The sequence below is a fragment of the Lutra lutra genome, chromosome 8 (assembly GCF_902655055.1).
Source record: "Lutra lutra chromosome 8, mLutLut1.2, whole genome shotgun sequence".
NCBI lineage: Eukaryota > Metazoa > Chordata > Mammalia > Carnivora > Mustelidae > Lutra > Lutra lutra.
In genome coordinates, this window is record NC_062285.1 from 121,057,810 (window position 1) to 121,129,898 (window position 72,089).

The 72,089-nt window shown below is 38.7% G+C and overlaps 1 long non-coding RNA gene across 1 annotated transcript; it reads left to right on the plus strand.

The window, feature by feature from the left end:
* Positions 1 to 12,921: 12,921 nt before the first annotated feature.
* LOC125108001 (uncharacterized) lies at positions 12,922 to 57,022 on the plus strand. The gene is made up of 4 exons (XR_007129726.1): positions 12,922 to 13,103; positions 17,149 to 17,232; positions 37,829 to 38,033; positions 56,827 to 57,022. It is a non-coding gene; the product is annotated as an uncharacterized LOC125108001 (long non-coding RNA).
* The last annotated feature ends 15,067 nt before the right edge of the window (positions 57,023 to 72,089 follow it).

Here is a 72,089-nt window from a genome sequence, read left to right on the forward strand (position 1 = left end):
CCTCTGTTTAATTCATTCAGAAACTACACAATTCTTGTTGCTATATTTTGTTAGAAAGGAAGGAGAGGCTGTTTCTACAGGTGTCATAGAAAAATCAATACTGAGCCACGGATTATTGGATCCCATAGAACCATGGAGACTTGGCAGTGAAATTCTTCCAAAGGTGAGTAGGGGCATTGATTTTCCTTCTCATGCCTGAAGAAATATGACACAAGGACCGGAGGCTAAATTTAGATTGGAAACAAGTCCACTCTGAAAGTATGCCTTTCAAAAAGTTAGCGACAATTTTTTTCTTTAAAAAAAAAATTAAACAAGGAAATGAAATGAGAATTTGAGCCTGTAACATTTTTCTCGTATATTTTTCTTAGGTTCACCTTTTTCTTTATTCCTCTGAGTGTGCTTGAAAACAATCTGACTATTTAACCAACATTTTGTCTGTAAATCAAAATCCAGTGATTTCCTCGTACAATATAAAACAGCCTCACTCTTAAGCTCATAACCAGGCATGGAGTAGTCCTTCAGCTTCTAAGAAAAAGCATATTATTTACACAGTCTTACTTAAAATATGTGCTCATTGCTAATCTTCCTTATTTGAACTGTGTATTTTTCCAGCTTATTTGTGCCATAATTTTTAGACACGCGCTTACTTACTTGTTTACTGATTTCACAGTTTCTCCTAGATTTCAAAAAGTTGAAAAGCTATACATAACACCTTGGTTGTTTTTACTGCTTTGCTTAGAATTCCATTCATGCAGACAAACGGCGCTCCTAGGTTTGGAAGTATAAATCCCAGGGGAAGTAAGCTGAAGAACATTTCACACATCACTCATCCTATTATGAGCCCTGTACTGTTCCATCTCTCTACAAGGTAAGAGATTTATTGTGAGCGGGCTTCCGCCAGTAGGAAATGACATATGCTAATCGCTCATGCTTCCAAGTGTATGTTTTTGGAACTCATAATGGCGAGTCTAGCAATTGTTTTATAAGCTAAAGAATAATTGGAAAATTTAAGTTACTCATACACACTCTATCATGCTCATCTGTCCCCAGGTAGCATTTGGTTGCTCTATCCTGGGACCCACATTCTGTAGTATTGTCTTTTCCTCATGTGAAGTGGGGTGGTAAATTGGTCATTTTTATAATGTATTTGAGCAGAGTGGATGATCAAGGAAGATAATATGGATCTTAAAGGAGAAAACTGCCCAATTATCACTTGACTATGTCTGGGAGTAGATATAATTTAACTTTTAATACTTTGCGAGATCAAAAACTGATTATGAGTAAGTTAAAATGTAAAATACTAGCAAGTTCATGGTAATATATATAGAATCATCTTAATAGTAAGCTTTTCTTTCTGCTGTCCAGTCGAAGATTCTTCATTCTGTTTTTCCTTTTCCTGAACTTTCAGACTGGCTGAAATAACAGCAAAAATTATTTGTAATTTGTATTCTAACTTCGGATCACCTAGTTAATACCCTGACTCTGACTACCCAGAAAGAGAAGGTTATGTAGGAGGAACTATCTATTAGAAGTCTGCTGCTGCTTTATTAATAAAATCGCAGGGAAAATGTGACATTCTGGATGTCCCATCTGAGGAGGTAAGATTTTATCATGTCCCATAAAATGAGATTACATTTGATTTTATGTAGCATGATTTCAGCCCCCAAGAAGGTTTGCATTTGTCAATTTGACACAGAAATCTGTAATATAAAGCTTTATATACACTTTCTAAACTGTGACCAGTTTGAGGCATTGAAAGCTAAGCTATTTAGTAAGGTATTTTATTTATGTATAAATTATATTATTGTGACTGTTTTTCTATCTTTCTCAGCTTGGAAAATTGTAACGAAGTATATCAGATGACATACTTCAATAAAAATAAATTACGAATATTATCATTGTTCTTGGGGGAAAAGGCATACTATTTTCTAACCGTAGGGGAGGTTTAACTTTTGATGTGTGAATTCTTAAATGTACACAAACTAAAGACAATGGCATACTTGGAAGTATTCTAGAGCTAAAATGGGAAATAAAGATTTCATGGTAAGTGCCAGCCTTGTGTTTACTGTGGTAAAACTTTCATATCTTCCTGGGAAGGACAAAAGTACAAAACACAATGGAGAATGATGGAGGAGAGGAGCTGGACATATGGAAAGTTCAAGGTGCCTGTAGATACACAAATATCTATTCCTCTTTATTTGGTACCTATTCTGTAATCCACTAAAGTGGCCAGGTGCTCACTTTGTAGTTCAAAAATATTGGTGTTTTCAACGTCACTGCCCATTCTGTTTATACCAAAATCCCCTTCGATGCATAAAATATATCTTATCCACGTCTGAGCAACATGACTGTAGACATTCTCTCTTTGGGTTATGCACATGGTATGACTTTTCCTAAAATGTAGCAAAGATGAATCTGCACTAGATAATTTGTAGCTTGTAAAGTATCATGAATTTTTCAGGGGAAAAGTGGCAATTAATGGAAGCATAATTATCTTCAATGTGAAAATAGTCTGGGATGCTAACTTTGGCAAGCTCCGTGTCTTTGACTCATTATCATTTTCCTTGCTTGCTTTGTTGTCATTCTTTGGGTTCTTTCTGGATCCATCTCTCTTTTGTTCCCCTTCTACTGGTCTATTGTATTCCACTTGGCAGTTAAAGAACAGAAACAGAGCAATAGACTGCATGGCTACATTTTTCCAGGGCCACCAACTGGGAGTTAAGCTGACTAACATTTTGAAAGCCCAGCCCATTTCGTTCACAGCAGGCAAGGCAGGTAAAAGCATTTCCGTACTAAAGTACACACTTTATTTCTTCAGGTTTTTCTGGTCTAAATTCTCTTGTTTGCTAGTTGGGGGGAGAGACGAAAAGGAGGTTGGGGACCAAATGCCTGGGGTATTTAATCAAATGCCCAGCAACTCCTGATTATAGGATATAGAAATTTCACTTTTGAGGATTAACTATGGTGGATTTTGTCAACCCAAATGGGGTCCCCCCTCTACCCAGCATGTTATTGGGCTACTTCCTACCACTGCCTAATACGATGCAGTGGGAGAATTCCAAATCGTTTTAATAGTAACTCCAGGGTTAGCAAAAACTAAATGTACAGGGTGAAAATTCCTATAAAACATAGGTATATGTGAAGTTCCTCTAAGAGTACATGTTGCGTGTTATTGTTTGCTTCTAGAAGAACAAGAAAGTGAGAATTGATTTTACTTTATGTTAGTTTGATTACTATTTCCTACGTGGCAAGTATACACCTCCTTAAATATTTTATGAAGTTCATTTAATCAAGCAAATATCCTAAAGCACATCACTGTATTGATTCTTGCTTTTCGACCTGTCGCTCTGCCATAGTGGATGCCTTTTTCTCATGTGCTGGCAGATGAAGGCTCAGAGAACTGAGAGAGTGAGGAGAGGCACCTGCCTTCTGTCTGAGCAGCAGCAGTTGTCTCATTGGAAGGGCTTTCCTTGCACATGGTGAAATTGGGAAGGTAATATCAGTTTGCATTCATACGGAAAATACACTTAAGGAAGCGTGAGAGCACTATTCAAGAGTTGTCTGAGGGGATGAACATAATACACATGTCAGGCAAGAAGACTAAAGTTCTGAGATGTATTAGATTATTGTAAGAATATCATAGCTCATTTTAAGACTAAATCGGCATGCTCCCTAGCTGGTGCCCATGGGCCACATATTGAAGGAAATCTTACAGAGCCTCTTTCACTGGAGTTAGAGCCTGTACCTGCACCGTCTTACAGTGGATCAGAACCCCTGTTTGTTTTATGTTCTAGGACTGATCTCTGGATATTTCTTAGCAGACAGGATCAGAAGTTCATAGAAGGTGCAGTGGGAAAATTAAATAACTTTATCTTTGAAGTTTTAGCAAAAAAGAAAAAAAGAAAGAAAAGAAAAGAAAAAAGAATAATGAAAGGTCGTGGATGCCTGCACCATGACCGTACCTGGAATCTTTTCAAGAGTATGAGGTCCCTTCTAGTTTAGCAGTTAGACATATTCTTTAGCCAATTTGTCTTCAATCTGATAAAGATTTCCTATTTATAAATGTCTCTTGGGGTCCATGAGGAATCTCAGACACTCATTTATTTTGTAAAGAAGTGTTCAGGACCAGTAAGTTCAAAATATTTCGAAGTTACTGTGTACTCGCCTCCACTAAAGTGATAGTGCCATGTTGGTGGCCATGTTCTTCCAGACACTCAACGCAGCTAACCTCCACTGCCCTTTGGTGCACTAAATGGCCTTCTGGATGTCCAGTAGCTGAGATCTCATGTTTCTTTACTTAGTGCTTTCTGGTTTCAAAACTCTTTCTAGGGATGGTCATGGTTGGGTGAAAATGGTGGAGGATGATTTGTGTGTGTGTGTGTGTGTGTGTTTCTTTTCTAATTTGTTAAATGAAAAATGCTGGAGAATAAAATGCCCTTCTTTTTTTTACCATTTAAATAATTGCATGAGATGTGAATCACAGCATAATGGTCATGGTGAGGAGCAAGGGAAGGAGGCGGTTACCCTTCAGCTACTATGGTTCTCAGGGGCCCACTATACTGTCTTAATAAGCTAAAAAGAATGATATACCATTCCTCTCTAATGTGACATAAAGATAGCAGTTCCTTTAAACAGATTCATTTTTAAATATGAAAGGCAGTGGTCCATGGTTCGGGTTAAATACGTGCACATGCGTATTTGTACGCGTATACTTCTTGTACACATTTCTTGGCCAAGTGTTACACATGGTGGAAGAGAAACCACAAGGACTCTAAGGGTTGGGGGATGTGGGTGTTACCCTAAACAGGTACCAAAGCAAGTCATGTTTGTTTGAAGGAATTCACTCATACTTTACATTCTGTTTCGTTATATATGATGATTGTTTTATTTAAAAAAAAAGGAATTTCTTGTTGTTGAGTACATCTGATAGTTGAGATGAGTGAGCCATGTTTGCTCTTTTGTGATTCTTTCAAAAGAACATTTATGGAGTGTCCACTATGTGCCAGGTGCAGTCTCACCCCTCCCCCCAACACTGTCACATATCCCAGACACTCCTGGTCAAGTCTAAAAAGCCCAGAGTATTGATATGCAGGGGTGTGAAACAGATGAATTGGCAATAGATATGTGAATTGTAAATCACCGTAACTCCTTGATACTGGGCACGCTTTGCACCCAAGGATTTTAGCTGACTGTTATCAGAATTTAGCCCCATCAAATCTGTAAATTTTTATTGAGCTTAAAGCAATTCCTTTAGGCTTGAGATTACCTTTCTGCTTTGTTTTTCAGAGACACAGAAAGTTCTTCATTTCCCACTTCCCCACCTAAAGATTGACTCCCCCCAACCATGTTCACTCTTACCCTCCTTGTTTCCCATCTTTTCTGAAGATAAACTGCTGCATTTTTTTCCTTGTCTAATTTTTGTGGACCTAGTATGTGTTAAACCAGAGATTAGAAACTCAGCGGATGGGGGCTCTGAGTTCTCCTCTGCAGGTCTGCAGTATGGACTGATACATGTGTGTGTCTGTGTCACACCGTGAAAACACTGCCGCTTAAATTTGGTGCATAAACGTAGCAGTTAAACTGGAATTGGATTGACTGGTTTGAGTTCCTGCTGTACTGCTTACTAGCTATATAAACAGATTCCAGCCCTGCTTCTTCAGCTATAAAATGAGGAAAGTAATCAGACCTTCCCCCATTGGGTTGCTGTAAGGATTACATGGAATAATGAGTATAAAGCACAGTGCTTAGCATATGGTGGGAGGTCAATAAACATTAGCAGTGATCTTTAGTACTCCTCTTAGTTATCGCCTATCTGTGCAGATACACATATACGGCATATACACAATTTTTCTATAAGCTGCATTAGGCAAAGAATTGATGGCTAATCTTAGACGACATTGTAAAAAGGCAATATCTGCCTTCAGCAATGCCAGCTTTTTTTTTTTTATAATTTTTATTTATTTATTTTTTTAAAGATTTTTATTTATTTGTTCCACAGAGAGAGATCACAAGTAGACAGAGAGGCAGGCAGAGAGAGAGAGAGTGAGAGAGGGAAGCAGGCTCCCTGCTGAGCAGAGAGCCTGATGCGGGACTCGATCCCAGGACCCTGAGATCATGACCTGAGCCGAAGGCAGCGGCTTAACCCACTGAGCCACCCAGGCACCCCAGCAATGCCAGCTTTTATGGAAAAGGTGCATTCTGTCCTTATTCCCCTGGAATGCCCAGCTCCCTGCCCCGCTGCTTGCCTTTCCTGGGTAAAACCTCCTTGGAGCAAGGACCTGAAATTTATCCACACCAAGGTCTATGTGATGGAGAACATTTGAGGTGTTGCCCTTGTAAAGGTCACTAACCTCTTATCAAAGATCAAATACTGAGCTGATGAGATTGCTGGCAGCCAGCAGCAGCTGGAGAAATTTATTTGACAGTGTGATCTCTCCCTTGCCTCTGGCGATCTCCCCAGAGTGGGAATGGCTAACTGGGCCAAGGGGTGAGGTTAGTTCTGTGGCCAAAGGTGCCTGTTAGGACTCTCCTGGGGTTGTCTGACATCCTCAAAGGCTGCCTCTCTAAGCCTGGGGCCACTTAAAAATGTCTGTCAGCTTTTCCTTTTTTTTTTTTTTTTTTCCAATAGTGACCCTGGGTTTTGAATCTAGTTATGCCTTAGACCACAACCTGAGGTCCTTTGATCATTTTTTCCTAATACACTTCTTTATTTTCGGATATACATCCACTTTTCACTGTGAACACCCCATCCATATATTCATTCTCGGTTGCCCATTGTTTCTTTCACAAAGGCCTGTATGCATGATGTCAAGTTGTTTGTGCATCAAGCTACCATGCTGAGACGTTCTCCCGAAATATTCTCTCTCTCTCTCTCTTTTTTTCTCTCTCTCTCTATATATCCCTCTACTTCACCTATACTCTCCATGCACATATTTAAGAGTTTAAAGCACTGGGTTCAGGATGAAAGTATGTCTTCACCAGCAAGATATGCTTAGACAACAATTTAATTTCTCAGCCTCAGTTTGTCAGTTTAGTGGGAATAATAGGATCTGCCATAGGGTTCTAAGAATCAAATTAAAGTGTTCTCTAAAGTCAAACATAGTGTAGAAGCTTTTTGGTCTTCTTTTTTGCCCATCCTAACTACCTCCTCAAGCAATTTGTTTTTTTAATAGAGAGTGTGCGGAGACCCATTAGGCTTAGTAATTTGTGAGAGAAGAGATCAAATAACTTCTCTTTGACATTTCCCTCATTACCTGAAATGGCTCCTTCTGTGCGTTCTTTTCTCTCTGTCTCTTGCCTCCTGTCAGCGAGTCAGGGATGGCCCAGAGGAGAGTGTTCTCAATGAAAATATAAGAAGAGAAATGTCCACTGGTAAACAAGGGGCCCACACTGATGGGCTAGATCCACAAGTCACTTCTCAAAGGATCCAGATCATTCCGTAGCATATCCGTATGTGGCCTGGTCAGGCTGCCGTGCCCCCAAGTCACTCAGAAATTTGGACCATGGCCATGGGAAGCATTAACATTTTCAGAATCTTCTAAATAAAGTGGGAAATAAATAGAAGCTAGTATTTATTGAGTATCTACTATGTGCAAGACATTTTGAATAATGATAACAGCTAACTCTGGATTTTTGCTAGACATCAGTTAGGCACTGAGTTACAAACCTTATCCAATTATCTAATCTGTACAACAACTCTGCAGTAGTGGTATATGTTCATGTTATAGTTGAGGAAAGAGAGCTCTCTGGCATCAAACCATTGTTTTTGGATTTCCCCAAGGATCTTGAGATTTTGCACACGGTCCAGGCCAGCCCAACCCTGTATGTTACATCATACTGCTGTCCTGAGTACTCTCATTCTCAAAAAGGACCTTTTTTCTCCCCTTTTAAATTTACCATATTTTGTGGGCTGATATTTTCATAAAATATGATAAAAATGAATTACTGAAAAAATAAAATTAAAAAAGATGTATGAAACACAAACTCATTTATTATTGGATTCCACAAACATGAAATTACTCAGGTTGAAACTGGAAAAAGCCACATCCCCTGTTTTTTGTGTGTTTTTTATCTCACCAAAGTTCAATAGTATGTCTTAAAAATATGCCCTCACAAACTGAATTAATTTTGTATGGGATATGTCCGTTATTGGAAGGCCTGTCATCTTACAACCTACAGACCCAAGAAATGCAGGCCACTCTAAATTAGTTTATTTGGTAATGGAGATACCACTGTGTTGCAGGTATATCACTCTCTCTCCAGGGGACAGGCTCATTGTTGGGCTGATTAATAATATTCTCTCCTGCTGTATCCGAGTGAGTTAAATGAAAAGAAGCATGATAACACAAAGCCAGCAAAGCAAACGGGTTAGTTCCCCTAGCAGCTAGTGCTCTTCTGGGCAGAGCAAGTTAGCTGAGTGGCTTCCCCTTTTCAGCATTCCTGAAAGCAAATTTTAAAATAGAATGGCCATGAAAAACAGCAAATGCATGTTTCCCAAGGGAGAACAGGATCTATAGCAGGTGCCTATCTCCATATCCATCTGTGGAAGTGTCTGCAGGAAATAGATGAGAGAAAAAGGCTTAATAAACATAAAATGTCAGTTGCTATTTTTAATTTGTATTTAGCAACATCATGTCTCCGATTTCAAGACAAAACTGTTTTTGCCGGCTTCCTGGCCCAGCGTTTGAAGCACATCACTACTGTTTGGGATGCTGCATCTACATGACTAAGCGTTGGTTATAGTTCATCTTAATTGGGCTTCAACTTCAAGGAAGAGATGCTACATTTGAGGACCTGTTTTGATCACCGTGTCACCAGTGTTAATACTTTGCCAATATAGAACTTTCTCCGCTTTCAGAGAAAGTAAAAACGATGGCAGAAAATACAGAGGATTCTCGTTTGCCCTTATAATGGAGCCTTTATAATGCTGACCATTACATGGGCAACCTTAGTCTCCTGAAATTCAAATGGAGCTCCATTCTTGTTCTTAAGCAATGTCCTGCCTTGGCATTTAACCCATTATTCAAATTTAATATAATCATTTATACGTTGATCATTCACTGATGGAATACCCACTAAATTTCAGGTCCTGGGATTGGTAGATCTTAGAGAAACAATTGTGGCAATGTGGTTCTACCTTCAAAGAGTTTCCAGCCTGGTTGGGGAAGCACAGGGTACAGAAGTAGATTTCGAACATCGCAGCACTTGCCATAATAAATGAAGGGACTGACTGGCTTATCAATGTAGAGGAAGTGACAAACTCAAGCTATGGAATCAGAACACTTCACAACATGGGTGACACACAGCATAGAGCTGGAAAAACGAATAAGAGTTTAAAATTTAGTAATGGTGGGGCACTTGACTGGCCCAGTCAATAGAGCATGCAACTCTTGATCTCAGGCTATGAGTTCAAGCCCCACACTAGGCATGGAGCCTACTTTTAAAAAATTTAGTAATGGTAAATACAATATTTTTGTACAGTGTGGTTTTCCTTGGACTCTTTTCATCACGATGTGTTTTCTGAGGACTCTTACTTGATTTTCCAATGGAATTCTCTTTATGGAATACTTCATATTGTTTCTCTGCTTCTCCACATTGCATTTCTTGTGTTTGGACAATAGCTAAAAGAGCAGTTAAAAGCAAAATTTTATTCATGCCTGCAACATCTCCCTACTGTCTTTGCCATACTGACTGCCAGCAGCTTCCTTCTAGTTTCACAAATTCAGCAACTCTGATGATGTTTTATTTCCTTCTTTCCCTATGATAAAATTTATCTGTAGTTAATGAGTGCCTAACTGTTAAATAGACTTTAGCCTTGCCTCAAGGATCTATGAGACCAGGCATACTTAAGATAGCATTTAGTTTGTTTTTTTTTTTTAAAGTAAGCTGTGCCTTCTCAATTTTAGCTATGGGAGCCTTGACAACATGGGTGCTTTTGCTTTAGAAAATGAGAATAAGTGAGTGATCTGTAGGGAGATTTGAAAATGTTTTAAAACACATTTTTCTTCCCTTTCTCCTCCTTCTTTTTCCTTTCTTTCTTTTTTTTTTTAAGAATTCCAGGGAAAAAGAATAGTGCTTATTAAAAAAGCATAAATACTTTTAAGAATAAAGATTGTAAGCATGCATAAACTTGACATGCCAATAAAGAGCAAGGATAATGTTGAATAGCAGGAAAAAAAAAATGCCCAAGTGAGCCAGATAGGCTGCCTGACCATGTTTAGTTGAAAACTAGATACTGGGTGGGGCCACACGGAGTATAAGGGTCATTGACAAGGAGTGCTACCTCTATATGTCAGCTAAAGGATGAAGGTAGCATGTCGTTATATACAGTCAGAAAGTGGCAAGAGTAAATCCCAATATCTTATTTTTGTACAAACATGCATTCTATTCCCACCCAGAGTCCTACAGCTCTGATATGAATAAAGACATCTGAATATGTGCAGTAGTTGATAGTAAGTGCTCAGTAAATATCAATCACTGTTCATTTAAGATAGGCTGACACAATTAAAACACTATTTTTAAACCCAAACCAAAACCTTGACACCATGCCTTCACATGTACCAGCAGCATAGTTCTTCTAGGGATTGGAGACACTGCAAAAAATGAGAAAGACTTATCCTCAATCCTACAGCACTTACGGCTCAGAGAGGGACACAGATGATCATCTAGTGTGAGGCATGTGACAACAGGCTAAGTAGAGGGCACAATGGCATAACTAAAAGGAGAGATGTAGCCAGGTCGTGGGGAATGTCTGAGGAAGTTTCCTCAGAAAGTGAGCTTTCAGGTGGGAACTGGAGGATTCATTGAAGCTGGCCAGCAGTGAATAGAGGCTGAGATTGGGCAGAGTTTGGAATACCAGGGTAGGGTCGGGTGGGAAAAAGTGTTGAGCAAATGTGAGAGATAGGGTTGGATGTCATAATAACACAGAACTCTTGGCTAAAACCCAAGATTTAAGAATTGGAGTATAGCCCTGGGAGTTCACAGGAGTGGGAAGACCAATTACCAGGGGACAAAAGACCTGAGACCTGGAGCCAACCCAGACACTTGTCACAGGCCAGCTTACATGTGTCTCTTGATCTGGTACAGTTCCCTTTCTTACATCTGTAAAATGGTGGAAATGATATATACCTTGCCTTGCTCATAGACTGATGTGTGTATTAGGAGAGTTCTTTGTGAGCAATAAACTATAAATGAAGGTAGGCTCTGTTTATTGGTAATTTACATGGCTAGGGAAACCACTGGGGGAAAATATCTTTTTTTTTTTAAGATTTTATTTATTTATTTGACAGAGAGAGATCACAAGTAGATGGAGAGGCAGGCAGAGAGAGAGAGAGGGAAGCAGGATCTCTGCCGAGCAGAGAACCCGATGCGGGACTCGATCCCAGGATCCCGAGATCATGACCTGAGCCGAAGGCAGCGGCTTAACCCACTGAGCCACCCAGGCGCCCCGGAAAATATCTTAAAATATAAATCTATTTTGGAAGATCTAGATCCAAGACTGGGTACTCAATGAGCTTGACAAGGTCACAGTAAAATGAATGGGCCTCAAGCAGAGTAACAATAGAGAATAGTGGGGACTCTGGCAAACTGGAAAAGGCACACCCTGTCAGAAAATCAAAATAATGTGTTGTTATATAAGAATACAGATCTAGCTATGCAAGGTCTTCTAATGTTAACTTCCAAATCTTTAAAGACCTTCTAATTTTAAGTCTGGAAATTCAAATGTTTATGTGAACCTGGTTGGTGACTAGTTCAAATATTCAGCAATGCCATTTTGTAGGTCAACATGAAACAGTGTCCCACTCCACACACACCCCAAAGACCTGTGAATTCTGACCTGGGGACTGTGATGTCAGGTTCAGATGAATAATGGAGAGTGAATACATCCCTAATCCTTTGAAATCATCAATGTCATATAAGCAAGTCACATTCTCTGGTGTGCAAAGACCAGGTACGAGAGGGGAATGTGATGTCCATAGCAGTCTTCATGGTCCTTGTCACTGGACTGCTAAGACGTTTTGCTTACTCTTATCTTTTTTTCCCCTTCTATAAAACCCACTGCAGCCCTCACAGTCCTACTTGCTGATTTCTGCACTGAATATGCCACCCCCTTGCTCAAGAACATTAAGTGGTGGCTCCCATCACATACATCCAATGCAAATTGCATCTTCACCTACCTTCTCTTGCTTTGTCTTCCTCCTTGGTCATCCCACTTAATTCCTTCTTTCTGTTCCATTCCTCATGCTCTGCATCTTACTAAAAGCCAGCTCTGTGCTTTTATCCATGCACACTGAGCCTTCTGAATCCACTTTATTGACTCTCTGCCCTCAGTGTTCTTTAAAACCACAAATATGCAATTGCAGAGCATGCAGCTTTTTTTCATAGACTTAACGGAAACTTTCTTAACGTAAGCAAGAAATGTGGGTCTTGTTAATCGTTTATGATTATGCGTTTATGATTATGACTGTCTTATTAAACTATATTAAATCTCAAGCCAACTGAAAGATGTAAATACCTGATTAAGAATGCAAAGACACACACTTTAATGACTAAGTTTAATCCCAAATTTAATGACTGTTTCCTAAAATACAGTTCTTATTTTATCTCAGCATTTTCATCATAATATTTAAATATCATCCCAGAAGTATTATTAGCACAATAACCTGTGCGTGTAATGAGTGTGATATCATAAAACCTCAGGTTTATCTTTGGTTTTTGTATTACCAATAAAGGAGGAGGACTCTGAGTATTGCATTCCTTTTTAGAAACACGAAGAGAAAAGTTCTTAGAAAAAATTACATGCATTAAAAGGGGTCACTTATATTTGTTTTCATATTTATTTTCACTGTATCTTGGATATCCTAATACGTATGATTTCAGACTTCAGTTTGTTTTATATCCAGGATATGAGGATAAGGAAAATGAGTGGTTTCTTTTTACTTCTTGCTCTACTGAGTTCTACCCTTTGGAAATGGAATAAATTCCTCTTAGACTTGTTCTCTATGATTGGAGAAGGAAGTATTAAAGGAAGTAATATAAGAAGGATTACCTTCCTGGAAACCTTGGTCACCCCCATTTGAGAGCCTCTCATTTTAATCTTCATGGTATGTTCACTTTTATTTCACTTTGTTGTTGATGGCCTATGAAAGTATTTTAATTGGAAAATACTAGGTCTAATTTCTTTCTGGGATTCATTCTTTGACACAGGTGAAATTTAGTTGTCATATGCATGCAAATTATTCAGAGTTGTCTGAGGCAAAATCAATGGGATGGTTTCCCTTCAGGTACTCAATTAGGAAAATACTAATACTTAACTCCTACGATTATGCTACAGGATCACAAGCGCACATAGAAGCCATTAGGAATGCCTCAGTAATCAGTGAGGAACACAAATCTCAAATGAATGACTGCTTGCAAAGAATTTGGGTTTTGACAAAAGTTTAAACAGAACCTGACAGCTGCAATGGGCTGTGTTTAGACTTCTCCTACTGTAGGGTAGCAGATGCTCAGATATGACAACAAAGACTGAAAAGGTTTACAGTGAAAACTCACTGAGAGCAACACTTGTCTTCTGCAGTAATGAATACTTCAGGCTTTTTATTATGAATTGCAAATAGTTTCTTTCATGAAATCCATAAATATAGGTGGTGACAATGCCCTGTACTACTCTCTCATTCTTCTTCTCCATTAACTAACAAGATGTATGTAGTTACAGATGCATATTGATAATGGAATAGAGAATACATGAGTGGCTTCTGCTTTACCAAAATCACATTTATTTTTATTCTTCTAGGGTTTTCAATGTAATCCAAAGAAAATTTCTGGAGCTGGATTTAATTTTTGGTATCACTGTCATGACAGATTGTTTAAAAAAAATTAGGAAAATTTCTGTATCATTCTTATTGCAAAAAAAATCAAAATTTGATTTGTAAATTGTGAGATATGATGAAAAGAAAGTGGTCAGGTGTAAATATCTGAAAAGCAGTTTATTTTCTTATACATTGCCAAGAGGATAAATACATCCTAGATGTAAGACATGAAGGTGTGAATTACTTAAAATATTTGACTTCTATATGAATAAGAAGCCATTTTATTATTGAAAAACCATTTGTTTTAATAGAAGTAGCCATTAAGCTATTTATAGTAAGTACATTTCATGATACACTGTATTCTTATTATAATGTCAGATAGGTACGACATGCATGACCACATAAGATTTTATATTATAATTTACAGGAATGTATTAGTTACCAGGCTATCTCATTAACTGTCCAAATTTATCCCATAAATATAGCTTTATAAAATGGCTTAAAAATCAACTTCCTTTATGACTTGTTTAGCTAATTTGAAAAGGTAGCCTTTGTGTCTAACATGACAGACATGTTGAAATGAAAATAGTGGTGAGTTTCTTTCTCTTTCTGAATGCTCATCATTAATTTTCAGTGATTAATGTAAAACATGTATGTATCAAAAATATCAGTTTTATATGTACAACTACTTCCTATTTCCTAAGCACTGTGCCAGGTTCTGGCACATCTGGCACATCTTACAAAGATGACTGAAATAGATTCTTTGTCCTTAAGGACTTCACTGTGAAGTCCAAATGACAGGAAAATGGATAAATTGCCCCATAAGAAAATTAAAGATTTCCTTAGTTTCAGTAACTCTGTGGGGTAACTGGGAAAGGTTTTATCTAAAAAGATGATATTCAGACTCATTATTAAAGGATGCAGAATGAAGACATGGGGGAAATCATTCTAGGCACAGAATATAACACCTGCAAAGTTTGCCCGCAATTACTATGGAAAATCAATACAGTGAGGCTTCAGGTAGATGTACACATAAAGGAGGAGAGGTAAATGATGAATTAGAAAGATGTGTTGAGACCAGATGGTGATGAGCTTTGAATACAAAGGAAAGGAACCTGAATTTTTAATCTTGTAAGAAATGGCCAACCAAGGTATGTGATTGCACTTTTGTTTTTTAAGGGGGCTTATGATTTTGAAATGCCGTTATCATTATTATTATTTGGAGATGGCTAATTCTGTCAGTCATGAAAAAAGTATACATACTTGCTATAAGGAGAAACAAGAGGGAAGGATAAGGAAGATTTTGTCCTTTTTTAGCCCTCTAAATAATAAGGAGCTGATTTTACACATGGCGATGAGAATGAAGAGGCTAGATTCAATAAACATTCCTCAGTTAGTAAAAAGAGTTGTGATTGTTTCGTTTGTATGAATGAAACACCTTTTGAGTACCCTGTGAGGCAGGTGAATGTTAGCTGGACAGAAGAGGTAGTTTATATATGGAACACTTTTCCTCTCCACTTCTAATCTAGGAGAAGGAGGGAAAGCATTGAAGAGTCCTGCCCAGGGAACTTAGCCAACTAGCTCCCACTGAAAGGATGAACAGGGTGGGAGAGTCAATCAAAGGAGATCGGTGAAGCAAGGGAACCTTAGGGAAGAGTGACACCAAGGGAGCCAAGGCGGGGGGGAGAAAAAGAAAAAAAAAAAGTGGATGTTGAGGAGAAGAGAGTCTTACTGGTGCGAAATTCCACTAAGCTGCCAAGCGGTATGAAGATGAAGCATCCAGCCTTTGGCTGGAAATAAGGAAGTTTAGGATCATCTCAGAAAGACTGAATTAGTAGGAATGTAAGCCATAGTGAATATGACTTGAGAAGCTAAGAGTTACAGCCAGCAGCCTACATTTTCTAGACATTCCGAATGGAAGGGAAGAAGGGGAGCAGGATGTGGAAGGCGGGGAGCGAGCAGTGGAAGGATCGAAGGAAAGCTTTTGGAAAGGCCAAAGAATGGAGCACGTTTGTAGGGAAAGATGTTTATAATGAGGGAAAGAGAGGCCAAGCAGATTACCTTATGGAGCGACTTCTGGTGGAGGCAGAAGTTAATCCACCTGGAGGAGAGGCCTTCAAAAGAACAATATATACCTCTCCCCTCCAAGAGAGGAGGGAAGAAGCTGAGGATGATTGTCAGCTGGTGAAATGAAGCTATTTTTACCTCTTGGGCTCTTTTATTCTTTAGGGAGTAGGAGGCAAGGTAGTCTGCTGAGGGGGGACAAGTGAAGAGTAGTAAATCTTTGTAAGAGCTCTCTTGATGAGTAGGGCAGGGAGATGCTCTGGTGTAAGTGAAGGAGTTCCTGAAGGCATCCCTCTGTAATGGCATCAATCAGCCCAGTGGTATAAGTTTTTTCAGCATCACTGAATGGCTTTGGAGCAAGAACAGAGAAAATGTATTAATTAAATTGCCCAGAGTTAGGAATTAATCCAGGCATATGACAGAAGGACAGTGGGGCAAAATATAAAAGTATAAAAGTGATAATGCAGTGGTGTAGGGTGGCAGATGCTAAATAGTCAAGACTTAGAACTGCTTTTGTTTTACTACAATTTTGGAAGTTTAGGAAGCTTAGGCAGAAAAAAAATGAATGTATTCCAAGTCAGGTTTAAAAGAAGACAAATATTTAGACAGGATCAGCTCTCTTCTTTACTAGAGTCATCATCGGGTATAAGGTGGCGTAAGTGGTGGAAACCCACACTCAATGGCTTAATTTTCCTGAGTTTTTATAGTAAAATGAGTTCTTAGAAAGCTCATCCTTTGAATAGGATCTTAACCAGAAGACCATTATTACTTTGTCTCAATAGCTATCTTTGTAACTGCTTGAATTCTCACTTACGTTTTAGTTAGTAAGAGGGAATAAAGATAGACCTTTGAGAAGGGATAATTATAAATTTATTTGTAAAGACTATTGTAGGCATACAGCTGATACTAGAGTTACTCTATTCTGTTGGTGTCTTAAGTCAGATCTTTAATTTACTGTCACAGAAATCTGTTGAAGTCTGCCTTCAAGTATAAAAAGCTTTTTCATTAATATGTTCTCTGGGGTGTGACATAGTGAACTATATACTGAACTTGATGGCCCGGTTCTGCTCTCAACCACTTAAATCCAAATATGTCACTTTATAACTTAGGGCTTCAGTGTGATCAGCATGAAAATAACTGCTTTCTCCCAAGGTTCAGACTCAGAGCCTACCATGTAGGAGAAATCACCTTATAATAAAATCCTTTTCAATGGACAGTTAAGATGGCTCTATCTTCTCTCAATCTCTTTCCCTTTCTCCTCCCCCTGTGAGGTCAGAATATTCTGGAAACATACAAGTAAAGTCCAACATCTCCTCCTCATCCATCACTCCAGTCTGTAGCACAAGTGCCCTAGCTTGAGGTAGGTGCCTCTTCTGTTTGTTTCTAGAGCAACTGGGATTCATTCCATTGTTCATCTGGTCAACAAGTATCTGTTGAGTGCTTTACTGTATGATAGTCACATTTCTGGATTCTGGGTGACTTCTGTGAACTTAAGTAATTCTCTGTAATGCTATTTTTACCCCACCACGCTGAAATTCTATGCTCATGTTTATGTCTTACCTATTAGACTGTACCTACCTGAAGAAAAGGAATTGTGCCTTATTTCTTCAAATCCTTGTGATGTAGCATAGTGTTTGACACATAGTGGGTGGTCAATAAAGATTTGCTGAGTAAGTCAATTAGCACAGTTACATCAGTTACCCTAAGCACATTTATACTCAGAGACTTAACAATGGAAGAGATATATTTACAGAAGACTTAATGTAACTTATCTCTTAAGATGTTGCGATCTGCCATGTTAAATACAAAGAAATAATTTTAATTAACTTGCTTTGTTCCGTGACCTCAGAAATGAAGCAACTCTGTCATTTTGGTGAAAGTTACAGTTAAACTTCTGTGAGGAACATTTACTGAAAGTGCCAACAATAGATGGCATTAAAAAATTCTATTCATAAAAACCAGAGAGGGGCAGTTTAAGCTCGTAAAGAAAATAAGATCTTTGGTTTTCATTGTTGCCACCTAATAAGTGATTTCTATGAGTCGCTTATTTACTTTGTAATTGAGCAAATCATGAAATGAATCGAGCATCCACAGATTTGATGCAAATGAAGATGAACCATCATGTGCTTTTACTTAATAAGAAATTGAATTTTCAAGATATTAAGAAGGTTGGTACATTGTATGGTTATAATGCCATTATTCAAACAAGTGATTATCCAGTTAGAATGTTAGTTAGCCTATTTGAGGGGAATATTTCTGTTAAATTGGCAGTTGCTTGAATTCATTGGTCAAAATTGCCTTGATATTTCAGCACACAGGGGGTTGCTTCTGGACAACTGGTGACACAAACATTTGTCATGTGTGTTCACTCTATGTGACACCCACCAAAATGGCCAACATTTTTTATATTAAATCTACTACTTGTTTCTTTGGGCTCATTTTCATCAAATAAGTAGAAGTGCTCATTTCTTTTTCACACACAAATTTTTAAATTTGCATTTAGTAGTTGATTTACTGTTGTGCAAACACAGTGTATTCACATGGAGTCCATGATCTTGTTTCTCCTCTCCTAAAGTTTTGTTTTTGTTTTTGTTTTTGTTTTTGTTTTTTTTCTACCTCTATCAGTTTCTTCAGTCACAGGAGTGAAAATTCAAAATTTGATGTAAATTTCAAAGTTAAAAATTTCTTTTACTATTTTGATCTCTAATTGTTAGAGACTATAAAGCAGAGAAGGAAAAATATCTTAAGAAAAAATGATTTTCCACTGGAACTTTTATGATGAACTCTTTGGAATGGTACTTCTTCCTATCAGGATGATGAAATTATTACAGAGTATCTCTCTTTAGAAATTCCTTGTCATTATTTTCCCTTTCCCATCATCTTTCAATTTTATAAAACAGGGAGCATGGGATGGTGGAAAACATAGGATTTGGTCCTAAGAGACCGGAATTTGAAACCTGATCCTGGAATTTACCTCTGATATGAGCCAAGACAAATTATTAATTTTGCAATGCTTCAGTTGTCTCATGTAGAACATCATAACTATCATTTGAAGAGTAATGAAATAACCACTTCCAGCAGGATTAAAAGTGAAATTAACATACAGAGAGCTATTTACTTTGTATTTGAAAACTATAGGGTATGATAATGACCAAATGACTTTCGAATCCGTCAAGTCTCATAGGCTAATTAATGAAAGCTATTGCTTTACAGTCACCTTTTGTTTATGCATATGCACTTGTTATAGTTTTAGCTATTGCAAACCCTTGATCTAATCCAAGACAATATGCAGCCAATACAAAGTCCTGTATTTGGATTTTTTAAATCAGTTTCATGAGTATAGAATGGAAGGGACATGGCTTGTTAACCACTCAATAAGCAAAGATCTAGCAGCTTTAAATGACTCTTTTATCCCTACATTTATTCACCAAATATATGTTGAGTGCCTTCGTGTGCTCAATGCTGAAGGTGGAGCAGTTTACAAAACAAGACACGAATTCCTGCCCCCATAGAGCTTCTGCTCTCACTGATATAAATTCAACCCAAAACAGATCCAGCGAAGCTACTGTGAGACAGAAAGAAGGAATTCACTTTTATGTTAGTTTCCAACTGTAGTAAAGCAGGGCTCTGATGGAGCTTATGCTTCTTGAACATACTTGTTTTCTTATGTGTACTTTTGGTGGCACAAATTTAAATGGATATTGATAAATTGGGCTATCTTGGGAAGGATTTTCTGATTCACCATGGGTTTCTGAAACCATGCGCACAGTAAGTGGTATAGTAGGAGAAATGGGTGAAGGAACTTAGTCTCTGTTCGGAAAAAGAAAAGGGACAGAAGAAATGATAGCTGACCTCAAGCATCTGAGGGCCTGCTGCAAAGGAACAGCAACAAAAGGACCTTATGCTGTTCCAAATATAGGACTAGGATCAAAGAGCGGCAGTTTTTTAAGAAGTAGATTCCAGCTCAAGACAGAGACTTTTCCGTTTAGAGGAGTTATTCTACAGACAGGAGGTCATCAAGGGGCGCGCTTCCTCTTTGCTGGCGGTAACACAGCAGAAGCTGGAAGAACAGGATCAGAGGTCCTCCCTGAGCAGGAGACTGGCAAGATGCGTTTTGAGTTCTCTGCAACACCATCGCACCCTGTAGTTAACCACTGCAACCGAGAACAGCCCCCAACAGCTCAAAGCCAAAATATGTCCAATGACAGTATCCCTACAGGTTTCTGACCTTGAAGGTTTTTTACCTTTATGCAGGTCTAAAAGCATCTCTCTACCTGGTACATTTTATAGGAAATGAGAATGAAGCCTTTCCTATTTACCAGCCACATTCAAGAAATGCTTGCTTGGTGTATGGATTTCACTTTTGTTTTTCAAATTGGTGACCCCTTAGAGATTTGCCTGTCTAAATCCATTTTCTTATCAGGATTGGAGATGACAGGTTATTCCACTGCCCAAATATTAATTTCTATGGCACATCTATATATTTCATTGGTCAACCTTCTGTGAATTTTCTGGATTTCGATTAAATTGTCCTAAACTCCTGGCAAGCTAAATTTCTCTAAAGGTCTTCAATTCATTGCATTAAATACCTGTACAGCCTTGGATAATATATTGATTTTTTTTTCTCAGCAAAGTGACAAATACCATTTTCATGACTATAATAGAGATTGATTACATTTTATAGAACAGAGAGAGAGCCGATCTTAGTGAGACAACCTTGGAGCTTACAAAAATGAAAAAAATCATTTGAATTAATAATGAAGTTAGTGAATTCATCTGTTGCTGATGAAGTCGAAGTATTTTGAGAAAAAGCAAAAAAGTTCTATCACTGCACCATCACTGTGAAGAATTGAGACCAATTTCAGTACTTCAGAGGTGCCGGTTTATGAAACCTTTAGAAAAGTTAATAGTAATGATTTTCAAATTGAAAGCTATGACATTAACCCCAGGCATACCTGGGTATGTTGCCTGGTGGTATTCACTTTGAAAGATGCTTTTCAATTAAGTCATGACGAAAGTAAATCTTGATCAACATAAACTAAACTGGAAATATTAAGAAGTCTGTGGGGAGCAGTGCATGCTTCTGACATGATCTGTGTAGCCTAAATTTAAAATTGAGCTGGTCTCCTTTCCATTCTAAGCTTTTTACAGTTGGGCCTAAATTAGCACATGTAAAGGCTACCTACTGTGGTTTTTAGCACAAACAGAAATAAGGAACAAAAGGTTAAGTAAGGTCTTGAAATAAGCTATGGTGGACCTGGGAGACATTGCTAGGAAAGATAATTGGATTACTTTTGGGGGAGAGGGGTCTTTAAAAAAACATAAAAACCAGTTCATGTCTATTTAAGGACCTTATCCGTGTGTTCATCCTCTTTCTCCCATCACCCAGTGTTATTATACCAAACATAGTATCCTGCCCATAGTAGTGCTCAACTGTATTTGTTAAATGAATAAACACATTTTTTTGATAGCAGAAAGAAGTAAAAGTCATTCTTACAAACAACGCTGTTAATCTACTCATCTGTGCCATGGAACTTGACTACGTTTGCCTCTGATTTGTGGAATTCTTACATGGCTACAAGCTTATCACCTTGTAAGAATTCCACAAATCAGAGGCAAACGTAGTCAAGTTCCATGGCACAGACGAGTAGCTTAACAGCTTTGTCAGGGAGTGCGGTTGAGGCAGAGAAACTAGCTTTGGGGAAGCTGAAAATACATGTATATTCTGAGATCTGTGTTGACATGTTTGTTATACTTGGGAGAGAAAATGACCATACCTGAGGATTTTTGAAATCCCAGAGAAATTATGGACGTTTTTGTACCTCAGCCTCTTATTCTATGACTGTATTACACACAGTGACACTCAAGCATTTGAGAAATATTTTCTAATGGTGTCACAGGTACATGCTTTGTCTCTTCTATGAACTCCTTGTTGGCAAATTATTTTTGGTTCTTCCTAGTTGTTCTCTATCAACCTGAGTATAATTCTGGATTCAAAGTGTTTCAAAAAGTCCTGGGTCATTGATCCAGAGAGTGGAAAAACCTTCACTTGTATTTATGCTTAAATGATGAAGAAACTCTTCCAACAGTGGTTGACTATGTCCCCTGGTCATACATCTAGAGAGAACATTTTATATTATTTTAATCATCTTATTGAACTTCCTAATTTTACATTTATGGAAAAAGATACTTGTGCTCAAGAATTTAATGTTTACTGAAGTATTCTCCCCATTTATAAAACATGACTTTAAAAGTAATTTAAATAAAATAACAGCTGTAAGACTTGCTAATTGCCATCAAACTCTAAGAAACTGCAGTAAATAGTTTTCTCCTTATTTCCTATCTGAATAGGCTTGGTAAAGCCATTTCTTTCACTGTAACATACACAGTCAGCAAAAAATATATGCGTTCCACTGGTGCTATTAAATATATCAGAATGTGACTTAATTTACTTCACAACTAATCTATATTTTATTTTTCCTTTCATATTTCTTAGAATTAGAAGGAGCTAGAATTCCAATTAAAACCAATTGCTAAAAACTTAAAAAATGAGATTTGGGAAATATGTAAATCTTACTCAATTATAGAGAATTTCATGATGAAGAAATGTTTTTTCCATAATGTTTAAGAATTTTCTTTAATGTTGAAATTTTCTTTAATGTGAAAAGACATTTTCTGACTTTTAAAAGAAATACATAAATTAGCTTTATGTTAACCTTTAAGAATTGCTGTGTTGGTATAGGAAAACCCATCTTTTATATAATATGAAATTGGTAAATTAAACAGCATCATTTGGAAGCATTTTGAAAATGGATTGCTAATAGATTTAAATGAAAATTAGTGTTCATATTCAGCATTCCCACATATTATAAGTTATGATATTTTGTGGGAACCAAGTATCTAATAGTAGTGCTAAATCAGAGAATGAGTGAAGGTGGGCTCGCGAGATGTAGCTAATGAATGATCAAGTAGCATAATTACATAATTTAGCTTCTAAGCTCTAATATTATGTGTATCTGTTTATTTTAGACTCTCCTCCTTAAAAATGCAAATATAAAGTTTTCCTCCATCAGATGGGAAGATTGATAGATTAATTAAAATGGAAAGGCTTTTGTAAAGTATAAGTCAATATGTAAATCGTTAACATTTCTGAATGATTTTTTAAAGGCTGCAAGTCCATTAAATTTTGAGAATTAATTAATCAAAATGAAAGGAAGCCAGTTTCCCCTCTACACTAACTTCAAAAGTGACACTTGTGAAGTGTCACTTATTTTCAGAAGTTATTTAAAACCCTTGGCAACTGTTTAATAGATTTTGCAAATACTATGTTCATTTTAGTAGCAACTTCAAAGATAAGTTTTAAGTTAGTTTTTTCTAAGTTACAGAGGATTTTATTTAAGGAAATAAGTGATACAGACATGTATAAATTTAAGAGGGAAAAACCTTCGCCTTTATTTCTTGTACTATTCCTCCATCCCACTACTATTGATGAGCACTTTTTTTTTAAAGATTTTATTTATTTCAGAAAGAGCTTGCATGTGAGAGAGAGAGCATGAGCAGGGTGAGGGGCAGAGGGAGAAGCAAATGCCCCACTGAGCAGGGAGCTTGATGTGGTGCTCTATCCTGGAACCCGAAGATCATAACCTGAGCCAAAATGCAGACGCTTAAGCAACTGAGCCAAGCACACGCCCCTTTGAGCTTTTCCTATCAAAAAAGAAACATATATAAGTACACTTAGTAACACATATTGCTTTTTTCATTAAAAATTGGATGATTCTATACATATTTTTCTGTAATTTGGTTTTAAAATTACCTATCTTAAACATTATTCCATAACAACACATAGATTTTCAGAATTTGTGACTATTACTGTACCATTTTCTGTATATGTACCTTGATGTAATTATTCCCTTACTGAGGTTCTTGTAAATTATTTCCACCTTTATTCTGTGAATTAATAATTATATAAACGTGTGTGTATGTGTGCACACACTATCTATTCTTATATACCTCTGCAGGTACTTTTCTAAGCTAGACTTCTAGTGGTGCTTTTGTTGTGGCTAAAGACTGTAGACATTTAGGGGCGCCTGGGTGGCTCAGTGGGTTAAATCCTCTGCCTTCAGCTCGGGTCATGATCCCAGGGTCCTGGGATCGAGCCCTGCATCCGGCTCTCCGCTTGGTGGGGAGTCTGCTTCCCCCTCTCTCTCTCTGCCTGCCTCTCTGCCTACTTGTGATCTCTCTCTCTGTCAAATAAATAATAAAATCTTTAAAAAAAAAAAGACTGTAGACATTTAAATTTTTCTTAGGCATTACCTAACACCTTTGAGTAGGTATATAAATTTAAACTCTCATAAACAGTTATTAATAGTCCTCTTTCTCAGTACCATCACCATCACTGAATATTATTTATTGTCTTAATTTTTGACCAATATGATAGTATTTATAGATGATTTGCTGACTTCTCTAAGGATTAACAAAACAAATACTGATTTATCTGAAGAGTCGGACTTGAGTGAGACCTTCTGAAAAATGGGTGCTTAAAGTAGAGTGATCAGTAAATTAGTGTACCTTTAGAGGGTTTTTTTTTGTAAAGGGATCAGTAATGTCTTACTGAAATATGTTGGACTTCATGGTCCTTTAGGGGTGCTTGGGTGGTTTAGTCGGTGAAGCATCCAGCTCTTGGTTTCAGCTCAGGTCATGATCTTATAGTGGTGGGACTGAGCCCCACATCAGGCTCTGTGCTCAGTGCAGAGTCTGCTTCAGATTCTCTCTCCCTCTTCCTCTCCCTACGCTCTTACTCTCTGCCTCTCAAATAAATAAATGAAATCTTTTTTAAAAAGTCATTTTTAAAAACATTGGAATATTAATATGTAGGAAATTCTGATGAGATTTGGGATTAAGGGCTTCTGGTTTTGAGAGAAATGGAAATTTTGATGTTTATTTGGAGCAAAGATGATTATTCTTACCACACATCTAGATTAAAATAAGAACTTCTGATTTGGGGATGCCTGGGTAGCTCACTTGGCTAAGTGTCCAGCTCTTGATTTCAGCTCAAGGTCATGATCTCAGGGTCCTGAGATCAGCCCCAGGTCCCCAGGTCAGCTCCACACTCAAGGTGGAGTCTGCTTGAGATCCTTTCCCTCTGCCCCCCAATTCCACTCTTGCTCATGTGCACTTTCTCTCTAAAATAAATAAATAAAATAAATCTTTAAAAACAAAAACAAACAAACAAAAAAACCCTTCTGATCTGGACTTCCTGCTCCGAGCTTCTTCTTGTCTCCCAGTTCTCCCTCCCCAAAGTCCTTCTAACATATCCTTCAGTTTGCATCTTCCCAAATACATTAAATGTTCCCTGTTGCCCTAAAAGATTAAAAATAATGTAACTTGTGAGTTTGTTAAAAAATCCAGTTTCTCACTTCTCATTTCTGAAGATTCTGATCCACAGTGTCCAGAGTGAATCAGATCATAAGTTTTTACTAGAAATGCAAAGTGATTCTCCAGACTACATGTAGAGAACACTTAGGGAAAGACTGGGGGAAAGTGGTTTGTGTACAAGCAAAGGCCCTTCATAATTACCTTTCTTTCCTTTTTATTGTTTTATCTTTTTAAAGATTTATTTTATTTATTTTAGAGAGAGAGGGGAAGGGTAGAGGTAGCATGAAAGAGAGAATCTCAAGTAGACTCCCCGCTGAGTGGGGAGCCCTACATGGGACACCATCTCACAACCCTGAGATTATGATCTGAGCCAAAACCAAGAGTCAGAGGCTTAACCCACTGAGCCACCCAGGCACCCATCTTTCTTTCCTTTTTAACCTTGAACATATGTTTCTGTATCTCCTAGCCAAATGGAATGTTTTCTTTCTCTCTCCAAGTGGATTCTATGTTCTTCTATCTCTGTACTTCCCCAAGAAACCAGTTGCCTCCTCTTCACCTCATCCCTCACGTCCTAAGCCAAACCCCACCTCTTAAATGAAAACCTCCAGCTCTTCATCCCACAAGGTTCTGCTTCTACAGTATTTATTCACGTCACACGCTTGACACTTATGGTTTAATATTGTTACTTATGGTTCACGTGTAGTTCTCTGTATCCCTCATAGCCTCTTACATGTAATCAACACTGTAAAAACATTGGTTGGTTGGCTGGTTGGTTGAGTGAGTGATCATGTAATTAGACTACTAGGGAGCAGGTCAAAGACTGCACTTCAACCCCATGAAACCACTTCCTGACATTTTGCAACTCCTTCTCTTCCTGAGAGACTCTTGCTTTCACTGCAAATTGGATTGCTTGTTTTGGTGAATTAAACAAAAGCTGATGCTTACCATATATTTGGGTCTATTAATTGCATGTTTAAATCACCGTACATGCTGTGCTTGAGAAAGTTAATCCATACCAAAGGTAAGGTTTTTAAATTTTATTTGAAGTCTAATGTTATAACTCTATACGATCTTTTCCCAGTAGGGTAAAGGCCCAGGGTGCTTAGCTTAGCTTTCTTAAAAGAAAATTGTATTTATGTTCAGAATAATTTCTTATCAGTAGCTACAACATAACATTGTGGTGAAGTCATTAGAATAAATGTATCATTTGTCACGGGCCCAGAACCTTAAGTACATTTGATTTCTGTGCTGTATTCTTGCTATATGGAACTGAATTGTGTAATTTAGCATAGCTCTGAGTATAACCTGGCAGAGTGTTCATAAAAATTGGGATATACTACTAAAAATGATAATTTCCTGAGAATGGAAAATAGAATTAGCATATATTTACCAGTGTTACTCAAGATGGCCTTCAGAAAAGCACCATGTATTGGAAGAAAATTGATCATGAGGTACGCATCTCCCTAATAATGTTTCATGACATGGGAAAAATACATACTCTCTTTCTTCTCGATTTTTGAAAAGCAAGCCCTTGATAAGTCACCTTGGAAAAATGGAAGCGATTTATTAGTTTGTCATTTTCCTGGACTGAAAGTATTTTGACAAATAAAAAGAGACATTCTTGGGACATATATTCCTTTTTCTTAAAACTAGCAATTTAGGACATTAGTGGAACGTCTACGGCCAGGCTGGTCTCCTGTATGTTTGACTGCAGGAGGAGCAGGTGCGCACTTCCAAAGTGTCTTTACAAGTGTCTCAGTGGGGCTTCCCTCCCACGCCTCTGCAGGAGACAGCTCATCTGTTTAATCCTTATGTTTTAGTCAACCTTTCTTATTATGCAGATAGGGCGCTGAGGCTCAGCTGGATTTTGACTCTCTGAATGAATTGATGGGGCTCTTTGATCTTAACTGTGTACTGCATCTGTTTCATCTTTCCTCTTAATACATAGTCTTCCAAACTCCTGTTCTAGCCAGTTGGCGTTCTTAAAATAAATGGATAATTATACGAATAAAGAAATAAGAATTGCCATTTAAAACTCAGGTACAAACTTCACTTTTCCTTTGGAACTTTTTTTGGGGGGGGGTCATCATAAACTTCCTTGAAAAAATCTCCCAAATGATTTGATTGTGTAACTCTGTAAGGGACCACCGGATTTGAGAGTATTTAACTACGTGTGTATGAATGTGCGTGAGCTTTGTAGGATTAGATTTGCATAGAAAGTAAGAATGACTGATCTTTGCAATTTAGGAAATTGTATAGTAGCACAATATCTTATTAGTAGACCATATAAGAGCAAGACACAATCTACTTAGAAAAATCTACCATGTAACTAAAGGATCCTGCTGGGAATATTTCTTTACTTGATGAGAGTGAGGGAGCCTGAGTTGCAGAGAAAATCAGTTGGAATTAGAACTAATCCTCATTGAGAAATCTTTCTAGGATGTTAAGATATCATCATTGCGGGACGCCTGGGTGGCTCAGTTGGTTAAGCAGCTGCCTTCGGCTCAGGTCATGATCCCAGCGTCCTGGGATCGAGTCCCACATCGGGCTCCTTGCTTGGCGGGGAGCCTGCTTCTCCCTCTGCCTCTGCCTGCCATTCTGTCTGCCTGTGCTCGCTCGCTCTCCTCCCTCTCTGGCAAATAAATAAAATCTTTAAAAAAAAAAAAAAAAGATATCATCATTGCTTTTAAACAAATCTTTGAAATGAGATATATGTGTTTTCACGTGCCCTGGAAGTGGAGGGTTGTTGACGGAACAGCATGGGTTGTTTGCTTACCCATAGAAAGGTATGATTAATTGAATGAGAAAATATCAAATTTTTATCTGAGTAACCTTTGATATTCTAACCTGGTATTTTGGAGACTTGCATGTATTCTTTTTATTTGTAATTCTCCATGAATCCTCATTTATCTTTAAGTATACCACTATCTTGTAATGATAATGTAACGTCAAGGCTGTCAGAGTAATTTCAGCTGAGAGAAAAAAAAGCTGATGTTTAATAAGAGCCAGAGGCCCTTGAGAGAATTATGAAAAAGTCTTTCTCTGAGAGGAAGAGTATTGTGATATGGCCTTCTAGTCTGGTAAAATCTTTATCCTGACATATATATATATATATATATATATATATACCCCAAATATACTAATAACTATTAGTGATTCATCAGAATAAACACCTTCCTTAGAAACACTTAGGGATAAAACATACAGGGAATACGATCTCTGATCATTGCTCTAAAATATTGTTTTAAAAATATTCCGTGAACTCTCTTCCACTGAAAAGCATCTCTTAAGCCTCCGCGTGGTACCCAAGTCTGAACTAGGGAGATTTTCTTCACTATTTTTGTACTCCCCATATGGAATCTGAGAATAACTATGCAGGAGGAAATATGAAAGGTTACCCAATCCTTCTTCACACAGAACTACTCTGAGACCCACTAAAGATAGCAATGCTCCTCTCTAACCAACTTAGTCTGTCTTGCTACCAGTTGGGGTGTTCTTTCTCTTTGTTTGCTTGCTTGTGTTTCAGCTGGCGAGAAAGATCTAGCCAGTACCCAGGCATTGGCATGTGGCTTCAGTATACTTCATTTAGGTTCCATGACTTCATTGGCTATAGTTTCTTATCTCACACACCTGATCGCTGTCCTCCTTTTATAAAATTGAAACAAAAATGCCTGTTCTTGTAGTTGATAACAATTTAGTGCTGCTTGAACTTCTGAAAGATACAATTTGGCCTTTCCCACATAAAAAGGATCAATGCCATCCAAAATCTCATTCTGTTTCCATGCTCTTTTTGTGATTTGCCAGTCCTTAGAAAAGTTCCAGTGTATGTTAGAATAATGTCTCTTTGGTTCACTGATGGGACTCTCAGGTCAAGGCAGCCTACTATATTCGAATGTATTTAAAAGTTGCTAAATGACCCCCTGCACGTTCCCTTGTATTCATCAGTTCTGATCCACAGTCATCCTTCACTTACTTACTTCCTTATTACTTCCTAATAGTAATTGGGTAATTCACTTAAACACCATTATTCTACCTAATCATGAAGGTGATTTTCTTACGTTATCCTCCAGACAAGGGAGGGGAGAAAACATTTGTTTTGAATGGGCTGGTGGGAATATGGTTTCTGTTAACTGCCACTGAAATGGCCTTGTGTGGGCTCTCTGGCCAGGATTTTGGTCTATGAATGTCACGATGTCACCTCAGTTCTTGAACATCCCTTGTACCCAAGAACTTCCAGAGAATCAGCCTTAGCTCTCAGAAGCTTTCCAAGGTTGGAAGTTTGAGTGACCCATTAGTGGGCTGTGTAAAACCAATGGAATAGATCACAGCCAGCACTGAAAATTAATAATTGTAATAATTTTAATAGTATTAAAATAAAGAGAATGGAACTGTCAGAGCACACTGAATGTAGCAAATATTGTCTCATGAACACATTTTTCAAAAATTTTCTGAGTGTGTGTATGCTATTTAGCTCTATTGTAAATATTTTCTTACCATGGGTCTCAGTTTGAAAAAAAAAAAAAAAAGCCCCCAAAACAAAAACAAACCTGAGTTAGACCATATACCCCTTGTTAGCTTTTGCCTAGATGCTGGGTTTTAGAATTTAGAGTATTATCTTACCATATTAAAATTCTGGGTTTTTTTTTCCCACTAGTTATTATCAAGCATATCAAGAGAACTAACTCATAGCGGTAGAAATAATAATGAAAGCTTAGCAAATATTTCCAGAATTTTTAAGAGTTCAGCCATATCAGCTTGCTGATGGTACAATATTCTTACTGATTAAACTATTTAGTTTTAAGTAATTCTTTTAAGAAGTGGCTGTAAATGTTTAGTTACACAAGAGAAGCATATAGATCACAGAAAAATATTTTGTTAATATCTTATTTTGTTTTGGGGTCAAACAGAATGAATATAAACAATGGCTTAGGTTGTGGTAAGAAAGGAAATCACAATTATCACTCACTCTTTTAAAATATCTCAGGGTTAGGGGCACCTAGGTAGCTTAGTCAATGAAGCGTCCACCTCTTGATCGCAGCTCAGGTCTTCATCTTAGGGTCATGAGTTCAAGCCCTGAGCTGGGTTCTATTCTGGGTGTGGAGCATACTTAAAGGAAAAAAAATAATAACTCAAGGTTAAAGTTTTTGCCTTTTCCCTTAAAAAATTTTTTGTAAATATGACCCTTCCTTTATGACTGACGTAATTGATTTTTCCCCCTTGCCTTGTCCCAGCAGGAGTCAGCATAGAGAGGAACCTAGTTGTACTTTTATTGCATACCTGTATTTTATTTGAAGACTGAGGAATGTAAATGCAGAGAGATAAGCATGAAAGAGAGAAGAAAACGATATTACTTGGTTGTGCACATAAATACAGTTTAATAGTCATTGTGTTTATTACGAAGTATGTCATTCTTACCTTCTGTAAAGTCCAGGGTGTCCATAACCTTGATAACCCAAGGCCTGCAGTGGCAGGGTCCCTCCAGAACCTGTCAGAAATGTGGAATGTCAGGCTCCACCCAGACCTACTTGAATCAAAATCTGCATTTTAACAAGATCCCTCCCTGATTTACATGACCATAAAAGTTTGAGGATTGGCATATAGCATGAATATTACCAGTTGCTGTAAGGGCTTGTGTTCATTTCATGGATAACATTTACTCTGGAATAGAAAAATTAGCAAGCGGGAAGAACCGGCAGTTTTTCATATCCCAGTGCAACAGTTGACCATCTAACGGTGTTTATTTTATTTTTATTTTTTTTTAAGATTTTATTTATTTATCAGAGAGAGAGAGGAAGAGAGAGCGAGCACAGGCATACAGAGTGGCAGGCAGAGGCAGAGGGAGAAGCAGGCTCCCTGCGGAGCAAGGAGCCCGATGTGGGACTCGATTCCAGGACTCTGGGATCATGACCTGAGCCGAAGGCAGCTGCTTAACCAACTGAGCCACCCAGGCGTCCCTAACGGTGTTTAAAATTAGTGGTGATGACAGTGATGCTGGTGCTGATGAGAAAACCCATTATCAAGTGCTCCCAAGTGCTGGCCATTGTGTCTGGCACATCAACCAACCCCTTTAACCATCATCTCTTCCCTGTGAGTTCAATGCTGTTTTATAGACAGGCAGTAAAGGCCACAGGTTGCATGGACACCTGTTGCAAATCCAAGCATTCTGATGACTAACATCTGTGATTGGTAGTTGCACCTTTCAAAAGTAGAGAGAGTATTCCATATAAGAAGGAAACATGACACATGAAAGGTTCCTATGAAAGTATCGGTTGATATTTGTTTAGATAATATTTATAATTAGCAATGAGTTCTCAAATCTGCATATTTGAAAAGACAAGAACCGTCTTGTTTGAAGCCCATACCAAGCTTTCAGTGGAGAATTTACAATATACCAGGAGTTGCCCCTTGTGCCCTATTGGGCACCCTTAGCTCTGGGCTGGCAACTAGAGTACCTAGCCTTGAGAGCCAACTGCCTATCTGAAGATGGATATGTGTCCATTGTAACTGAAGAGTGCTCCTAACTTGAAATGATTCTGGAATAATCCAGAATGTATAGTTTGTCTCTCATGTGCTGGGTTCGATCCTTTATAAGGATCCTTTATAAGAAAGGAGAGGCTGCTGGAATATCAACAATTTGGCATTTATTGAGTGAGGAAAATTAACTTATGCAACAAAGGTTCCTGAAACAGCATTGAAATGAGAGTTGAAAGGAAAAGGTCATGTTAGGATACAAACAACACTAAGGGGGCGCCTGGCTGGCTCAGTCGGTAGTTGCAACTCTTGACCCTGGATTATAAGTTCGAGCCCCAAGTTGGGTATAGAGATATAAATACATCTTTAGGGGTGCTTGGGTGGCTCAGTCAGTTAAGTGTCTGACTTTGGATTTCAGCTCAGGTCATGATTTCAGGGTCATGAGATCGAGCCTCATGTCGGGCTCCCTGCTGGGTATGGAGCCTGCTAAAGATTCTCCCTCTGCTTCACACTCCACCCCTCCTGCTCATGCTAACATACACACACACATACACACACACTCTCTCTCTAAAAAATAAATAAGTAATAGAACGAAATAAAATCTTAAAAAACAACAACACAGTGTGTCTTACAGATATCTGAGTAGACAAACTAGTGAATCATGTCTACTAGCATGGAGGGTGGATGTTGTCTCTACTTTTTTATAAAGAAACTGAAACGCCCTTCATACTCAAGTAGCGATAATGACTTTTTTAAGATTGATAAGTTTATTAATGTTTTTAAAAGAGCTACGTATATATAACACAAATTCATACAGTAGCAAAGAATATACAGACAGCCCCTAACTTATACCATGGTTTGACTTGAAATTTTTTTATTTTATTATAGTGCAAAAGTGATACACATTCAGTGAAACCGTACTTTGAATTCTGAATTTTGATCTTTTCCTGGGCTAAAGAAATATGGTAAAATGATCTCTCCTGATGCTGGGCAGCAGCTTCAAGTCAGCCGCGGGGGTTGAACAACCCATACATAAACTTACAACTCTTAACTGTTTGGTGTCTATACAATCATTCCGTTGTTCACTTTCTGTACAGTATTCAATAAATTACACGAGATATTCAACACTTTGTTATAAAATAAGCTTAGTATTGGATGGTTTTGCCTAACAGTAGGCTAATAAAGTGACCTGAACATAGTTAAGGTAGGCAAGGCTAAACTATGGTATTTGGTAGATGAAGTGTATTAGATGCATCTTAAACTTACGATATTTTAAATTTTCGATGGGTTAATCAAAACATAATTCCATCGTAAATCGAGGAATATTTGTACTGTGTGAGAGTTCCTCCCCTCCTGTTCCTCAAGTGCCACGTTCCCTACTGAAGCAACCACTGTTAGCAATTTCTTATGTATCTTTCAGAGTTTCTCTATTTATTTATTTATTTATTTATTTATTTATTTAAAGATTTTATTTATTTATTTGACAGACAGAGATCACAAGTAGGCTGAGAGGCAGGCAGAGAGAGAGAGGAGGAAGCAGGCTCCCTGCTGAGCAGAGAGCCCGATGCAGGGCTCGATCCCAGGACCCTGGGACCATGACCTGAGCCGAAGGCAGAGGCTTTAACCCACTGAGCCACCCAGGCGCCCCCAGAGTTTCTCTAAATATACAAATATTATATACAAACTTTTATTAAACAAAATGATAACATACAATATGCTGTTCTTTCCCTTAAAATGGATCATAGAAATGATTTCATATCATTATTTCTTCATTCATTTTAATGGCTGCCTAGCATTCCACAGTATGGATATAACCTTCTTTAACCAGTTACGTTTGGTGATTTTTTGGATCATTCGCAGGCCTTTGCTGTTGAAAATAGTGCTGCAACAAAAATGAATATGGACATATATGAATATACGTATCCTCAGGTCTTCACATTCAACGTCCTGATTTGTTTTTACTATACAATAGTTACATAATGGGGAAGAAATAACCAATTAGCATAGTAGGCAGAATAATAACTATACTTGCAAACATTATTTACTATGTGATTAGTACTTTGTTGTAGTCGTTTAACTCTTATAATGCTATGGAGATGTTATTATTACTATTACTGTTTTCATTGTTGTTGTTCATCATTGAAGTGAGAAAACCAGGATCTAAATTCACCCAGGAAGTTTGACTGTGGGCCTTGCTCCCACTGCCAAGCTGTGCTGCTTCCCAGGGATTCCACTGCTCCTTCAGCAATGACAGAGTATTTATTGAATACCTACTGTATGCTAAGCAACTGACATGTATAGTTTAATCTTCACAATAGCGTTACAAGGTGGTGGTATTTTTTTTTTTAACAGAGTCGTAATGAGTTTTGATAACTTGCCCAAAGTCCCCGAGCTGGTAAATTAGGAGCCAGGCATGGGACGGAACAGGCCATCTGACTCCTGAGACCACGGCACAACAGGAAGGGAAATGAGGTATTTGATTCTACAGCCAGTAGGCCAGAAGGCAGGAAGGAAATAAGTATATGTATGAGATTTAATTAAACAGATTCAAGTGACCGGAGGGACTAGGAAGGACTTGCAGCGGCCAGCGGAAGCTGGTGCGTGGTACCCGGATAAACACCTAAGTAGGATTTAGTTGTCTGTGTGGATTCCCAGTGGATATTGGTGCAAGCTTCTCCACGGACAGTGTGTTTCCGAGTCCAGATTAACGTGTTCTCACTGACTCTTTCCATCTGAGCAAAAGTCCACACCCGTGCATCACATCTATATAATAAACAATCCATTGTGAGGAGGGGCACTGGCAGGCCCTCAAGAGAGAGCAGCCCAGGTGATTCTGCTCTGCATTGGTATGTGTGCCCCCAGGCAGAAATCAGCAGGCACCACGTTGGAAAAGGAAAGGAAGAGCCCTGAGATTCCTTGAGGTGTTGTCCATTCCTCCAGGTCAGATTCTCCTATTTCCACTTCAGTTTTTCCAGCAGTCCTGTTTCTTTATTGGCATGGCCTATGGCAGAGCTAGGGCCTGCTTCTTAAGACCTGTAGGGTTTATAAAAAGTCACATTTATCTATTCATTATTATTATTATTGCCATTAGTTTTTTTACTGATGTATATTTGACATGAAATGTTATATCCATTTGTGTGGTGATGGATGGTGACCGCACCCATGGTGAGAACTGAGTAACATATAGAATTATCTAATCCTTATGTTGTACACCTGAAATTATTCCTGTCATTATTATTTCATAAATCCATTTTACCACCTAGGCTCTATTTCTGTGTCTGGTGGGTTTTCCTTGTTTCAGATTGCGCCGTTTAATTCAGTGACTCTTTGGGGATTTTCATAGAAAAAAATAAAATTATAGGTGTAGGTCGATGTGTCTGGATTCTTTATAGGGGGGTTATAGGAAAGATAAGAACAAAGATATGTAATGAGTGTTTACTGCAGGTCAGGAGAGATGCAAAAGGTTTTGTATGCACTATCTGATTTAATACCAGAGCTCCACCAGGAGGGTGTTATTTTTGTTGTTCCATTTTACAGATGGGGGCTTCTATTCAGACTTTCTGAGATGAACAATTGTAATGGTGTCAAAGCAAGCTCCTGGGCAAGAAGAAAACACTTTCTCATCCCGCAAAACATACTTCCTCCTCGGACATTTCTTCTTCTACTCTTTGTCCAGATGCACTCAGTAATCAGTATACGTACAGTCCTGTACTCTGCTGTTTTTGTTCACTGTAGTCATAAAAAGTTGATTTCCTCAATCATCCCATTCTCACATAATGACTGCATACACCTAATTGCTGTAATTTAGTAATTTCCCTCTTTGGGAATATTAGATTGTTTTCATTTTCTCTTATAGACACTACTGCGATGAAAAACTCAGTGTAAGTACTATGTTTTATCCTGAATTTCTTAGGAAAAAGTCTTTCAGTCAAAGAATAAAAAAGCCTTTGACTCGTGAAGTTTCTGAGTTAGAACTATTTTCACAGGCGCAAATAGTGAGCAAGACTGAAACACTTATTTTGGAATCTTAAGAAAAATTGTATCTCAAACTCTTTGTAGGTCTGAATTGGGTTTTTTTTTTGGGTATGTTTAAAGATACAATTCTTGAATGAATATGTGGGGATCATTGATCTATAGTAATAGACACAAGGCCTAAAGAAGGATTTTTTGGCATTACTTAAATTCTAAGATGGGTAAATTGGGCTTTGGGGAGGAAGGTATGTGCAACAAAAATGTTCATTCTGTGTCAACATGCATTTCTTGAGAAACTGCTGTGTGCCAGGCCCCATGGTGGTCATCAAGCCTCTGACAGTGAAGGTGATAGTCTGCTCATTTCCTAACAAAACATTACTAAAGGTCATGTCTAAGGGGTTTTGTTTTTTTGTTTCGTTTGTCCTTGAAACTGTGCTGCAGCATACCCTCAGCCTCTAATATCTCTGAATCCTTTGTTCTTTTGCTTTCATGGACTCTGACGTATTTCTTAAATGCAGCCCCAGACATGAAGGACAAAGAATATCCTTACTCTCAGAAAGACATATGCATAGATATAATTTCTGGGAATTCCTGAAACCATATTTTTCTCCTCCCATCTCTGTTCTGGTAGGATTTAAGAAACCCTTTTATCTTCCTAGAATGAAAGTATCTTGCTCTGTAGTTTTGGGGATCCCTACATCATCTTATCCCTGTCGTATATAGCTCAGACTGCATCTAAATACATTTATCTTTTCAGCACTTCATGCTAAATAAACCAAACGCAGGGGCTTTGGACCTTCCATTACAGGAATATCCTCATGTGGAAATAAAATGCAAATTTAGATACATACCATGATTTGTTAATACAGTACACTCTACCTGCAATTTTCACAGGTAGAGAACCATTTTGGTCCCTTTAGGGAGCCAAATATATAGAATTCCTGTTTAAAATGTAATTCAAAATTGCATTTTAACTTTTCACCAAATTCTTCCATCCCAGAAAAACCTACTGATTTGTTGATAAATACAATTTTATTAACATATTGTATATTACTCGTTTTAAAAGTCTGCAATGTAAATGTTTTTAATTCACTGATGTTGAAACACTTCAAAGGGGAAAAATAATCGTTTAGTAAGTATTATATTGGTTTAATGGCTTACCATGCAGATCAAACTCTTTACTGGTCAACTGAATGTTTCACTTTAAAAAATATTGTTATGTCATTTTAATATACAATTCAATTTCAGTAAGTTCATTAATGTATGTGTGTTTATATCTACCAGTCGATTGACCAATCACACTTCTATATAATTTGAGTTCACTGATTTTTTTTCTGAAGGGAAAATTTGTATTAGGATGTAGAGATGTCTGTCTCTTTATCTAAAGTTGTGTAAGTTATTCTTAGCTGCAATGCCCAAATTAGTTCCTCATAAAATTCTCTGTAAGTATGATTTGAACTTATTTGTAAGGGTTAGTTCCAGGAATGGGAATTTATAGAGTACTCTTGCTGATGAAAAGGGGATAAATGGAGACAACTTCATAATGTCAGAATACAGTTTCCATGGGTTGACCTAAGGCTACTTAGCCATAAAGCTGTCTCCGCTGGGTAACAATCTGTTCATAGACATGACCAAGGTAATGCAGATGTGGAAAAGAAAATACAAAGGCATCTGAAAAAGGAGCTCTGATAGGTTTTTTTTTTTTTTTAATTCTCCTTAAGTTTCTAATATCCCATATCCTTAACACTGGGATTGAAGTACTCTCTGCTGCAACCTTACACATAGCCTCCTGTTTGAACTCAAAACCCTAGGAACTACATGTCTGAGATCTGAATGTATTCTGGGTCCCAAATCAATCTTGTCACTCCTCAGAAAGCAATGCAAGATAATAAGTAGTATTCACCTGATTGCTTTCCTGCTCCGAGACAGCTGGTGACGCGTGTCTTCCTGATAACCAGGAGTTTCAGATCTAAGGCAGGGATAAAGGGAAGCTGGGAGCTCGCAGAATCTAAATTTGACAGTCGATGGCTGAGGAGAGGGTCAGAAGGGATAGAATCTGTGACACGTATGAGAAAGGAACAAAATTTATCTGTTCTGGTTGCAATGATTAGATGTCTCTTTGTCTGGCTTTCTTACAGCAGTTGACTGATTGTACCCGCCAGCTGGCTAATATCATAATTAACAAAGTTGCTACTATATCTGCAAAGTTTAATCGAAAAATTTGCCAGTGATATGATGGCATTGTCACAAAGATCACAAGGGACGCGGAGTTGACTTTTGCTCAAGGTGGAATGGCAAAGCCGTATAGGCAAGATGAGAAATCGTGAACTTGTTCAGCCAAAGGTACGTTTGTTTGCTTTTTCATAATTCCACACCTGGGCTTTCTTATTCAGATTTTTTTGTTTGATGGCTTGTGGATTCCGTTTTGTTTTGTGACCAAAATGATTCGTAAAAAGATCCATATGCATCTTGAGCACTTACATCATATTCTCTGAAAGCTTTGGGGTTTTTTCCAAATCTGGGAATTCAGAACTAAAATGAAATGGCTTTTGATACAGAGAATAGAGTTTAAAGCAATGTTTTGCCTGTCGTTGTGTCTAATCTTTATCGGTTTTCAGATTAACTGTTTGTTAACAAGTATCAATTGAACCTTTTATATCTTGTAGCCTTGGATTCATTTTGCTCAAAAATAAGAGCCATTGCTCTGCTTTTCTATTGTGCTAACCTCGTTATAGGGGTGAAAAAAACAAGCATAGTTATAGAAGATGTGGAGGTCCTATTTCGGTTTCAAGAAATGCTCAGAGCAGTTGGGAAGGAAGGCTGGGGTCTTGACTTTTGTCAAAGTAATTGGGGCTTTTTACAATATTTAGGAAGACCGGCATATCTTAAAATCTGCTATTCCTCAATGCCAGTCTGGCCATTGACTGTCATACCTGTATTTTCTTTTTTACTGGAATTTGCTTTGCTTGATTGAATATTCAGGCTCTGGGGAGTTTCCCAAATGATAGCCATCACATATTGCTAATTAATGAACTTGAATATTAATGAGAAGGAGCGTGTGCCTCTGTATATGCCTGTGTGCTTCCTCAGAGTACAAAGAGAGAGGAAGGTTTCTCAAAAATGATGCAGAAGATGAAGTTTGAGCTGTTTATGCTGTGTCACATAACCGCTAGAATACCAAAGCAATCAATCTGCAGTATAATTGGGACTTACCCTGAGGTTCTTTGCTTCCCTCTGTGGTCGTCTAGACTGGTATATCATGGCAAAAATAAAGCAAAATTGTGTGTGTGTGTGTGTTTGTTTGTTTTACCAATGCCATTTGTTGTGTGTGTTAACAGCAGTTTTTTAAACATAATGAAATAACATTTTGGAAACAAATGCATAGCAATGCGTATTTTTAATAAGCCCATTAAAACTTTCTCACGGCTTTATTCCTAGTCATGGGAGACTAGATACTCTGAATATATTTATTTGAAAATATGAAAATCAAATTTCATATTCTCAAAACTTAAAAAATGAGCCACGTATGGGATTGTGAATTTTAAACTCTTTAAGTGTCCGAGTTATAGAAAAAAACCGTTGAAATTTTGGCTAAAATTTGAGTCAACACATTTGCAATCTTCACTAAAATTTAATGACGTTGATAAGAAATGCTGGAAGTGGAGGTTTAAGATATCATTTTATTATATTCTGGATGTCATTTTCGGAAGAGAGTGTTATTCTCATGAGAGAGAATCTCTTTTTTTCTTTGACTTTGCATTTCTTGCCTCCTAGTATCTGGTACATAATAGGCACTCGATATATATTTATTGAGTGAACAAATTAATGAATTTAAGTCTTTCTGCTGCTGAGCAAATATGGTTAACATTTGCTTCCTCCAATCAATAACTTTTGAACGCAGTAAACATTATGGATAGAAACAAGGAGATGAATGGCATAATCACAGACAATAGGGGGGATTAAGTTCCTAAAATGATATAATGTTGTTTTAACCTAAACCTCCATAACATTTTGTGTCATTGAGATTTCCTATTGTAAGAACTCGGTTGGAGTAGCGAAGGTCTATGAGGATTAGAAAAAGCCAGGAAAGTGGTTCACAGCTGATGCACCCGTTCTTTTAAACAGGATTATCCTGAGATGTGTAGAAATGAACTCTTGTCAGAGTTTCAAAGGAATTAATATTTTTGGTAAAATGTGCTAATGTAAAGAGTTAGAAGATTAGTGATGCATAATGAAAGCAGTGCGTTCTTTCGCATGGAAATAGGAATATAATAAATGTCCTGCAGGTGATTGGGGCTGTAGCAATTTTATTGAAGATTAAAGTTTGATTGACCTTTGTTAGGGTGATTAACCCTTCTGAAATTAAAAGCTAGAGCTGAATTATTCTGGCCAATTTAAATGCAAACATTGAGCGGGTCGTATGTCATTCAACTAATAATAATAAAAAAACCCCTATTTTAATTTTCATTTTTGCACGTCTGAATAGGATGCTGCTTTGGAAGGATCATAGCTCTGGCGAGAGCATTCCAGTGGCAGGGAATATGGACTAATGTATAGATAATTAGGAGTACGTGGGAAGCGTCCCAGGCATCACTCCTCCTATCCAAACATCAAAACCACCACCTCAAAAAAAGCCGGGAGCCTGAAGGCAATCTCCACACACTGAAAAATGCGTGCTCTCAATAGAAAAACCGATCTAGAAATGTCCTGAAGAGGTTAGGAATAAATAACAGGGACATCTCTATTCTAATCCACTGCTAGCCACCTAAACTGGATATTATATCCATATTAAATCTGTATGACGTCTCCTGTAAATGGAGGCTTTGTGGTATGGTTGCTTATGAAGCTGTTTGTTGCAAACGTTGATTTCTTTCTAATGTTTAGAATTTCGTTGCCTGTGATCTCTGAGAGTCTATAAATATATTCAGTATCTTACATTAGGTCCAAAAATGTTATAGGAGGAGCAAACTCTCATTGTTTACAAAGTCATGTAATGGTTGGGTTTTATTTTTCTTCGTTAAATTTTTCAGAAAATTTGTGAAAAGTTACATATTCACATCACTGCAAAAGCTGTTGCTATTTTTCATATCACGTTAAATTTTTTTATTCCCAAGTCAGTGAGTTAAGTCCCACCACATAGTGAACAACATCTTCCTTTTATGTGTCTGTGGACTATTAAAATGATAATACAGGTTCTGTTCATTCTATATATAATTTACTTCTCTCTCTTTTCATCAAAGCATTCACTCTGAACATGTCAAGGGACGAAAGTCCCAAGTATTACAGTGTAAAAATTAAGAAGCCTGAGGTGCTATGGTTTATTTTTATGCAAGCTTTTCATGTACCCTTTTTAGCATTTTTTTTCTGAAAGAGAGGCTTCTACCCCAGGCCTATGCAGAAAGTCAAAGATGAAAATCTTGTGATAGAGTGAGAGGGAATTCAGTTGGCAACGTGACGCTGGCACCCTCCAAAGAGCGGGGTGATACCTTGCAGCACAGATTAATAATCTGTTTGGCTAAGATCTGTTTGCTATAAAGATAATTTCCTAATTCTTAATCGTGGGGCTGGTATTCAACCATAAACTGTAAACAAATAATGTTGTTCTGTACCTTGCCTGATAAAGTGTATTTTATTAGCTTTAGGTTGGGTACATTAAATTGTCCAACTTTTTAAAAACCCAGTTGTTCCATGATAATACTTTTCTTATTAGAGACACTTCTCACTAAAACAAACAAACAAACACTACTCTAAACTCAGTCTCTAAAATAAGCACTATTCATTCTTCAGCTGTAATTCAATAATCCCCTCTAATTTGATTATTTTTATTTTACCTCTTACCAGAACTGAATGAAAATAATTGGGGGCATTAAAATTTATTGTAAACATGACATCCTCTCAGCATAAAAAACGAATATGCCAGTCTACTGATAATATCTTCTGTGTGTTACCCTCAGTTACCAGCAGTCTTTCCCATAAAAGAAAATATGGCTTGAGAAGGCGAGATTCATATTGTCTTGGTGTAGAGAAAAGATGTGCTGAAAGAGCAGAGGCAAATAAGATTATATTTTGTTAAATCCCAAATCCAATCATTTGTTTTGCTTCAGTGTATTTAGAAGACATTTTTATTTCTTTGTTGCCTTTGTTTCTGGCAATCTGTTCACCTCTAATCCACCCAGTCCCAGACCTGACATTTTCTCTTATGGCTGCAGAAGAACATTCTTTACCATTAACAACCAAAATTAATCCATTTGATATTTTCTTGGGCCGCATATTTTCATAGGAGTCCTGGTGCTTAAAAACCAGACTGTCCTGAGAGTGACCAGTGGTGTCATTTTATTCACTGCATCTTGTATGGTTTGTGAGTCAGTAATTTAATGCCACAAAAATTTAGAGTAGACCTACTATGAGCAATCGGATGGTGCCAGACCAAAAAGAGACAAGTGGCAAACGCAAGGATTTTCAAGGTTTTTAAAATCCCTCATGGTCAAGAACTTGTCTGAATTTTTCAAAATGTTATTCTCCTTAGCGAGCAGTGCTTCTAGAATAAAATTATTTGGTTAACATCGGTCAAGTGAATTTTTTCTTGTAGTTTGTTTGACAAAATCATAAAGATACTCCGGATACCGTAAATGCTCCGAAGTTAACTTCCCAGCTAATTGTGACACTTCTGAAGCATCAGTTTTCAGGTGAATTGGAAGGTGACCTACTGGAGCGTAGTGACTTGTGGCCTGTTGGGGAGATGCATTCCATGCCACTTGTTTTCACACCACTTCTGCATAGGACTTTGGAATATGGAGAACTGCTTGATAAAATAACTTCTGACTAAAATGCCTTTAGCATTAGTCTTTCCGGAGCCATCACCAACTAATCTGTATGGGGTGTCAACAAGAATTATTTGGGTACCTCATATGTACCACATATCCCCTCAGCGCAGTGTGGGCCCATGAGTCACGTTTTCTGGACCAGAAACTGAGACTGAGGGTGGAGAGCAATTGGCCTGGCTTGGAAGCAGGTGCCATATTTCAAGGCCTTCTTGAAACACCAGAGCTAGCGTTGCCATATCCGTAGCATCCCGCTTTGCTGAAACTTGGTGACTGTGAGCACGGGGATTTGAGATGATTGCAAACTCTTCTCTCAGACAAAGGAATTTGCTAAATTGCAGGGACTACAAGGAAAGAAGGAACTCTCCCCTGATTTGTTCCTAAGGGAGAGAAGAGGTACTTTAGAATGACAGAGATTATTCATGGGCACATCCATGCAATGAACTTGATTTGGTTGGCTCATTTCATGGAGACTAAAAATTGTCCTCCCCAAATATTAATCATTTAATTCATTGAAAGTCAGCCAATAGGCTCTTCTTTAAAAAAAAAAAATTGTCTTTTAAAATGTTTGTACTTAACTGTCTTTCATTTGAAATTTGTAAATAATTCTGTTGAACCCAGTGAGAGTCAGAGGTATCCCCACCTCGCCTCACACACTGTCATTGGTTAAACAGTTTAACAACCCTTGATAAATGTGCCTCCATGTTTTTATGATCCCTCCTCCTGAAACTGCATATGAGCCCAGAGTCTGTCAGATTGCTCTCCCATTGGGAATTGCCCAGTTGCTTATACCAAATGAGTTTAAGGGAATATGTGAAAAAAATCTTGATAGATATAGATATAGATATAGATATAGATATAGATATAGATATAGATATAGATATAGATATTGTATGGGGTTACTGTAATGTGAGAGAAAGCCATCACGCTCCTCTGGCAGAAACAATTATTGTCCTCATTTCCTAATTTATTATGAGAACAAAAGAGTTAGCATGGGTTAAACAAAAAGTAAACCTTTGCAAAATTAGCATAGGAGGTTCCAAAAGTTTGGAATTGACAGATCAATTTTCAGTTGGAGACTTGGTCCACTTTTTAAAATTGATTCTTTTGGTCTGTGAACCCTCAGAGCTTGGCTCAGAGGGGTGTGATAGGTCTAAAGACATCTCTGTTTCTGCCTACAAGGGCCTAGGAGAGTGCCTGAGACATGGTAGGTACCAAGGGAGTGTTTGTTAAACTGGATCATGATTATTACCATCAAAATAAAGTTAAGGACGTTGAACTCAATATTTCCTTATAAAGTCCTGGGGTTTGCACTAAGAAAGAAATCTAAGTTTCAGAGTTGGAAAAGAGAAAAGGGAAATTGAGATAGATGATAGATGATAGATGATGGATAGATTCCCATATCTACTATAGAATTCTTTTGAGGATGACCCGATTTTTTTCTTTACTTTGACTTTAATGCTTAAACCTGCCAATTTCCTTCCACCCTGAATTGTTAGTTACTGGTTACTGATAACTTGCCAATAGCTAAACTAGTTTTCCTGAACTGACTAGAATAATCAAAATTATCAGATGGGTTTATGCTTATAGGAAAATAAGAAAAATGATTCACGATATTCATTTTGAAAATGAATGAAAAGGCAACTAGAAGGCTTTGTGTAGAATCAGGGGAGGGGTGTAAGAGTATTTGCAGGAAAATTAGAAATTACTCTTGTGATTCTAACTTTAAATAAAAGTCTTTTGCAGCAGAGAACAGTAAAGTGTATAAGAAAACGAGAGCATCTTCCTTAAGAGATGCTAAGCAAGATGGAAGAACAAGTTTGACCAACATCTCTTCTAAGTATATAAATACTTGAGAATTCATTAACCATTTGAGTCCTGCTTGATGATGATTAAACCCTTAGGCAGATGTGAATCAACTTCTCTATGTGGAAACATTGAGAGAAACATTTATGAAAAATATGATCCAATTTCTGAAAATACAGGCCAATTAAAGTTTGAGATTTAATTTAGGAATTTTGACTCTGTCTGCATGATGTATATATTAATGATGATTTCTCTCCCCTCATTCTTCATCTTCATAAGCAAAGGGAGATTTTTTTTACTTATTGACATATTACTGAAGAATCTAGCTTTTCTCCAAAATTACACATTTTTTTGCATAAATGTGCCTAATTACCTGAATTCAGTTTTGATTAGCAGTGTTAATTGATGCAGCTGTGGATGGTATCTGTTTACCTAAATTACCATGTGCAAACAGCAATATGTCTGGAAGTGAATATGCTAAACTGAAAATACTAATTAGCTAAGACAGATTGTTATTCAAGTCACATCGTGGAGCTTTCTAATGAAAGCCTAGATGTGTCAGGGTTTTATGATATTCAGACAGAAATGTCTATATTACATATGATTTCTAAATTTAATTCATAAGAACAGATGGGATGTCAGCCAGGGTTCTTCTTTATTCCCGTATTAATGTGAATATTTTACTCAACTGGCGATATATTCATATGTTTTTTTTCTAAGAAACTCATCGTGTGCTTTGACAGTGTGCCAGCCCTGCACATCCAGACTCATCTATTTCTTGACCAATATATTCCCAGATTACATCCACCCACTGTCCCAAAGTTGAAGATAAATAGACGACCTTGCAAATTTAATCACATCAACTGGTTAATTTAATGAAATTCAGTAGTAGAAAGGTTAGTTAAACAGACCGCTTCCAGTGAGTAGTATTTTAGGTGTGTTTTCTTTTTGCATCCCAAATAAATAGTAATAATAATATTTTGATCATAGGGTGCTTAGGAATCACTGAGCACTTTGCAGTCCTGGAAGGTAAGTTCTCAGTGCCTTCACGTTGTCTCTCATCTTCGATCATTTAAAAATGGGTCGCAGAGTCATGCTTATTTTGAAGTGCCCAGATTTAAAGTATTACAGCTCTTACTATGTCTTTGATTCCCATTACCTGTGTCCTAAAGCATGACCTGCTTTGCTTAAAGTTTCTCTCCAAAGAAAGCATTAATCTTTTACCATCTGCTGTGGCACTCAGGGCTCATTAATGGCAAGGTAGCTTCAAGGTACCCAAAGATTATGGTACAAATCCTACACATTATATCGTGAAGAATAATGGACCCGTCCTCCCTTTCCCAAGGGGCTGAATAACTGTGCTTAATACATAAGAAGTCTCTTCTTCCCAAAGGCTTGAAAATAAGGCCTCTTGACTCAAACTTAAGAGTTTAAGATCCCTTATTAGGTATTTTAAGATGCCATGAGCAAAATGGGGATAATTTTCATGATGCAAATTTGAACATAATTATAGTTTGGCATATTTAATTTAGGTTTAAGTGAGAATTATAATTACCAAAAATCAAATTATTTCAATTATGCTAATTTCTATTCCCAAAGTTTTGTGTCATTTGGGTTCTGGAAGATAGGTTTAGATCCAGCAAAATTAAAATCAAATCTAGTACTGAAAATAAGGAATTTGTGGAAATGACTCTGCTCTTGTTACATTTTGGCTATAGAAATGTTAAAGTACAGTGAACTGGCCCCAGAAACCGTCAGGTCCTCGAAATGGCCAAAATCAAAGTTGAAAAAGGGACATAAGTCCTGCTTGGACCATTGATCTTCCATTTTCTGTATTAACACCAGTTAGTTGTAACATAGCATTGCCATTTGCTGTCTAATCAATGAAGCTCACCCCAGATTTTTTTTTTAAATAAAATTTATGTGTATTACAATTATGGTTATTTAATAGCATGCTTTGAAAAGTCACCTTCAAAATTGTCTTGCCTTCAATTATCATTTTGGCATTTGCCTTTTCAAAAATGCCTAATATAAAATTCCTTTATTCTGGAAATATTTCTTTTTGAAAACTTGGGAGTATTTTGTTTCCCAGCAGCTAAAGGTAGTTTGCCACACGTTCTGTGGGTAGTCTCAGGGAGTTCATTGTTAAAGAACCAAAATATGTGTGTGTGTATACATACTTTCATAAAATCGCCTAAATGAAGGGTTGAATGTAGACACTAACGTCCCCCAAACAGTTTGATTGTTGAATGTGTTTACTGTCATGCTGCTACACTCAGTAAAGCGACTTCTGAATAAACCTAAGTCCTCTTTCAGAGCAGAGAGAGAAGGAAAGTTCTCCCTGCCAAGCTCATCCATCTCTTCTATTATCAGTGATGTCTGGGGCACTCTTTGCTCATCATGAGATTCCCTATATATTTTAGTAAAAGTTTTTGTTTGTTTGTTTGTCTTTGTCTCTTTGTGAAGATGTGTACTTACTTGGTGTCAAAATCTCTTCCATAATCTTTGTTGACCTGTGTTAGCATTTCTACACAGAAACCTTAAAATGGGAAACCAGGTCAGTGATGTGAAATGTAAAATGGAGTTATGGAGTGTTATCAGACATTGCAATGAATTGTCTTTAGGCAAATCACTTAACCTCGGTGTGCAAATTAGTTAATTTTAAGAATAAATATAGCTATCTTTCTGACTTATTAAGGATTTATCACTTGTGCCCAAGGTTCAATAGATCTGTAAATGAAGTGTATGAATCTTTTCTTTGAACTCTAATTGGCATGTGGGGGAAGCAGGTCAGACTGAGTTAAAGGCTGAGAGACTTAATCCTTTGAAGAAATTTTGATTTAGTTTTATTACTTCTAAGTATTGCTAATGTATTCTAAGATTAATTTGACTCTTTGAGTGCTTCGTGTATGCTGGTTTCTTTTCAAAGGGATAGACTGTAGACTCCCTGAAGGTTATCTTTTGCTTCTTTGTTAAACCTTCCCCTGTACCTTGCATAGCTGTAGGACACGAGAAGTGGTATGCACACAGTGGGAGCACCTGAGGGATGCCTGGAGTGAACTGTGGGTACCAGTGAGTCCAAGTCATGGCCATTAACCCCATTTAAAAAGCTCAGTAACCTAAATTATAGGATATTGTGTATTTCCTGGCCCAGCCGTTGTAAACCCTCTGAAGATACATTAAAAAAAATTTAAAAAATTAAAAAGTTAAAGCTCCTGGTTTTTTTTAGAAGGTTGCATGTTTTTGATCAGTTTATGTTTGGTCAGAGGAACCCTAACATTTTACAAAGAACAGAATTCATTTGAATTTGCTCTCGGATAAGCATAGCATATGCTACACTTGAATTAATGCAAATTTCAGATGAATAAGATTTGACCTGGTAAGCAAAGCTTTGTAAATAGGCAGACCTGAAGATTTTGCCTCTGTCATTTGCCAGCAAGGTGACCTTGGGGGGCATTTCTTAATTCTTTTCGGGCCTTAGTTTACCCATATGCAACAGAGAGATAATAATACCTATCTAGGGTGGTGTTACAATGAATAAACCACACAATGTATATAAACACATTAACCCAATGCATATCATCAAGTTGGCACTTAATAAATAGTAGATATAATTATTTAATAAAACACGATAGTTCTGCATCAAAAACCAACAGAAATTATTAGAGAAATTTTCTTAATGTGACATTCATTAACTCTTAAAGTCTTATGCAGCAAAGTGATTCAAATTTCCCACCAGTATACATACAAACCCATTTTGGCTTGGTTGTATATATGTGCATGTGTGTTTATATACATACACATATCATTTACATAAGAATGAAATTAAACACCTGGCTTCTCAAGGCGTGTTTTACAGAAACATATCTTCCTTATGTTCATATAATGTCTTACAGCTATGTAACATTTCATGGCTCAGAATCAATTCTGTACACATGATCGTATGTGATCTTCACAGTAACGAGATAGGACAAGTGACATTACATTTTTCTTTATAAATGAGATAGGCAGAGATGTTAAGGGACTTTCCCAGAATCACTTGCTACAGTGAGGGACAGGGAAGCAATGAAGGTTGGAGAATACACTCAGAGACTTTTTCTGGACTGTTCAGGAAAAAGAAGCTATTAATGCTGTTTCTCCATGCAACATTAGCAGAGTAACATCCTATGTAAATATTACCGTATTTAAATATAGGGCTGAGGGATGCGTATATTGTGAAATCCAGGACATTATCCATGTTTGACAGGTGGAGTAGAATTTGTTTCTCCTCAGTAAACATGTGTTAAGATATTCTGACTCATTGCCTTGTTCACAATAGTTAAAGATTACTATTTCCATCCTTACTACTAGGACTTTTGTAGAAATGAGGTGAACTATATTTTGAAAAGCTGGGACCAGGAATTTAGGTCTCTTTCAGGCCTGGCCAAGAGCCCAGAGGTGGAAACATGGGTACATGTGTAGGGATTTCTTATGAAATTAGCACCCGGAGCCAGATTCTAGAAAAATCTGTTCTTCCTTCATATAAGGAGCTAGTAACAGGAAATGGAAAATGACCCCAAGGAAATCATCTCATTCATATGTTACTTGTTATGTTGGGTTAAACTATTTCACTGATTCCACGAATATTTCACAATACCTTGTGTTTGTGAGGTATCCCAAAAGATACTGTAGGAACACAGAGAGTGTAAGACACGATGTCTCAGGGACTTCGAATAACTATCTTGTCATTATGTACCCACTATTGCAACAGGATATAGTTCAAGTGGCAGATTCTTCCTCCTTTAATTCTAAGATCTTGAGTAATACATGCATTTGTTCATGTATTCATTCAACAAACATTTATTCCTCCCTGCATGGGTGGTGGAATATAATGTGGTCTCTGAAATCAGATGACCTGGGTGTATGTAGATCATTGGTTCTCCACCAGTTAGAGGTGGGGCAAACTATTTGAATCTTCACTTGCTTATCTTTAAAATTAAGTTGATCATAATAAGATGGCTATAGGGGTTAACAGTATCTGTAAGGCATTTCCCACTGTGTGGGGCACACACAAGTGCTGTCATTTCACCAAGGGTGTGTTCCTTCACTCAAGGGATGTAAAAGTAGTTGGAGTGGACAGACACGCACACCAAAAGCAACTCGAGAATTCTACGTGGCATTTAAGGAGGTACAGTCTAACATGGTCCAGACTCCACTGGTGCTGACAGAATGTAGAAATAGGAAAGGTCTTTTCGAGAGAGGGGAGACGGTAGCAGAAATATTTTCTGAGCAGTGTGGTGTCTGAATTCTAACCATGACGTTGTCGGTATGTGCGGCCTGATGAGCATCTCCCTGGAGACCACTGTTAATTTAGGAGCCTACAACATCTGTGCAGTTTCAATAGGACCAGAGCCCAAACCTAAAAACACAAAGAACACAATTTCTTATTTTTTATTTCTTATTAAGTGTGGTTGAAGAGGACAACATCCTTCCCTGGGCTTTGATTCATGAACTACAATGGAGGCTGGGTTGTTGCCTTTTTGGGATAGCAGGCATGGTAGAGTGTTGGTGTATTTGGACTTTTTCAGGGTTCTTATGTCCAGAAATTCCAAACTAGATTTTTGTCATTAGCTTGTCAGGCTTGTCTTAAGCCCACTTAATGAAGTCTGGCTGTGGAATGTCTTTTATGTTCGATGGCCTTTGTGCTGAGTCTCAGCTACTCTCAACTGTGGCAGAGAAGTTAATGAAGATACCACAGTGCTCGCTTGTCTGCTGCTTTTGAAAACACACCTCGTATGTGTTTGGGTATTTAAATTCTGTTTTCTAGCTTTTAGGGTTTATATCCTCGTGGTGCATTCAAGTGCTATGGAAATAAGACCAGATGGATGTGACAACCAGCCATTCGGGAAATTACATACACATTACATTTCAGAAAACCAGTGTACATATGTCTATCTGGATGCGTTCATATGCTGGATTATTTTTGTTGCAGCCAAATGGTTGAGATTTCAGTGAAGCAGTTACCTAGAATGTCAGCCTGAGAATTCCTCTCTGAGGAAAAGCAGGGCCTGTGGTGAGCTATGTGTCAAACACAGTGAACATGGGGACAGAGTAAAGGTCACCCCACATTTCTCTACCTTCCTTTAGTTTTCTCTGTAGTGCAGACTATGTAGTTTTACAAATTATGTAGTTTTCTTTCTTTTTTTTTTATATTTTATTTATTTATTTGACAGAGAGATCATAAGTAGGCAGAGAGGCACCAGAGAGAGGGTGGAAGCAGGCTCCCTGCTGAGCAGAGAGCCGGATTCGGGGCTTGATTCCAGGACCCTGATATCATGATCTGAGCCGAAGATAGAGGCTTATACCCACTGAGACACTCAGGCATCCCTGTAGTTTTCTACATAGTCCATAGTACAGACATTATATTATTAATTTTTTTTATTGTCTACCATCCCCCCGAATGGAAATTCTATAAGGAGGAGTTTTTCTGCCTTGTTTAATACTGTAGTGCTTGGCACATAGTAAGCACTCCATATGTGATAATGAATAAATTGGCTATCGCTGAGATAGTGAAATGGTATTTAATCTCCCCTTGTGCTAAAAGCCTACATGACATGAAGGTTATCTTTTGTCTCTGAAATGATGAACAGATCATTGTGAATAATGGGGCTGATGGTCACGGTCATGTCTACCACTCACACAGTGTTTGCTCTGCGCCAGGTACTGGTCTGAGCACTCACAAAGACCTTTGGTGTGGAGGCTATTACTCTCCCTATTTTCTGGAAGGGAATCTGAAGCACAGAGATTCTGATGTGACAGAGCCAAGATTCAAGCCCACCAGGCTGTTTTTCTATATCTCATGTGTCATCAAAGGCTACTTTCGGGGTTTGAAAGTAAGTCTTCCAGGAATCTATCCATCCTTTCAATTAGCAAAAAGTCATAACCAGCAAAAAATCTACAATCTACAATCTACTTCTCTAAGAAGTAGAAATCTGGAAAGGCAGTCACATCTCCTACTTTGTATTATTCTCTCCATCGAGTTGCCCACCTACTTGCTCTTCTGTGGAATAAGGAAAAATGATGATAAATGCTGTAAATAAATACTCTGAGTTTTTTTGTGCTTGTTAAAATACTGTGTTAACAAGCCCCAAAACATATTTTCAAGCTAAATGGAAAAATTGGTATTGTGGATTCTACCTTGGCTTACTCAATGTTTCCTCAAGTTTTATTCTCACTGATGCACATGGCAACAGAATATTCAAATTTAGCTCTGAAATTGAAATATATTATAGAACTTTCAGCAACAAATATGTCTGCACAATTGGGGTTGGTTAAATTAATATTGAAGATTAGTTTCTGTACCTCAGCCCAGACCTCCCGGGGTGGTGTAGGCTTTGTCCCGGGTGAGTGCCAGAAGTCGGGAGTGGAGAGTATATAGAATACAGTGACCAATAAATGTTCAGGAGAATGGCATAGTTTTCAGGGATAATTTGTGTAGTGGGGGAGCAGTGTTCTATTGCGAGAGGGACCATATCCTCACAAGAATTGGGAATTTTGTTCATGACCTGTACATTTCCCTGAAACCTCTCCTGTTGTCCACCCATATAGCCATATTATCTTACCATTTCATTTTTCTGATACCCCTTTCAGTTAGTCCAGGTGCCCAAATCTGTCCTCCTACCTCCCTTCTCTTGAATTTATCAGTTCCATGAAATCCCATTCAAAAATGAAATAGCCTTATTGGGGCTTACATTAACTCTATCCATTCTTTTTATATAATATGCACTTATATGTTATACATTCTTGGTATTACCTAATATGGTAGAATATATCAGTTCCTGCCCTACTAACTGAACAAGATGATTCACGCAAAATGTTTAACCATAAGAAGCATTTGGTAACAAACCCCAATAAATGGCATCTATTATTAGGCATCAATTCTCTATAAAGATATTCAAATACATTGGAAAGAAACTTGGAGAATTTAATTTTACACAAGAACTTTTGGATGAGCTCATGATTTTTCCCATTCTGGGTCAGATAAACAAAATCATATGTTTCTATTAAATTACATTCTCAGACTTAATCATCATACTGTATCTAGTATTGTTCCTCATATCTTCTTTTTCATATATTATAAAATTGGCCGGTCCTCATGTAACAATTATCATCATCATGATGAAAACCATATCTCAACAAAACACAATATTTACTACATACTTTCCAATTTATAGGGCACCTCCCCTTATGTTTTCTTCTTCTCACATCCCTCTGTGGTTGACATTGCAAGTACAGGGGAGACAAATCATATTGCTAGTGTGGGACAGATCTAAGATTCAGAGTCCAATTCTCAGATTGCACATCATAGTGATAAATGGGAGATCTATCCAATCATTAGTACCACAAAGAATTTTTAATTACATCTGCAGGCATGTCTCACCTTCAGAGAACAGATTTTAGAAAAAATATTTTTGAACTAATCAGTGATTGAGGCTGACCTTAAGGAATGTAAACATTCTCTCCTGTATCTCTCTAGTTGGTGGCTATGGAAAGGGTTCTCAGACACTGGCTTCTAGCTGCCCCCAAGCTCTTCTAGCAGACAGAAAAGCAAGCATGTAATCAGGGTATGGAGCTAAGAATATTTGCTATTTTATCAGAACTCAAATATGACAAGGCCAGAAATATAGCAGATTGTGGCATTTTTTTAAAGCACTTAACAGCTTATAACAAAATTGAGAGGGAAGTGCAGAGATATCCCATATACCCCTGTCCTACTTGTGCATAGCCTCCCTCACTATCAACATCACTAGAATGGCACATGGTTTTTTACCAAGGATGAACATACATGACACACCATAATCACCCAAAGTCCATACTTAACTTAGGCTTCATTCTTAGTGAGGTACATTTTGTGGGTTTGGACAAACATATAATTACATATATCCATCACTCTAATGGTTGCATTGCACTGTAAATCCTCTAGGCTCTATGCTCTGCCTAGTCACCTAGTCACCCTCCTCACACCACCTTTGGCAAACACCGACTTCATTTCTGTATCTGTAGTTTGCCTTTTCAATAGCATCATACGGTTGGAATCTAACAGTACATACTCTTTCAGATTGGCTTCTTTCAATTAATAATCTGCATTGGAGGTCCCTCCTTGTCTTTTCATGGCTTGGTAGCTCATTTCTTTTTAGCACTGAATAATATTCCATTATCTGGATATACCACATTTATATAGCCATTTACCTACTTAAAGTCATCTTGGTTGCTCAGGTCATGGAATTTGATGAGGAAAAAATTCTAGGGATGAATGGGTCTTTTCATTAATATGTCTAATACTGTGGTGTTGCCATGACGCCACATAAATATGCCTAACAGTTTTATGAAGAGGGATAAATGAGACATGGATTTTTATAAATTATTTGTGTTGTCAGATGGGAGGAGAAATGGGAATTTGCCAGTTTCTTATGAAACACTGGTTCAGCCGGTGACAAAACATTCCAGTTAACAGGAAGGATTGTCTGTGGGTGCAGTGTGAGTGCTTAGTCACTGCTGGGCAAGAGAAAGTAGGAAATGGAAGAGGATGATTTAAGTAGAGCTGAAGGAGATAATGCCTCAGTCATTATTATCAGCTAATCATTGTTGCTTTTCCATCATGTACCCCAAATCTTCATCCTTGAAGGGGTTATATCCAAGGTAGATGAATAGTACTGTTTCTGCCGACTTGTATTCCTAGACATGGAGAATATTTGAAGAGTATGCATGTGTGTTGGCAGGAGATTTAATCTTCCCACCTATGTTTTCAGTCAAGGAAATGTTAGCGTCAAAGTACATTTTGTGATTTTGACTATTTTGTTGTGGTGGAAGTGAAGAAAAAATATTTTGACCATGTATGAAACAAATGAAAAGTCTACCACCTGAAAAAAATAACCAATGGAGGTTGACTTGGAAGGTTTGCTTTCATGTTATCAAGCCTTAACAGAACTCTAGTTCTGAAAGCAGAAACTTCGGGAAGAACGATTTGAAAATGTATCAATAAAACAGAAAAAGATTTTAGAGTTTTCAGGAAGACTGGCCTGCCCATTTCCCACTACTCACCTGGAATGGTTTTAAACTTTGAAAACAACATAGAACAAACATATTTGCACGTCATTAGCATTAAAACAAGCTCCCCACCCCCCCATAAGAAGTCAAAATATCCTTCAGGAACAAATTGGTTGAGTCTCAAATCCTTTTCAAATTGCAGAAGAGAACATGTTTTACCTTACCAGCGTATGATTGGCAGACAGTTGAGAATACCTTCTGTATACATATGTATTTATTTGATTTGTGAAATAGGCCCTTTTCCTTCATAGCCAGAGGAGCCATTCTCAGAGAGCGTGCAGGCAATCAAAATATTTTCAAATCCCGAAAGCCAAAGAAAACTAGCTTTTCATTTATTTACTCGGGGTGGGCCTTTGTAAACATTTTCTTTTTTAAACTGGCCCTAGAGGGCAGTAAGCTGGGTCTCCATTAGGCCAGAGTGGAGAAAAAGGATAAGGATTAAAGGACATTCAGCAGGAATGTCCTGCAAATGATGTCCGCCTGAAGATGTATAGTTAGGTAAGTCTAAGCAGGCGAAAGTAAACAGAGGACGGTCTGTGTTCATGCAAAGCATCCAAAATGTTCTGAGCAAAATGCTTCTCACAAACTTACCTAGGTAGCATATTTGTAAAAAAAAAAAAACAAAAAAAAACAAAAAAACAAAAAGAACAAAAAAAGACAAAACAAAACAAAACCATACATGAGGGGGTTTCGCCACCCCAATCTCAATACTGTATGTCAGCAGTGTGCTAAGTATTGATGAAGAAATATAAACATTCAAGAAATCAATGGGTATTTTTTGCTGGACTTCTAACTGTTGACATAGAAGCAGGTATTAGATAACAAAAAAGGTAAGTTCCAGATCTGTTCTCCACAGAAAGAGAACAAAGTGACTTAAACCAAGTTAGAGTTTCAAATCTCTACAGATTTCCTTCCCATTTTATATGCCAAGAGACCAACACACACAATGTTTGTTAAGTAATTAGCATCATGCAAAAGTTCAAAGTTGAAAACAGATTGAGAAAATCTAAGGATATTATTGGCAAAGGACCCATTCGTAGCCTTCTAAGTGCTGTACAGACAGCCATTAAAATAACTAAATATTGAAAGAACTGAAATCATGTAGATGGTGTCCAGATATGGGGACACTGACTATTTTGACGGTCAAGGGGCTTCTTCAGGGAATTCACCTGTATCAGATACTTTTAAAGTGCAGTTGGATCTCATGGACCCAGAACAAAATATCATTATTTCGAGGCATTAATAAATGTCTTTAGCCTATACACTCATCTACATACATGCAAATTGGGAGTGGGAAAGTAGGCTTACCAAATCCCAGAATTCAAAATGTATAGAGTTTTCACTAAAGCCATTGAGGAAGGAATGGGCCTACGGTCACTGAATCCCTACTATATTCCAGGTCATCATTATACAACCTCTACTTGTTACAGCTCTCTGGAAAGGAGACAACACAACTGCTCTTTTGTAGAAAGAGAAATATGAAGTTAATTGTGGGGTTTTTTTCTACATTTTTTTAAAGATTTTATTTATGTATGAGAGAGAGTGTGTGTAGGGGGAGGAGTAGAAGGAGAAGGACAAGCAAACTCCGTGCTGAGCATTGAGCCCAATGCCAGGCTCAATATCAGGACCCCAAAATCATGACCTTGAGCCAAAACCAAAAAGTCAGACGCTTAACCAACTGAGCCACCCAGGTGCCCCTGAAGCTAATTGTGGTTGATGAATTTTTCCAAGGTTACCCAGATCAGATTTTTGAGTGAGGGTCATTTTCAAAGACCATATTCTTCTTTTCACAGCACATATGCAAGCTCACTATCTTGAGAGGCTATACTAACTCAAAATGGAAAAATGATCAGTGATGTTTATGGTTCACGGTTAGCAAGTGCTAAGTCCTGTCCCCTTTCATCTGAAGCTCCTCAGTGCTCTTGATAATTGAATTGCCAAGCCTAGCATTTCTTAATGCCATCTAGGGAAGGATAGAAGTTTAGCTAAAGGAGAGGGGGAAGAAAAGAGATGAAGAATATTGGATCTGTCTACTCGGTGTTTCTTCTCTTAGAAGAAGTATAAGGAAGACCCTTGTTTTCCTACCTTTTTTTTTTTTTTCTGTCTAAAACAGAAAAGGGGTAGCATGGAGTAAGAGTAAAGAGAGAAAATTGATGTAGCAATGATGAAGAAAACAAGAATGTAGGAAAGGTGGTTTGGGGTTTTTTTCTCCATTTCCCTGGCCATCCTACCCTTCATTGAATGAAAATATTCTGTTTCAGGCTTTCAGGCTGAGGTTGTCCTGTGAGAAGTATATACTAATTTCATATTTTCTCATAACTTTCTTTTGAGAATAAGCATTTTGGTTTTCAGCTGTTTATTATTTCAAAGGCATCTATATGCTAATATATCTTATGCTAATTATTTTCATGTTTTCCCCTTAGGTTATGCTTCATATCACCCACCGGGGAGGATCATCTCTCATGAAAACTTTCAAATTTGATTTTGCAAATTATTCAGAAAAATTTAAGCCATGCTATCTCCCAATGTAGGAAGGAATACACTCTGGAGATTCCTATAATTCAAAGAAAACGGACCTGGATAACATTCGGGTTCTCATGCTACCAGAATCCTCTTGAGAAGGACAGCCAGGTACACAAAGCACTTAACATTGTGACATTGAAGTGTTGGAATAATAATCAAAATAAAAGTCTAATAATGGGTTTTTAGAAATTGCTAAATTGTTATGTTTGATCCAGAGCTGAGAAAGGAAAGGCTGTTTTCATTCTCTTGGAGTCTGAGGTGTAACTGTTTATACTGCTATAAATACCATATTTTAATTGTATGTCATCATTTCTTAGCATCATTGCTAGAACGTTAATTCTAATGGTATGAACGCCTAAAGCTGAGTTTCTGCTCACAGGAAGAATCTGGTAAAAGAGGAATTTCATACAATAAGCTAGCCTGACGTTTTCTTCCAGCTTTTTCTTTACAGAGATTTTTGTTGTTATTGTTGTACTTTGAGAGTAGGTTGCAATTAAAAAACAAACCAACCAACCATAAGACATTAACCTGTCTTAAAAACATTTTTTCGGGCATCTTCTCTGGAAGATAACCAAGGCTTAAAAAATGACTTCTCGCCATGAGATACTAAAACTTAGATCACTTTGGAGGGTCTTTTACATTCCTCCCTTGGTTAAGAACTAGACGCCTTTTGTCCCCAAGCACTTTAGGGGTGCAAAGAGAAGAAGGCCCACACTTCTCTGTATTGTTGTCTGCCCGCTCTGCACTTACAGAAAGCAAAGCATCAGAAGCACTGGGGGGCTCGGCCTCCAGACTCCGGTTCATTTTATGTGCCAGCCTCCTCTTCACCCGCTCCTCTCTCCACTTCTCCATAGCTGCACCTAATTTCAGTTCTAGTTTCTAAATGCTTTCACTTGGAGAACCTCAACAATGACTTCATTCTGTCAGAAGTGCCGCCCAGCTGCCGCTGTTTCTCCTCTTGGCTCCTGTTAGTGCCTCTCGAGCTCCAAGACAGCTTTGTCAGGAGGAGAGTCTCCTTTCAGGGTGGGAAGAAAGGTCTTCTCTGAAAGGGAGCCTGACAAGTACACCAGGCTCCCCTCCAGACAGGAGGGGCTCCGCGGGCACCTACTACTATACAGACAGGTGTAAACAGGTGCCTGGACAGCATGTGCTGGGACTGCCACCCAGCATTTCAACACGTACAGTCACCACTTCTCCACACACAGGTTGAATCGGGGCTGGGGATACGTTTGGTGAATTGGTTAGAATAACTGATCGCCAATTAAAGGCACGCCAACAGTTTGTTGGAAGCTGGTACATACATTCCGTTGTGATAAAAGACTTGCAGTAGTTTATGTGCTAAGCCTTAGTGACCTGTCATTCTTTTCTTCTCATTCTGCTTATCTACCCGTGACTACACAAAATGGCTACTCATCTTCATCTACCCTTTTTAAAATGTGTTCAAAGAAGGATTCATTGAATGAACACATTCAACCTTAATGCAGCCCCAGCTAAGAAGAAACTTTCTTTTCTTGCTCTTCTCGGAACACAATTCAAAGACAGTTCAAATAGAAAAGCAATTTGTGTACCATTAGGCTCCAAAATGTATTAAGGATGGGTGAACCATGCCATCCGATGAAGGAGGCTGCCATGAGTGTGTTCTTCCCTTCAGGTACTAAACTCCATAAGTACAGGAGAGACATCTATCAAAAACTGTTAGTAGCTCTAGAAGGTGGCTGCATTGTGTGGACTGTCAGCCAGTGTTTGGTGGGCGTGACTCAGTCCATATTAGCAATGAAATTTGGTTCAACACAGCTCCAGAGATGCCGTGATCTGTGAGGAGCGGGACTCCTGGGTCCAGCCATGCTCAGGGGATATGATGCAAAGAACACAGCTTTTGAATAATCAGGACTACAATCAGAGAAGCCTGGAGCTGAGTCCCACGGGAATACCTTCTAGTTTTCTGACCCAGATGACTTTCCTGATCTCCTTGAGCCTCATTCTCCTTGTAGTTAATATGGGAAGAAAAAAAAATCTCATTTATTTAAGTTAACTGGGACGATGAAATGAGACAATAAATTTGCATGGTGCCCATACCTAATGAATGCTCAACTAACGGTCACTACTTCTATTATCATTATTTTTACTAGTGATGCTACTTTAAGGATTGTTATTATGGTCATGATTAATGATATTAATGGTTGGGAGAAATGCTCAAAATTTTCCCTCTGGGAGAACTTAGATAGTGGAAACCAAAAGAGGCACGCATGAGATACTTTTTTCTGCTAATAACACAGGGCTCAGGAAATGAAGATGTGGAAAAACTCGAGTTTTAACTGTGATTCCCTGGAAGCCTCTGAACCATCACAGAGTGTCCATAAACACGTTCTGTGGTTAAATCTATAATGTCACACAAGGTGAAAAAAATTCGAAGTCCACCAAATTTTACTGCTTGTATCTAACAAATACCAGATAGATTCAGGTAAAATAGAAAAAAAAAAAAAGTTCTCTTGGAAGAGAGACATTTAATCCTCCCTGCCGAGAATTCAGATGTCCCACTCATGAGCTGGATTTTCCCCTTGTCTTTGGGGTACCGAGATTATGAAAAGCCATTTCGTGATTGGCTTCGTGTGTTGCTGGTAGTGGTGGCGTGTTGATTACGGTGTACAGCTTGAAACTCCTGTATTTCGCGAGGCGTGCCATGGATCAGAACAAAGGCTTTCTATAAGAAAAGCCGTCTTGCTGGTTGAAAAGCCCTCGTGAGCTGCCAGGTCATCTTCATGGAGGCAGAACATCGTAAGAAAGCATGCAGTTGGGTCTGTAGGCCACTAAAAAGTTTCAGCCTCACTGCCAAACAAGAGAAAAGTAAATAGTCTTGTGTTTGCCTCTGAAACACATGGTCCTCACAGACAGAAAAGTCAGATGTTAATTAAACCTTCGCAGGGTTAGAAGAGATCATGCCATTATGTATTGAAAACTGAGTTTTGACTTCAGCCTGCCCCCCAAAAAAGACCTGCAAATGTATTTGCTAACAAAGGTTCTTACTGCGTACAAGCTGCTTTTAAAGTCAAATGACCAATCTTTTTTTCTTTGTATTTGGAATGGTTCTAATATATCTTGAGTATATAGTTACATATTTCATTTACTTCTTACTGTTTCCTGTGGATTTCCCTCTTTCATGAAGCCAGCCCTCAAAGGAAATGCCAACAATAAATTAACATCCACACCCAGGTGTATTTTATGGTGTTTCATTTTAATCATTCATACTTGGATTAAAGTGCAGCACCCTTTACCTTTCAATGCTTAGCATAGAGTAGAGGCTAAATAAACAGCAAGGAAGAGAGATCATTTTACTAAAATTAGAGCAATACCTTCCTAGATTTTCTTTGCATTCTGTCATTCTTCTGTGAAGTTGGTATGATTTCTCCTCAAATAGGCGAGATTTGGGATTGTTCACAGTCACAAGTGAGAGAGCAAAAGAAGAGAGATTTTCATTTATAAGATTGCCTTTCTCTTATCTAGTGGTCTTGCTTCCCAGACTGTCCATCTGTCTCTGGAAAGCAAAGTCAATAAAAATGATTAGAGCTGGCATCTCACAAACATACACCCTTAAACCATGAAGCAGTAATGCTGTGCAGGAAATATTTTTCTGACCTTTTCAAATTGCATCCAACTGTCTCGGGAATTTCTCAGTGACTAGAGGTAATAAGGTTCAATCCGTTTTACTGGCTGGCTTCAAATTTAGTTCCTCCGAATCTCCAACTTATCTGTTCTTTGCATCTTGGCTCTGGCATCCATTCAGCACAGAAATCCATGCATCTAATCTTCCCCCCACCCCGGCCCCCCACTCAGGTTTTGCTAAAGGATCACACCACAGAATTTACAACCTTGACAACTCTGCACTTATAGCCCCTTGAAAAACAAAATATTGGCAAGGGAAGTGTAGTGGGCATGTTTTCTTTTCAGAAGCCCTTGTTGAATTTAATTAGCTTGTAGGTTTCATCTCTGTCTTACATCTCAGTTTTTACCTGTGTGATTTATGCCTCAGTAATCTTCATTATGTAAAACTTTTTCAACTTAACTGTATCACAGGCACTTTGTAGAATATTAAAGAGGCAAATATATGTGAATTTCTTTTGTGTTAAATTGATTTTTGATTTTTATTCTGTGAGTCCAAATGCAGTGGACACATTCTCCTCCAACACCACCCCCTCCCCCCGCCCCCGTAAGGATGGGAGTCATCCAAGTGTGACTTGCTAAAAGGCAGCTGGGCGGCCCCATTCTTCATCGTGTTCCCTGAAGGAGAACAGAAAACAAGCTGGGGACACATTTCTTGACCTCAGGAAAGTGTTGGATGTCAGGAAGCCTTGACAAGGAGTTAAAAAGCTTGTCTTACTTTTCATATTGAGAGCATCTCTGTGCTGAATGCGATTCTGGGGTGATATCAATGTTTTCCTCATTTGTAGGACAACCAGATTCAGCACATACTGTGTTTTGTTGCTCCCATCCATCGCCTTCGCACTGCCTTGTGCAGCGATGATTAGAACTTGGCTGGAAGTTCCTGTGGTCAGTGGAGCTTGGAGCATCTTTCTGGAGCCTCTCTTCGTGGGCAAATAGCCATCAGCAGGAAGAAATCTTTTTGAAGTTGCTCTTCTAAGAGTCTGTGTTTGCTTGCACAGTAATTGTCAAGTTTGATCATTGTAAGATATTTGGCTTTATAGAAATGAGATAATTTCAAACAACTCTTCAGAAAATAGGTTTAGAGGGAAGAGAAGGAAGAGCGGGCATTTTTCTCACTCGCAGCAATGTATTATTTTCTTAAAAGAAAGTCAGTATACCTCTGCAAAAGTTCATCTTCATAAGAGCCTTTTATTTTTCATTAAAAAAAATAATGGAGTTGGTGAAAGTTAAAAAGAATCGTGCGAAATATGCTTAAGAGTATGAATGTCTTTGGGGTGCTTGGGTGGCTCGGTTGGTTAAGTGCCTGACTCTTGATCTCAGCTCTGGTCCTGATCTCGGAGTCGTGAGTTCAAACCCTGTTTTGGGATCCATGCTGGGTGTGGAGCCTACTTAAAAAAAAAAAAAAGAAAAGAAAAGAAAAAGAAAAAAGAAAAGTAAAAAAAGATATGAGTGTTTTTTGAAGTTGCTATTTTTATCTTAGGAAATTCAGCCCATCTTGATAGTAGACGTTGACCTTGAGAGGGACAATTGTCCTAATGTCCCTTTACAACCCAGGAGTGGTTAGCTGCTATTTTGTTTAGTAAACACGAGGTATTTGGCAGTTTTGCAAAATCAGCTTTACCCACTCTTCGCAATTCAGGATCAGTGTTTTTATCCCCAGCTGGGGCAGAATGAAGACTTCCAGGTGATGTCCTGGAGCAGATCTGTTCCTATTATTGACAGGTGGTACTCATAAGAGCTGTTCATGCAGGTGTGTATATGCCTGTGCATGTCACGCAACCATGGGTGGGGCTCAACCATGGGTGGGGTGTGCAAGGTGTGCTCACTAACTTGAATTTGGGGCTGGGAGACAACAACTCCAAAACCAAATGGATTCTAAGTTCTCCCTGGGGACCTCCTGTCTTAGTGCATGGCCGACTTGGCTATACCCATGAACCCTCTCAGAATAGGGAGTGGTGTGGTCTGTGGGTTTGCATTTTTGCACATTGAGCACCTCCTCTTTCCCATTTCTCGGATCTTTCCTACCCAGCAGGACCTGGAGGTAAAACAAAATCAGTGTCCAGCCCTTCCACCGCAAAAGTAAAGTGATTTGAATTTGGTGGAAGAAAGGAAAGAGGTGGAGCAAGGGTCCACTTGTCATGGGTTGTTTTGTTTTGTTGGGTATTCTGAGAGTTTGGGGCAGGATTAGAGAAAGATTGAGGAATTCCCAGGTGGAGAGGCACAAGGGACATGAGAAGGCTGATTAGCAATGCCATGAATAGGAATGGCTGTTCCTGGTTGGGTAAGTGCTATTTCCTGGGTGCGTCTAGGTAACCCAAAACCACACACTTCATCGTCCGAGGAGCCCAGTAAGACGGGCCCAGCTATTCTCAATTTACCAGTTTACTGGGGCACAAAGTGATGCTTAAAATGGTTGAAACTGAGTCTACGTCAAAGTGGCAGGGGCATTGTGCAAAGAGAATCATTTTTATGTGAAAAGGAAGGAAATAACTCACTTGTACCCAGTGGGCTTTGGAATGTTTCCTCTTCCTCTTTCCCCCTCCTCAGTCACCTCCTCCTTTCTCACTTGGCTTCTCCTCCTTTTTCTTCTCCAAGAGAGAATCAAGGGAGACCACATTGTTAAAGCACCATCCCACGGTGTCTCCTGCAACAGGCAGACATTCTTCTCTCCTTAGCCACAGAGTCGCTTACGGTGGAGCTACTTACTTAATGATTTTGAAAGTTTAATAAGGGCCAAGAGTTCTGCCTCTCATGGCTTATATTATCTTTACACAAGGTAATTTTGATTACCCTGGAACAAACATACAGATGGCAGAAGATGGTGATTATATGCTGTCCTGACAAGTTCACATTCAGCCCGGCCAAATCTGTCTTTCATCTGAGCTAATGATTTACCAGGGAGAAAGAATGGATTGAGGGGAGCAGAGGCACAAAGATATTTTTTGTGAGTAAGCCAGCAAAACCGATTTCTGCAAATATTATGTTTCTAAATCAGGACTGAACTCCTTTCATGAAGGTCGCTTCTTCTATTTGCCTCACGTATCAATATTACAAAAATAAACATCCCCGATTGCCGAAGCCGGCGTGGTATTGAGGCCTTGGCTCAATGGAGATGTCGATGCCTGAGGATTCAATTTCACTCTTACAGCTATAACTAATATACTCTAATTTGTTTCTCAGTGAAGGGGCTTGGTTATTTATTCCAGGTAAACTGGGCTGCTTCTATTGCCACAGCCTCAAGGAGTCACAGAGACTGAGGCTGGCATCCTGTTGGGGCTCCTTTGTTCCCAGGCATATCAGAAGACAGAAAACAGACCCAAATCTTCAGCAGGGCAGTAGACTCTCAAAAATCCCTCACCACCGTTCGCAGCAAATATATCTCTTCCCACAGTGGGTGCTCTGAAAATTTGGACCGCATATCACTTGTAAGAAGTACCCCCTTTAAAAAATTTCAAACAGAACTACACAGGAGAGGCCACGGTGTGGCTTTAGATGGAAAGATGATTTCAAGGCACCTCCCCCTCCTCCCTCCCTCTCTGTCTCTCTGTCTCTCTGAGGTCTCTTGAATATGCATGGGATCCCAGCACAGAATTCTTCCATGAAAGCCTTTATGTTTGCACAGGTCCCCTTCGATTCCCACTATCATCCTTACTGGAAATAAACTCAAAATAATCTAAACAAGGAGAAATTGTTCCGAAACTATCTGCCACACACGGTTCATCTCCAACACTTTGCTTTCCATCACCGCTGAAGGAAGGGAGCTGATGGCATGGGCTTTAAATCTATAGATTTAGTTGTGGACACCTGCCTGTTCTTCTGTGATATACTGGCAATCTCCACTTTCTGTCCAGGTTGCAGCAGTATTTATCTTTCCTTAATTGGAACCCCACTGATCCCCCGTGGGATTTCTTCCCGTTGGCTAGGCGATGTATCCATATAGACATAGAGCATAGCCACCATGGTCTATGGTAATATTAAAGTCAGAAATATCAACATAGGGATCAAAATTAAACCAACACCTAGGCTAATGTAGTTTCCAGACTGCCTTTAATTTACTAAGAACGCCCCCATTTTTCTCAGTGTTTATCCTTGGAGTTAAAGCAAAGTCTGCAGAAATTCAAATTAAATACGTTTTATCACAGTGTTTCCTCTCTATTTAATTCTTCACTGCATTGCTTCCAGAAGCGAGGGATGCCTGGTAAAATTACCAACTATCACACGTAATGAACAAGTAAACAAGGAACATAAGAGTTGGGCACTGTATGTGGAACTGTTACCCTCTTATTACATCTTCCTTTTTAAGTGAATGAGTATAATATCAGCTTTTGCAAATGCCTGGAAAGCTTAATTTTATTAAAATTACATTAATTAAAATGAAATGAACATGTAAATCCCCTTTATCTTAACTTTCAGTGTCAAAACAGGATTCATCACCTTGGACATCAGAGGGCCCCTTCACTGTCTTGTGGTTACAGCATTTGCTTGTCCCTTGTGCTATTTTTATTTTTGTCACTGGAGTTCATGGAGACTTAATCATCAGCCCTCTAATTTTCCAGAAAAAAAGGAAATATGTTGATTATTGAACTGGCTGCAGAAAAGAGAAGAGGAGGATGAAGAAGAAGAAGGAGATCAATCTGACATTGTAGGTTAATAGTAGGGAACAAAACACATTCATAATTAGAAGAGAAAAGGACTTTCCTTGTTCATTCCAGTTTATAATAAAAAGCCCCTCGCCAAAGTGTCTTAGAAAATAATGCATTCAGACTGAGTCGAATTACCGCCTAGCAGATTCTATTTATCTGTAGCTTAAAAAGCAGCTGCGTTTTTGTAAAAAGCAATGAATGTGGCAGTCCTACTTAAAGGTAGAAGAAAAAGAACACCCCTTGTTTTGTAATAAGGGGATTTTCAATTTAAAAGAGAGAGCGAGCCTGTTGTGTGAAGTACGGTTATTACATCCACTGTATTCTATCTCACCCACCAGGAGGCTAATAATGAAGGGCTGGGGAAGGAGGCCAGTGCTAGAAGGGTTATCTCCCAGCCTCAGATGCTGGATAAGTCGAAGGAAGCAGAATCGCTTTTGGATGACATTCAGAAAGGCCGGAGTGATTATTTGGAAGAGAAAAGCCTGCCTATTCTTTTCCAAGGTAAACAGTTCATTTCATCTGTTGGCTGCATGTTTCCGTATAAAAATATGTTTATATGAAGATATCTATAAAGTTTGCCTTTAAAAAAAAAAATCATTTTAGGTGTGTGAATATTCCCCCAGCCTGCCCGTCCACTGATGAATTATTAGCGACCTGCCTTAGACAAAGGATGCGCTCCAGCCCCGCCACACCTAAAGCCACACTTTGAAGGATCTGCCAAGCTCACTTTTAATCAGGAGAAAGAAATTACCCACATGGAGTCCGCAGAAAATGAGAAAGTAGAGCTCGTGCTGCGAATAATTCCAGCAAGTGCCAAGGGGCTAGTTGAGGAATGGCTTCAAGAAGTGAATATCTTTAGCTCATACTTAGGGTTTGGTTAGCGTATAATCACTTTCTCTTTTAGGAGCGCTGACGATCCTAAGAGTCTTTCCTCACTAAAGAGTGCTCAGAGCATTCGTCAGGACGTTGACAGATTTAATTTCGGCCTCATTGTTGTTATTTACTGTGACTCGATTTACGTTTGCAAATGTGCAAAAAATCAATTTAGGCGGCGAGGCTCTCCTGAGCCGCTGGCTGTTAATCGCTGTGCGTGTCTGTGTGTCTTGCTGTTGAGTGCCAGTCCAGTACTTCTGTCTGTGTGTATGTGTGTGCCCTTGTTCTTGTCCTCTCTCCGTTGTGCACGTAGCTTGGGGGGTTTGGCCAGCCAGTGCATTCTCAGATGTTCTCCCAGGCTTTCCTTTGATTTTTGGACCAGGAAAAAAAGAATGTGTCACATCATGATTAATGGTCAATCTGAATTTTCAATTCATATGAAGGGAGAAGGGGGAGAGGATAGGAGCCCAGTGATGAGACTAACCTTTTCCCTTTGGGGAGAGCGTGATTCAAATTAAACATCACTTTCACTGTGAAATTAGTTTGAAGGCTTCTTCCCCCCCCCACCCGGCCCCCCACTGTGTCTGGTTTAACTCCTTAGTGCCTGTTCCTTCAGAGCAGACCCTTCCATCCCCTCTCTGTGCCCAAGTCTGCTCCCAGGAGGCCATAGCTCCTCTTCTTTTGTCTTATTTTTCTAAAGACCAGGTCCAAGAAACCAAGAAAAATTTTTTTGTCTGTTTCACTGTTTGAAAAGCGTCATTACTCACAAGATACGATTTTCCCCAAAACATGTTCTCTTTGTGTCCCAAACGAATGTTTCCAAGAAATCAAAATAAACAAACAAATAAGTAAATATGTAAATGTTCTTCTTTTAAGGATAATTTTGCCAGGGAGGAGGAAGAAGAGGGAAAGCAGGGGATCCTTTCCAAAGAACTTTTGAGGGCCCTCTGCTTTATGCCAGTTTCTGCCAGCGCAGGGAGCCACAGTGGAAGAGCAGCAACCAAAAACCCCAAGTTTTCTCTCGATTCTCTAGTTTCCCACATAACCGAGTCACAGGATCACCATGTCAGCCGGCAGCAACTTTGGCTTCAAGCAAGGACATGCCGGGACACTCCGAAACTACCCTTCAGTACATACTGGTCCAAGGACTCAGGCCCAGACTCATAGAAGGAACCCGCTGTCCGTGGAAACGCTAGGCAGCTTGCCCATCTGGGCACATTCTCGATGCCACAGTTCGGCATCCTCAGGATGTGATGTTCTTTCTGCAGGTTGCTGGGTTGCAGGGAAAGGGAAAGTGTAGAAAAGGCTAAGTTGAGGCTGGTTCTTTTAGTATCTTTTCTAAAGGAAGAAGTTAGGGGCTTTTGAATTCCTTCCCTATAGGAAGAGGGGTGTGTCGGGGGAGGGGAGCCTCCTGGGATGGGCCTGTGGTGGGGGAGGGGAGGCAGCTGGGTGGGTGAGGTAAGGGAGGGGAGGCAGCTGGGGGCAGAGGCAGAGGTGGAGTGGGGGAGGTGGAAGGTGGAGGCAGATGAACAGCTGTGTTTATTTTAATACATATCATTTAACCCTCACCTAAAAACAAATTGGAGAGGTTTGGGAGTGCATTAATCTGGACCCAATTAGCATGTCTTTCTCCTTCAAAAGTGCAACCTGAGATTAATGAATATAAAGTAGAGTTTCAGATGCGTGCTTGAATCATTTGCATGTTTCATGCATGATAATTGAATTTATGTATGCACTTCCTTTCATTTAACTATTTCCAGTCTCCTCCCTGTGATTCACATAAACCAAGATTTCATTAGAGTAACCTCCAGGTGGAAATAGCTTGCCTAGAGCTTACTCCTAGAGAAATTCCAGTTCTTGTTTCTTTTATTTGAATTTGAAGAATACAATACTTTTTTAAAAAGCAAAGCGCAGTGCTTATTAGTCTGGGCACTGTTTTAGGAGTAGGTAAACAGGCATTCCAGGTTTATTTCTGAAAGACCAGGAAACCCATGGGAACTAATGGCATTGAGTTATATCAGTGGTCACAGAGACTTGGTTTCCGTGTGCTCACTTATAAGTGCATTAATAACTCTAAGAGCAATGTCACTTTAATGCAGCATAAAGAATATTCTTGGGCTCTGGGCCTGAGTTATTTCGATCACTGAGAGCTTTAGTGCACCGTGTTGTTTCTGGCGTCAATATTGGCTTCTACAGATGTGGGTGGGGGATGGCATCAGCCTCCAAGAGGTCTGCGGATGAACTGTTAGCACTTGTGGTCTCTTAGCGTGCTGTAGGGTTTCTCCCTTTCTCTCTCTCTTTTTTCTTTTTTAATTAGGTATAGAAGGCTTAGTGCTGACTTAGTGTATTAAGCAGGTGCTAAGGTCTCCCCTGTATACCAGCTCTAGAATGAAAAGTCTGAAAGCCGGCAGTGGGCCATGTAGGAAAGCTTCCTGGGGAAGAAGGTGAATGAAGTAAGAGGCTTGAAAGAAATCCCCTGGTTTCAGTTTGCGTCAGTGATTTGTCTGTCTTCCGTCTTTCCTCCTGTGTTTCCAAGTCCAATGTCAAAGTGATGAGCTTTTCTCCAGGAATTCTTCCCAGTGTCCTTTGTTTTCGGTGAATTCAATGGTTGAGTGTTGCTGAGTGTCTCTGGTCTTGTTTCTTGGTCCTTGTAGTGAAGAATGTCGTTGAAGGATCACATCTTGTTAATTTGTGATGTCACAATTTAAGTGTGCTTCCTGTCACTTATGTGTAGTTTAAAATGTTCCTTAATGTAGCATGAAATGATTGGTTAGCTTTGAAATGGTTGTGAAGTCATGTGAAGAAAATAAGTTTTGCATCCGACCAAGATAAATTCACTCTAGTGCTTTATGGCTTTTTATTCCTATGTGATAGTAATAAAGTCTCATGTAGGGATGGAAGCCATGAAATACATTGTGAAAAATCATCAACTAAGAAGGGGCCATCAGGATAGAAAACGTTGCCTGTGCGGCTGTGAACGTGACGAAGCAATGATTTAGCGGATAGCTCTGCTACATGCTTGGTGTTTGAGTTTCTTTATCCTTAGATTTCTGACAGCTAAGGAATCTAGGTTATGAGAGTTGATTCATCTTCGTGATCATCGATTTACATGCACATTCGGGTTTGCACATTTCCGTCTATCATACATTTTTCTCCGTCTTCGATTAACCAGTATGCTCTAGGAGAACTGTTATGAGCCCACCAGTCCGGTAGGCAGCGGTCAGTCCTCCTATGGCTTCTTTCTCCTGTGGTGGTCTCTTTTCTGAAACAAAGAAGAAATAGTCAAATCAGACTTGCCCTCTTGGAAATGTGGTCCAGATTGCTCTACTCCCAAGCTCCAAAAAGGTATATGTTGCGTGGGTTAGATGGACCCCTCCTCAGACCATCAATGCACTAAGCTTGTTCCGGACCCCAGGTCCAGGGGTAGTGCGGTAGAGAAACACCTGCTGGAGGAGGGAAGGAGGAGGGCTTTGGGGAGAAGCTGAGTTCTCCTCTCTCTGCCACTTCAACTTTGAGACCTGGCACAAGTCATTTAACCTCTGTGAACCTCCTGTAATACACCTTGCAGGGTTGTTGTAAGGATTAAATGAAGTAATGCATACAGTACCTAGCAAGTGATTGAGCTTGTTGGGAAAACCCGTGAAATATTAGTTTTTCTATTTTCCTCCCTTTCTTCCCTCTACCCTTCCCCTCTCTCCCCATCTCATGTCCTCCCTTCCCTTCACACGTTGGTCTAAAAGCAGTACCTTTGAGAGAGAAAACCGATCTTCTAGAATGTCTAGCTGTACCTCCTTTCCATAAGTGGCTTAAATGCCTCCGTTGGATTCAGTTTCTCTTTTTTTTTTAAATGAGCTCTTTTAATGTTGATGATTGACCTTTTTCACTGTTCTTTTTTCTGTATATGTATTTTTCCTTGAACTGTTTTCATATGACTGTTGACCTATACTCCCTTTTACTGGTTTTCTGTATTTTTTTCAATGAGAATTCTAATAAAGATTATTTTTGTTATCTTTTGCCTCTCTATTTCCTCCACACAATGGGATTTTAGCTTGTGCTCTGAAAATGTCTGCGCTGCCCCAGTAAGATAAATGCCGCCTTTTCCTCAGAAACTGCCCACTGGGAAGGCTGAGCAGTATCCTCCCTGCATTTGCATATCAATGTGCTTGGGGAAATTTGTCAGTTCAGTTGTAACTTAGGTGCCTGTTTAACTTCTAAACACAGAGAAGTTATCATTTGACTTTATCACTAAAGTCTGTAGAATACTTGTGAATAAAGGAAAGGACTTCACAAGTACACAAATAACTGAAACTTTAAAAAAAAATTACGGAATGGGGTTAGTGTATTGCTGTGTAAAATATAGAAGATAGTGAAAATCAGTGACACCATATCTGTATGCAGTTATTTTATTATAATTGAATTTATCTTTTTATTATGATTTGTTTATTTTAGAGAGAGAGTATGCAAGTGGGGGGGGTCAAGGGGAGAGAATCTCAAGCAGACTCCCTGCTGAGCTGGGAGCCCTACATGGGGCTCAGTCACAGGACCGAGGGGATCATGACCTGAGCTGAAACCAAGAGTCAAGAGTCTGCAGCTTAACCCACCCAGCCACACAGGTGTCCCCATTTATTTATTTTTAAAAAGAGGGGAGGGGCAGAGGGAGAGGAAGAGAGAGAATCTTTTTTTTTTTTTTAAGATTTTATTTATTTATTTGACAGAGGGAGATCACAAGTAGGCAGAGAGGCAGGCAGAGAGAGAGGAAGGGAAGCAAAGCAGGCTCCCTGCTGAGCAGAGAGCCCGATGCGGGACTCGATCCCAGGACCCCGAGATCATGACCTGAGCCGAAGGCAGCGGCTTAACCCACTGAGCCACCCAGGCGCCCAAGAGAGAGAATCTTAAGCAGGCTCCATGCCCAGCACAAAACCTGACTCGGAGCTTGAGATCATGACCTGAGCCGAAATCGAGAGTCACATGCTTTACTGACTGAGTCACCCAGGTGCCCCGAATTTGTTCTTTAAACCTCATGCTTCCCTCTCCGTATTCCAGAACCTAATAATGTCCCTGATGCTTAGAGGCACCATGCAGGAGTATTCAGAGTTGTGAATAAATGAATGGGAAAGGAAAGAAGGAGGAAGATGGAGGGCAATAGAGAAGTAGAAGGCTGTATCACCTTAAGAAATACATTGTATGGATAGACAAATAGAAAACAGCCAACACACATACATAGTTAAAGCTGAACTGGAAGGAGAGTTTAATTCTGTTGTGACTAAACGTTACTAAGTCAGTCAAGATAACGTGTAATGAATGGTGTATACAAAATTACTATAGGGATCCAGAGCAGGAAAAGTTCCCTAGAATCAGGCTAAGAGCCATGTGAGGATTTAAAACAGCAGCCAGATTTCCATAGACAAGAGTCAAGGATTTAAATATTAATTTATCAAAGAATTTATGAAAAGCCCAAGTGAGTGGTTCTCGGAAAATTTTCCAACCTACAAAGTATTCTACCCGGGAGAACATATTTATTTCTAAATATCTTCCCAAGTACCATTAAAAGCAGATAGTAGATTTTACTGGACACACTTGCTTAGATTAATTAATCACTGCTGAGTCTCACTGGGCTGCAATTAGCTATCACCCATGTGGGATAGGATGAGTCTAAGTGGCCAGGCTGCTGGTGATTTCAAGGATGGGCATGTATTATTCGCTCAGTTTCTCCCTTCCTTTATTTTTGTGTGCTTGTGTTGAAACTCTGTCTCGTACTTGCTGGAACTACGAGGCCACTTGTGCAATAGTGGTTGCCTTTGAGAAGGGCTCAGCATCCCCCAACAGCTCTGGATAGTGAGTCTGCCACTGACCTTTTCAGGGTTATTGGTTGGCAATAAATCTCAGGTTACACCTAGGTAAAGTGCATATGATTCTGTTGGCCAGTGGAACAGAATGCTGTGGTAAAAAGGGATCTCACTCCACAAGTCAGTGAGTCCATCTCCGTC